At 39.7% G+C, this 59,456-nt stretch overlaps 2 protein-coding genes across 4 annotated transcripts; one reads left to right on the top strand and one right to left on the bottom strand.

The window, feature by feature from the left end:
- The first annotated feature begins 1,218 nt into the window (after window positions 1-1,218).
- Window positions 1,219-24,113, top strand: vps4a (vacuolar protein sorting 4 homolog A). The gene is made up of 11 exons (XM_051692061.1): window positions 1,219-1,424; window positions 1,982-2,093; window positions 2,940-3,084; window positions 3,179-3,240; window positions 4,919-5,038; window positions 7,774-7,930; window positions 8,016-8,164; window positions 9,842-9,923; window positions 13,437-13,656; window positions 20,207-20,347; window positions 23,070-24,113. Exons 1-11 carry the CDS (start codon window positions 1,404-1,406, stop codon window positions 23,169-23,171), a joined length of 1,311 nt encoding a protein of 436 aa, XP_051548021.1. The 5' UTR covers window positions 1,219-1,403; the 3' UTR covers window positions 23,172-24,113.
- Window positions 24,114-24,256: 143 nt separating this feature from the next.
- Window positions 24,257-47,249, bottom strand: cdk10 (cyclin-dependent kinase 10). Of its 3 annotated transcripts, XM_051692079.1 has the most exons (10): window positions 47,045-47,249; window positions 46,334-46,554; window positions 37,324-37,456; window positions 37,150-37,202; window positions 35,259-35,328; window positions 35,107-35,166; window positions 28,177-28,300; window positions 27,926-28,064; window positions 27,673-27,725; window positions 24,257-26,438 (listed from the first exon to the last, which is right to left on the bottom strand). In XM_051692079.1, exons 3-9 carry the CDS (start codon window positions 37,368-37,370, stop codon window positions 27,703-27,705), a joined length of 516 nt encoding a protein of 171 aa, XP_051548039.1. In that variant the 5' UTR covers window positions 37,371-37,456; window positions 46,334-46,554; window positions 47,045-47,249; the 3' UTR covers window positions 24,257-26,438; window positions 27,673-27,702. The 3 variants fall into 3 exon arrangements, with proteins under 3 accessions (XP_051548039.1, XP_051548040.1, XP_051548038.1); XM_051692080.1 differs by lacking the exon at window positions 37,324-37,456 and having other exon boundaries at window positions 46,334-46,549; XM_051692078.1 differs by lacking the exon at window positions 37,324-37,456.
- Window positions 47,250-59,456: the final 12,207 nt, after the last annotated feature.

Here is a 59,456-nt window from a genome sequence, read left to right on the forward strand (position 1 = left end):
AAGATATACACAAACAAAAATGTTAACAACAATGAACACAGGCTATAACTGTGCGATAAACAGTTTAAAGGAGCAATATGTAACATCGATATCAAGCGTTTAAAATGGGTACTGCAGTCCAAATTCAAAATATTGGAGAGAGTTGTCTCCCCACCCCCTCCCCCCAGACTCAAAGCTCATGTGGGTTGCCAGGTTGAGGACACGCAACAGGAATGAGCAAACTAACAATGGCAAGTGACGAGCCTTACACTGTAAGCTGATCCGCTAATTTTTGCAATGTTTGTTATTGTTTGTAAATTATAAACCAGCTCATGTGGATTTTTTTTTAACTCTGTCAATGTTAGCTAGATATATTGCTGGCTTCCATGGCTGCAGCGCGCTGTGTTTGCACGCTAACTTGTTTCAAATCTGGCAACCTGGGGTGTCATAAAATGGGCAGTGGACAGGATCACACAGGCCAAAACACAAACAGAAATTCAGGGCCGGAATGGACATTTCAAAGTAGAATATACTGGCTGTAGCATTGTTTTCAGAGAAGCCAATGTTTCCTAAATCTCTGATAATATATTATGATCATTTTATGCTTTAGTACAGTAAATATATTACATATTGCACCTTTAAGGTAGCTACAAGTATTGTGCTGGTAAATCTCAATATAACTTTTCTAAACTGCTTAATTGACCTAACTTCACTTCCATCATACATTAGAGTTGTGTGGGGGTGGGGTTGATGAAGATATGCTGTCAGTTACATTATGGGATATGGAGCTGCCTGAAGCATACATCAGAGTAAGCTGGCTCCCTTGGTCGAAATCGAGGGGTGGAGGGTCTGTCAACAGAAACTTCCCTCACTCACTGGAAGGGACTTCCAAAATGGCTGTGGGGATTCCCCTGAGGGGAAGCGCTTAGGGAAGTGGAACACAGCCTAGGTCGTCGAAGTAATTCCATAGCGATTATCGCAATGTCTTGTTTCAGGAAACCGAGGTTATATGTGTAACCCGAGACGTTTCTGTGTATATCACTGCACAGCACCCATAGAGACCAGATATTAACCAAATTTTTACATGTCAAAATAAACATAACGTAACAAAGCATAACATACTGTATAATGTAATACATGACGTAACATCATAACATAACACATAGCATAACATATAACAAAACAAACATGGAACTGATATTTAAGTGGTTTGTTTCCGCAGGACAATACAGTAGGGAACACTAGATGGAAGCAGTTCCTCATCCTGTGATATTAGTAACCGTGTTTGTCCAGAAATATCTACTAATATGAAGCGTCATTAAATATACTGTGATAATTGTTCTCGTCCATTAACGAGCTGTTTGAATATATTATAAATATTGACAATAGGACACTGGAGTGAACCCGCAGGCGCGTGAGATGAAATGACAACGTCAACACTGCAGGTGACAGACATTAGCATTAGCAGTAGCTCGAGCGGTCTCATTTCATCACAATATTAATGTTATTTAATTACTGTAAACACTCATTAATGACACTTATCGGGATCTCCGAACAGCTTTACTGTCTGTTATATTCCGCTTCTTGTTTCTCATGTTGAAGGGTAAATGTGTTTGAAGAAATGATGGTGTCACTGACAAGTGACTTAAACATATAAACTCACTTCATATTCATTTCTTTATCAGATACAAAATCAAATACAAAACTGAACTGCGATTTAAAAGACTAACAAGCGAAATGTTAGGTTTATAATGCTTTCATGAATTCATATGAGAGTAAACGTGTACTGTTAATAGTTTATGCTGTTTTCATTGACATAACACTAAACTAGTGTATTGATATGATATTTCATTGTCTGTGTGTCATCTGCTGTATAGTGATAGCAAATCATATTTACACATATTTGCTGAAATGAAATGAGCAGTTACACAGTATTCAAACTGCACTTCTCATTTACCATCACTACTTTGAAAAACAGCACGCACTCTTTTTCTCTGTGCAGAAAGCAATTGAGTTGGTCACTAAAGCCACAGAGGAGGACAAAGCCAAGAACTATGAGGAGGCGCTGAGACTGTATCAGCATGCTGTGGAGTACTTCCTGCATGCTATCAAGTGTGAGTGATCTGTTACTGCACTACATATATTGGATGTTATTAAAGTCAACATGAGAATCAAACCTAAGCATGTTTTCTTTTTACACTTTCCACAAGTTTTTAGAAAAACTTGAATTAATAAAATACATCCCTTTCAATAATTTATGAGTGGGTGATTTGTTTGGATTAAAATTGAATCAAAACTTAAAGGTGCTATATGTAATATTTGTACTGTACATAAAATGACCATAATATGTCAGAGAATTAGGAAACATGCTAAGTTGAAATACTGGCTTCTCCGATAACAGTGCTACAGCCAGTATATTCTACTTTGAAGTTTCCATTCCGGGCCCTGTTTATGTTTTGGCCTGTGTGATCACGCCCACTGGCCACTCATCAATAGTATTTAGACACCGCCGGGTTGCCAGATTTGAACAAGTTTGCTGGCAAACAACACTGCGTGCTGCAGCCATTGAAGCCAGTGAACGAACTGGATCGGAGAGAACAGATTCCACCTGACCTAAAAAGCATCACCATCCATCTAAAAACCACCATGACCAGAGGCGTAGTAAAACAAAGATAAATACTGGAGATGCCTTTGGAAGATGGAGACAGCTTAAAGCCCAGAAATCCTTTAAAACGGATAGATAGGCTAATTCTGGCAACCCGCATGAGCTTCGAATCTGGGGTGGGGCAGACAACTCTCCAAAATTTGGAATTTGGACTGCAGTACCCATTTCAAACGCTTGTTGTCAATCTTACATATAGCACCTTTAATTACATTTGTACAGTATTCCAAATGCACATATGCAATTACATTTTGACTGAAAGATTTGAAAAGCATCTCTTTTATCTTTTGTGTCTCAGATGAAGCACACAGTGATAAGGCGAAGGAAAGCATACGTGGGAAATGTGTGCAGTATCTGGACAGAGCTGAGAAACTGAAGGACTACCTGAAGAACAAGGACAAACAGGGCAAGAAACCCGTGAAGGAAACACAGAGCAATGACAAGTATGCTTCAATCTGTTCTGCTGGATGTTTGGCCAGTTGATTATAGTCAATTATTGTTGCATTTTATTGCGATTAAATGATCTCTCTTGTGTAGAAGTGACAGTGATAGTGAGGGTGAAAATCCAGAGAAGAAGAAACTGCAGGAGCATCTGATGGGTGAGTGAATCATTCCCAGAATCCATCAAGTTCCAAATTAAAAGAGAAAATAATCATCAAATAAGGTTTTCTTTGTAATCTATTTAATTAATATGCAGCAAAAATAACTACACAGATATATACAATACTGTGCACAATTTTAGGCATTTCTGAAAAATTGTTGCATAGTGAGGATGTCTTCAAAATATAACGCCATAAATAGTTTTCATTTATCAATTAACGTCATACATAAAAAAAGCTAAATCAATATTTGGTGCAACAAACTTTGCCTTCTCCCAGGTACATCTGGACACACGTTTTCTTGGTTGTTGGCAGATAGGGTGTTCCAAGCTTCTTGTAGAACTTTCCACAGTTCTTCTATCTATTTAGACTCAATTGCTTCTGTCTTTTCATGTAATCCCAGATTGGCTCGATGTGGAGATCTGGGTTGTGTGAGGGCAATACCATCTGTTGTTGGGCTACTTGTTCTTCTATTCAATTCTATTTGCAAAGGGAATGTTGAAATCTAAAATGTATATTTCCTACTTATACACTAAAAGCAGAAAATACAAAACCATTTTAAGACAAATGTTTTTGTAAAAAATACAATGTGCCTAAAGCTGCGTTCACACTGCCAGTGACTTTGTCGCTGCATGTCGCCAGTGGCTGGCGGTTAGGTCGCTGGTGGTGTGTATGGAGAGTCCCTTCCTCCATCTTTCTATCACTGCAGGAGCTGAGAGAGAGAAGGATCACGTGAGCTCTACCATCTTCTCTCGTATTGGCTGTCGCTCCCGAAAGTCGCTCTTCATTTGCATAAAATTAAACATTTCTCAACTCTGTCACGTTGCTGGACACGCCCACATCCGTTCGCCATCGCTCGTGTCGCCGGAAGTCGGCAGCTCTCATTGAAAATGAATGAGATGAGGTTGTTTTTTCGCTGCGTGTCGCTGGCAGCGTGAACGCAGCTTAAGACTTTTACACTGTAGTACATATACAGTATATATATATATATATATATATATATATATATATATATATATATATATATATATATATATAAATAACCTTTTTATTCTGTACAATAGCACTCTTGCTTGTGCAATACAGTATTGCTTAAATATAATGCAATTATTTATGAGATATTATTTATTATTACCTCATTAAATATTAAATTTTACTGTACAGTCGTAGTATATTTCTGTCGCAGTGTCTTCAATCTGTAAGCAGTTCGCCATATGGCTTAAATGTGCTTATTAAACCTCAGAAGTCTGTGGTTTAATTACATAAATATGTAGTATGCATTTGTGGCACAGTTTAAGCTTAATGCGTGCTCTGCTGTTTGTCATCTGTTACAAAGAGAGCACACGTGAATCATGATTCTTATGATGCAGAGTTATCAGTGTATTAGCGGCTTCACACATTCCCTTCGACGCGTGCAGCACATTCAGACTGTTTCTTTATTTAATTAAATCTCAGCCTTTTTTGGTTAAATCATCACACTAGGACATATCATGATTTTTATTTGATTAATTGAGCTCTAATAATTTCATTTGATCCCAAATGTCAAATTCCGTGACATTCTGCATCGTGAAAATCATAGGGCCCATAGGGCCACCCCTACTGTGAATCATTCATTTGTGTTCATTTAAAGGAAACAGATACACTTGCCTTTGTTTATGATGTTGGTTGATGTTTTCAGGTGCGATTGTGATGGAGAAACCCAACGTCAGTTGGAATGATGTTGCCGGGCTGGAGGGAGCAAAAGAAGCCCTGAAAGAGGCTGTTATTCTGCCCATCAAATTCCCACACCTGTTCACAGGTTCATCTCATGTCAAACAAATCAGTGATGTAGGCTTCATTAAATATGTCATTAATAAGGCTGGGTATCGACAACCAGCTCAAAATTCGATTTGTATTGCGTTATGATTCAATACATTGCAATACATCAGTATCATGTGATTGAAACTACCCCAAATGCATAAGAGAGTCCCAGTGTGTCCGTGAGAGCAAGAGTGAATCTTTGCAACATAGAAGCATCTCAGTCCTTACTAAGACCTGCTTCGATATTAATGAACACTTGCACATGGTGTGAATACACAAGAAGAATAAAAATATCGATAGAGGGATTTAAAGTGTCGATACAATATCATGAGAAAAAGTTATTGCGGTATATTGATTATTTGTATTAGCACAGCCCTAGTAATTTTTAAGTAAGGGATAATGTACATTCATCCAGTTGTTTTCGCAAGTATCAGCCATAAGTGGTTAATTTTACAATAACAACTGGCTGACTGTGCATTATCCCTCTTATTACATGGCTACTAACCAAATAAATAAAAACATGGACATTTTATAATGATTTGCATTGAAATTATGTAATTATGTGAGAAATAAATCACTGAACAGCTGAAATCAACCTCCGGTTTGTGTCGGAGTTCTGTTGGAATTCATTCTGTAAAAATGGCCTAAAGTGGCAGAAGACTATAATGCTCTTCTATTCTTAGCATTAAGAGAAAAGCAACCCGTTTTACTTCTGTAAAATTACATATTTTAGAGTGAAACAATGAGGATAAAAAGTAGGGTGGGACTTAATTTTATCTATTGGGAATTGACTGGATCATTAAAAGTGGGCGCTACACTGAGAAAAAAAAGATTTTGTGGTGAAGTAATTACAGCAAAAAAATATTGAAGTACTTTCTTCATTGAATAAGTTAGTTTAAGCGTGAACTTGAAAGTATTAAGTAAATTCTACATTTGTACTCAATTAAAAATGTATGCTCTAGCTTATAAGTAAATATTATTTACGATTGTTTGTTGTCTTTACACATCATATATAAATCCTATAGTTGAAAACCTTAAATTTCACAGGTAAATAAAACGTACACATGAACTTTTGGCTTGAAAAGTTATTCAAGCACCTGGCTTGAATAATTAATGAGCTTGCATGGTTTCACTGTTTTCAAGTTGGTTCACATAATTTCTATTGGTGATTTTATTGTCATGTATGTTTGGTAATTTCTTGTTTTTGAAATCTGAATTTCATTTTCTACTCGAAATATCCTGTTCATGATAAAAAAAAATATCTGTTGATTATTTCCGTCATCACGTGCACAGCTCTGGATCTTGTTTCTGTCGCCATCAAAGCAAAGTGAGATTGCATAGCATGTATTTCTGTGTGTCATGTTGTACATGACTTAAGTTATAAAGCATTGAAATGCTAGTACACTTTTAAAAGCATGGCTTAATTTAGCGCTACATTGCTTGAGTGAAATGTACAAACAATGAGTTAGTAAAATTGACTTGAAACAGAGTTTTGCAAAGTAAACTTTGCTTGAGAATTTCTAAGTAAAGCCAACAAGAATTGTGTGTAGCCTTCACTTGAAAATATGGTTGGTTAAATTTACTGGCAATTTCTAAGTGGAAATTGTTTTCGAAGTTTTTTTTAAGTAAACCCCACTCCATTTTTTTTTTCAGTGTACCGGTACATACAATATAAAAAAAAAAAATGCTGAATGATTTTCACGAGGTTCGGTTCCATTAATGGTTCTTGGACGTCTGCATTCTTCCGGTACTGCGGACAGAATGCTGTGCTGAAATACAATAGCTAAAAACACTACTAAATTGACAACACTTATTTAGAAGCTATTGTTCTTGCAAGTGCACAAAAAGACAAACATACAGTGTGACCGGTGTTGTCGGTTCTTTTTAATTAATTGGTCAAAAAGACTATTTTTTTTAGAACTTATGAGCCATCAGTGTGACTCAGTCACTTACTGAATCAGAGCGGTTCTTGACTTAATTACTGAACCATAAGTCATTACTTTTCATCATGTCCAAGTCAACACGAAGTCAACACCTGGTTACCCACTGAAGCTAAGCAGGGTTGAGTCTTGTCAGTACCTGGACTGGAGACGTCCTGGGCAAAAATAAGGTTGCTGCTGGAAGAGATGTTAGTGAGGCCAGCAGGGGGAGGTCACCCTGCGGTCTGTGTGAGTCCTAGCACCTCATTATAGTGAAGGGGACACTATACTGTAAAAAGCACTGTCTTTCAATTGAAACATTGAACCAAGGTCCTGATTCTCTGTGGTCATTAAAAATCCCAGAGCACATCTTGTAAACGAGCAGGGGTGTAACCCCGGTGTCTTGACCAAATTCCCCCCATTGGCCCTTCTAAATCATTACCTCCTAATAATCCTCATCCATTAATTTGCTGTATCACTCTACTCTCTCCTCTCCACCAATAGCTGGTGTGTGGTGAGCGTTCTGGCGCACTATGGCTGCCGTTGCATCATCCAGGTGGATGCTGCACACTGGTGGTGGTTGAGGAGAGTCCCCTGTTCACTATGTAAAGTGCTTTGAGTGTAGTGTCAGAAAAGCACTATATAAATGTAACATTCATTCATTCAAAGAGTGGTACTGCTATTTAAGACAACTATTTTAAGCTATAAATCATTATAAATATGGACTTCATAGAAAGTGTTACCAATAAGTCTTATGTTGTTTATTTCCACAATATTTTTTTGAGCGTATGCAGTTTATATTTTTTTGATGCAGGCAAGCGTACTCCATGGAGGGGCATTCTTCTGTTTGGCCCACCCGGCACAGGAAAGTCTTACCTGGCCAAAGCTGTGGCCACCGAAGCCAATAACTCCACCTTCTTCTCCGTGTCGTCCTCTGACCTCGTGTCCAAGTGGCTGGGCGAGAGTGAGAAGTGAGTGTTTCAGACTTTGCTCTCTGTTTAAATAGTTTTCATGAGGTCTGTATAAACACTCTATGAATGATTTGTTGTCTTGCAGACTGGTGAAGAATCTGTTTGATCTGGCCCGTCAGCACAAGCCGTCCATCATCTTCATCGATGAGGTGGATTCTCTTTGTGGATCCAGAAATGAGAATGAAAGTGAAGCTGCTCGGAGGATCAAGACTGAGTTCCTTGTGCAGATGCAGGGTATGAACAGCTCTGCTAGGGAAAATGGGAAATGATGCGTAGTTCACTTTAGGTGACTGTCGAATAGCAATTTCATGCATCTTTCCCACCATGAGGCCGAGTAACGGCACAGTTCATAACAGTATGATTACAAACCATTCCCGCCCTAGATTTCTCACTTGCAGTTTAAACCAGATTTTGGTCACACTTTATTTTACAGTGTTCATGTTACTGTGTATTTACACTGGTAACTACTGATTAATACTAATCAACTACATGTTTTTGCTGTGTAAATATTTTGTGGAGCTGCTTGTACTTACATATTGTTATTATGAAAGTAATCTTTAAAAGTAACAAATAGAGCCCGACCGATATGGGATTTTTGAGACCGATACCGATTTTAGAGAAGGAAAATTCACCGATTACCGATATGGTGGCCGATATATTTAATTTTTGAGCTGGAATGAAAACAGACCTTTTCTGTGTGGATTTTTCACAGATTTTGCACCGATATGACTATGCAAAGTACTCAGAAGGCTGCTTTCTTAAATATTTTTATCAAAGAATATTTAACATTATTATTATACTTTGTCAACAAATTCTAGAAATGAACACTGAGAAAATAAAGAATAAATAAAAATACAATAAATAGCTTAATAAACATCAGTACTGTATGTTTAGTATCAGTCAAATGTTGACTATTTTAATACTGCCGAGTCAAGATAAACAGATAAGCAGCGGTGTTACACCGTATTCTGCTATACAAGTTCAGGGGAAACTTTCAACGGTGGAAAACCAGACTTCTAAATATGACATTTTATAAATGCAATGACTGGAATTGTTTGGTTGAAGGGGGTACCAAACTGTGAATCCTGAACAAAACAGTTTGGTGAATACATGTTTACTCATTAGCTTCCGCTCAGCTGACAACAATGAAAGCAGCTACGTGATTAGCTAGTTAGCTATAAGCTCGTTGTCACGGAGAGTAAAAGACGGACGTTGTTTATTTTACTTTCCAGCATTGTGTCTCACCAACTAGGTAACAACGTAGCGTGAAATCAACACTCATCACACACAATCCACCACCTCACCGTGGTCTGCTGAACTGCAAAAAGATACTCTGATGTTTACCTTTCAATCTGATGCATTACTGACAGCACTGACAAACTATAGCTGGCTAACAGCAAACAGACATGAGTAACATGGTTGTCAGGGACAAGGTTAATGTTATATTAGTTATATTAAAAAGGGAAAATGATGGGGTCATTGTTTATTAAGTTTCTAGTATGTATTTCACAAACTAGTTAACTTACCGAGATGCAGCTCAACTCCGCCCTGTCTGCAGAGCCACCATCAGTTCAGAGTCAGCTCTGTAAACAGTGGAGTCGGAGCGTGCTCTGCTGGACAAACTACGCTATGACACCAATTCTAAAGCATTGTTTTCTGCATTATATGTTCTAAAAAAAAGTTTTCATATCGCCGCATATCGGTAGAATATACGCCGGTACCAATATATCAGTGAAAGGCTGATATCCAGTGTTATAAATATAAAGTGTTATCCAGCTGTTTCTTGTCATTATCTTTGACACACTTATGTGTCCCTTACAGAATAGCTTCATAATTAGTCATTAACTTGTGTATGTAATGTGATTGTGTGTGTCTAATAATCTGTAATTTACTCTGATCTGTCATCGGCAGGTGTTGGTAATAATAATGATGGGGTATTAGTTCTGGGTGCTACTAACATTCCCTGGGTACTCGATGCTGCTATACGTAGAAGGTCAGTATGATATATGATTACATTTTTAAAGCAATTGTTCACCCAAAAATGTAAAAATCTGTCATTTATTTACTTCAAACCCATGACATTCTTTTTTCCATGCAACACAAAAGGAGAAATTTTGACAATGTACTGGTGTTTTTTATCTACGCAGTTACCATGAATGATGACTGAAGCTTTCAAGCTTCAAAAGGGTGGCAAAACATCCATAATATTTCATGCGATTTGTGTGCTTCATATATTTTATATACAGTGCTGTGAAAAAGTATTTCCCCCCATCCTGATTTCTTCTATTTTTGTGTATTTTTGATAAAAAATTGTTTCAAAAATTCAAACAAAATCTAACATAAAGCAAAGGCAATCTGACTAAACACAAAATACAGATTTTAAATGATAAAGTTATTTATTGAAGCAAAAAAGTTATCCAATACCAACTGGGCCTGTGTGAAAAACTTCTGGCCCTCTTAGTTACTAAATCCCAAAATCTGTGAAACTGCATTCATAATGGGGTTCAGCTGGACTAGACACACCCAGACCTGATTACTGCCAGCCCTGTTCAATCAAATCAAAAGAAAAAGGTGATTGAAATACATTTGTCTGAGAAGGGTTACAAACCTATTTCAAAGGCTCTGGGACTCCAAAGAACCACAGTGAGGGCCATTATCTCCAAATGGAGAACACTTGGCACAGTAGGGAACCTTTCCAGAAGTGGCCGACCTTCCGAAATTCCTCCAAGAGCACAGCAACGACAACATCCAAGGAACTGCAGGCTTTGCTGCTTCAGGGCCAGGGCGACTTGCAATAACTGAGGTAAACATGAATTCTGCTCTCTACTAAAAAATCCTAAAGAAGAACATCCGGTCATCAGTCTGTGAGTTGAAGCTTAAGCGCAACTGGATTATGCAACAAGACAATGATCCAAAGCATAGGAGTAAGTCCACCTCTGAATGGCTCAAAAAAAGCTAAAATAAAGTCCTAGTCAAAGTCCTGACGTGAAACTGATTGAGATGCTGTGGCAGGACCTTAAACGGGCAGTTCATGCTCGAAAACCCTCCAGTGTGCCTGAACTAAAGCAGTTCTTCAAAGGAGAGTGGGCCAAAATTCCACCACAGCATTGTGAAAGACTGATCTCCAGTTAACAGAAGCATTTGGTTGCAGTTGTTGCTGTTAAAGGTGGCATAACCAGATATTATGTTTAAGGTGGCAGTTAGTTTTTCATATAGGTGTTGGATAACTTTTTTGCTTCAATAAAAAAAAAAAAAAAAATATATATATATATATATAAAAACTCAGCAAAAAAAGAAATGTCCCTTTTCAGGACACTGTATTTTAAAAAGATAATTTTGTAAAAATCCAAATAACTTTACAGATCTTTATTGTAAAGGGTTTAAACAATGTTTTCCATGCTTGTTCACTGAACCATAAACAATTAATGAACATGCACCTGTGGAACGGTCGTTAAGACACTAACAGCTTACAGACGGTAGGAAATTAAGGTCACAGTTATAAAAACTTAGGACACTAAAGAGACCTTTCTACTGACTCTGAAAAACACCAAAAGAAAGATGCCCAGGGTCCCCGCTCATCTGCGTGAACGTGCCTTAGACATGCTGCATGGAGACATGAGGACAGCAGATGTGGCCAGGGCAATAAATTGCAATGTCCGTACTGTGAGACGCCTAAGACAGCGCTACAGGGAGACAGGAAGGACAGCTGATCATCCTTGCAGTGGCAGACCACGTGTAACAACACCTGCACAGGATCGGTACATCCGAATATAACACCTGCGGGACAGGTACAGGATGGCAACAACAACTGCCCTAGTTACACCAGGAACGCACAATCCCTCCATCAGTGCTCAGACTGTCCGCAATAGGCTGAGAGAGGCTGGACCGAGGGCTTGTAGGCCTGTTGTAAGGCAGGTCCTTACCAGACATCACCGGCAACAACACTGCCTGTGTGCACAAACCCACCTTCGCTGGATCAGACAGGACTGGCAAAAAGTGCTCTTCACTGACGAGTCGCGGTTTTGTTTCACCAGGGGTGATGGTCGGACTCGCATTTATTGTCGAAGGAATGAGCGTTACACTGTGCCTGTACTCTGGAGTGGGATCGATTTGGAGGTGGAGGGTCTGTCATGGTCTGGGGTGGTGTGTCACAGCATCATCGGACTGAGGTTGTTGTCATTGTAGGCAATCTCAACTCTGCATGTTATAGGGAAGACATCCTCCTCCCTCATGTGGTACCCTTCCTGCAGGCTCATCCTAACATGACCCTCCAGCATGACAATGCCACCAGCCATACTGCTCGTTCTGTGCGTGATTTCCTGCAAGTCAGGAATGTCAGTGTTCTGCCATGGCCAGCAAAGAGCCTGGATCTCAATCCCATTGAGCACATCTGGGACCTGTTTGATCGGAGGGTGAGGGCTAGGGCCATTCCCCCCAGAAATGTCCGGGAACTTGCAAGTGCCTTGGTGGAAGAGTGGGGTAACATCTCACAGCGAGAACTGGCTAATCTGGTGCAGTTCATGAGGAGGAGATGCACTGCAGTACTTAATGCAGCTGGTGGCCACACCAGATACTGACTGCTACTTTTGATTGTTCAAGGACACATTATTCCATTTCTGTTAGTCACATGTCTGTGAAACTTGTTCAGTTTATGTTTTAGTTGTTGAATCTTTTTATGTTCATACAAATATTTACATGTTAAGTTTGCTGAAAATAAAAGCAGTTGAATGTGAGAGGACGTTTCTTTTTTTTTGCTGAGTTTATTTGAAAACTGTATTTTGTGTTTACTCAGGTTGCCTTTGTTTTATGTTATCTCATTTGAAGATCTAAAACAATTTAGTATGAAAAATACACAAAAATAGAAGAAATCATTTTCACAGCACTGTATTTATATTTACATATAATATATATAGTTTTATATATATAAGGCTTTTAAAGCCATGTGATAGTTTTGTTTGAGGAACAGACCGAAATATACTTTATTCACAGAAAATCTTGACATCTGCCCTAGTTTCCCTCGTCCAATTCATGAGAAAAGTAATGATGTTCAATTCATTCTTTCAAGTCAGATCTTGAACCGGCTCACAAATTCAGTCTGCATGATTCATGATCACTGAGCTTGTCGCAGCGATTAACAGCTCACTGGAAAGGAAGCTTATCAATAAATAACAGCTTAAATTTCAGTCTGTTTTTCTAAACAAAGCTTTTGTATGACTTAAGAAGACTTGGAATGTAAGCTACAAATCAACTGAACTATTTTTATGATACTATCATGGTGCTTTTGCATCCTTTTTGAAGCTTGAAAACTATTGTCCTTATTCATTGTAAAGGCATGCCAACATTTCTTCAAAATGTCTTTTGTGTTCCACGAAAGAAAGAAAGCCATACTGGTTTGGAACGACATGAGGGTGAGAAAATTATAAAAGACAATACATTTTTGGGTGAACTGTTTGTTTACTGTAAATTGATTGTGCATGTGATGTAACTCTCCCTGCGTCTGCTGCAGATTTGAGAAGCGCATCTACATCCCGCTACCAGAGGAGCAGGCACGAGCAGCCATGTTCCGCTTGCATCTGGGTAACACGCCTCACAGCCTAACGGAGGCAGACCTGCGTCAACTCGCCCGCAAGACTGATGGGTATTCAGGTGCTGACATCAGCATCATAGTACGAGACGCACTCATGCAGCCTGTCAGGAAAGTGCAGTCGGCAACACACTTCAAGAAGGTAACTACCGGTACACTTATCTAGAAACTATACATGGTTTTGCTAAGGCAAAACTTGAAACACCCCAACCAAAAATAATAAAAAGAATATTCTGGGTTCAATACAAGTTGAGCTCAACTGACAGCATTTGTGGTATAATGTTGATAACCACAAAAATACATTTTGACTTGAAAAAAGCAAAAATCTGGGTTACAGTGCAGCACTTACAATGGAAGTCAATGGGGTCAATCCGTAAATGTTATAATAGTCACTGTTTCAAAAGTATAGCTACAAGATGTAAAAAAAATATGTGTTAACATGATTTTAGTGTGATAGTGTGATCTATTTAAATTTACATCCAATTTTACAACTTTGTTGCCATGATGACTTAAAGGAATAGTTCACCCAAATTGGTGACATCATTTACTCAACCCCATGCCATCCCAGATTTGTATGACTTCCTTTCATCTGCTGAACTCAAATGAAGATTTTTAGAAGAATTTCTCAGCTCTTTTGGTCCATATAATACAAGTGGGTGCCAAATGAATGGGTGCCAAAATTTTGGCAAAAATCACATAAGTCAGCACAAAAGTAATTCATAAGACTCCAGTGTTTTAATCCATGTCTTAAGGAGCGATATGATAGGTGTGGGTGAGAAACAGATCACTTTCACACTTTCTTGTGTTTTTGGTGATTCACATTCTTTATGCACACCGCACCCTACTGGGCATGGTGAAGAATTTCAAGCAAAAATGGACTTAAATATTGATCTGTTTCTCATCACTGGAGTTGTATGGATTACTTTTTTGCTGCCTTTATGTGCTTTTTAGAGCATCAAAATTTTGGTCACCATTCACTTGCATTGTATGGACCTACAGAGCTGAGAAATTATTCTGAAAATCATAATTTGTGTTCTGCAGATGATAGGAAAGTCACACACATCTGGGATGGCATGAGGGTGAGTAAATGATGGGAGAATTTTAATTTTTGGGTGAACTATCCCTTTAACCCTCTGGGGTCTGAGGGTGTTTTGGGCCCTGGAGAAGTTTTCATATGCCTTGACATTTGTGCTTTTTTCAGTTGCATAAAAACATATTAATGGATAAAGTCTGATAACAGTGTATTCAGCACAAACGTGGCTACAATAATATGTGAACAACATGTATGTACATGTTTGTATTTTTGAGAGAATAACGTTTAATAAAATTTTGAGTCACTGAAATAAGGCCATATAACACATACTAAACATTTGTTCACAAGACTTTTGAGGACTGGATCTTGTAGCCTAGAGTTTTTGCTACAAAAATGATGTGAAACCCATCCTGATCACTCATTCATACAAAACAATAGTCATTTAACTTTTGTAAGACACTTTTAGTGTTAGAAAGGCTATATGCGAGGAGGAGTGAATGATCATGAATATTGATGTGATTCACACTTGAGGAGACAAAGACCCCTCCCCTGAGAGAGAATGAATGTTTGTAGCTTATTCACAAAATCAAGTTGAAGTTAAAAGAAGTAATCTGACTATACTTTTTCTTTACATAAAGACTTTACTTTAGACCTACACTACCATTTTAAAATTTTAGATCAGTAAGATTTTTTAATGTTTTTAAAAGAAGTCTCTTCTGCTCACCAAGGCTGCATTTATTTGATCCAAAATACAGCAAAAACAGTGATAAACAACATTTAAATGTAACTGAAACTTGCCTATTAGGACATATTTCAAATTTCAATACTTAGAATACTGGCTGGCAAGTCTGGAAATAGTCCAACTAGTAAAATATGTCCATGTTTATATAAAATAGCATGTCAACTAATGTAAGTAAAACTAAATGACTTACTCATCCAAAATTGTATCCTGGGTTGGATCAAGTCACTCTTCAAAATGTAAACATTCCTCGTCAGATTCCCGCTCTTCTTCTGAGGAAGATCGCCTCAGCACATTACCGTATGAATAGCGCGTTCTGCTGGTGGGTGTGATCTCATTAGCGATAATTAGCTGAGCCAGGAGAAACTGTACATCGCTTTGTTTCATACAGATTACATTGCAGGAGAATACTTGTTTTAAATTTGAATAGTTTTATTTAAAGGTAGACATTTTAAGCTTTCTTTAGACATATGTTTCATGTTTGTCTGATAAGTATTCGCAGAGTTTCACTTCATTTTTGTGACGTGTTTCAGAAAGATGCTCGCAGAGACAGAGACAGCTGAAAGCGCACCCTGTGTATTTTCTTTATTTTAAAAAAGCACAAGGTTTTGTTGTTATTGTGAGTGTACACAAATAAAAGTACACCCTTTATGGTTTCTAGTGATGTCTTACACTTATCTATATGCCCAAAAATGACTGAGTATTTTAAGTTGTTTCCGCTGTTATGCGGAAAGAATCCAGCAGGACGCGCTGGCACGTCCGTCGACCCCAGAGGGTTAATGCCGATAACTCTAAAACGACCGTAAAAACAAAGACATTATAAACTTTACAGCAAAAATAATACAGAAGTTTTAACAGAAGAATTAATGTGTGCTTTTAAACTTTCCAAAAATTGGCCCCATTCACAATACCATTGTAAGTGCCTCACTGTAACCTGGATTTTTATTTTATTTTTTTTTTAAGTAAAAGGAGGGACGAGTCCCAATAATATTTTTGAGGTAATTAACATTATGCTTCAAATGCTGTCAGTTGAGCCTAACTGTGCATTTTCTTCAGGGTCACATGGTCATGGAAAACCTTGAAATATCAGGGAATTTTAAAATTGTATTTTCAAGGCCTGGAAATGTCATGGAAATTTATAAAATCTTAAAAATCATGCAAAACTCATGGAAATTTCTATAGTGAATGTAAATTTTTCTAGTTTTCCTCTGAAATATCTCAGACCGAACACATTATCTACAAGATGGCAGCCTCGGTGTGGAGCTCTCCAATTCTTTTGATGTTTTTGTTTGTTTGTCCTGTGTTTAGTAATTTTTTTCCAATCAGTTTTACCAGGGACGAACTGCTGAACATTCGGCAGCACATACCAGACAATCTTTTCCCGGATTTGGACTATTCAGATGGTTTTGCTGGACATTTTAGTTGGAAGCGCAGCTGTGTTGATTAAGCGTGCAATGAGATGCAGGTGAGGGAAGCGAGCTGGCGCGCTGCCGAGTATTCATCTAGTGTATCTCCGCTACTCTCCTGCCTTGTGCTTCACAGAAACCTGGCTGAGTGAAGCCATTCCGGACAGCGCATTACATCTGCCGGGCTTACAGCTGTTCAGAGCGGATCGCATCGCGGAGTTAACGGAAAACGAGAGCCGGTGGAACATGCTTTTACATCGATGAAAGTTGGTGTGCAGATGTTATAACATTAAAGAAGATGTGCTGTCCTAATTTGGAAGCACTCTTTATCAACTGTAAGCCTTTCCTCATTTATTCTGGTGAGTGTTTATATTCCTCCATAAGCGTGCCTGAACATAGCGCTGCAACAGCTGGCTGATCAGATCACAGACACGGGACAACAATACCTGGACTCACTTATTATTATTCTGGGAGATTTTAATAAAGCAAACCTCACATGTGAACTGCCCAAATACAAACAGCACATTACATGCCCAACCAGAGACAGAAATACATTGGATCATTGCTACACAACAATAAATGATGCATATCGCTCTGTCAATAGAGCAGCTTTGGGACTCTCTGATCACTATCTGGTTCATCATCTTCTAACCTACAGGCAGAAACTAAAATCAGCTAAACCTGTAGTAAAGACTGTAAAGAGGAACACACTGAATAAGGAAATCAGAGTGGCTAAAAGAAGCTACTCTGATAAGCTGAAAAACAAGTTTTCAACTAATGACTCTACATCAGTGTGGAGAGGCCTGAAAGACTTTACTAACTTCAAGACACCATCTCCCAACACTATAGGGAACCAACAACTGGCTGATGACTTGAATGTGTTTTACTGTAGATTTGAAAGGCCCAGTCTCACACCCCACACCCGCTTTGACCTTCACTTCACACAAACATCAACACCTTTTGCAACCCCCTACAACCTGCTACTCAATCTGCACTTAAGATCTGTGAAGAGGAGGTATGCTGTGTCTTCCGGAAACAAAAAACATGGAAAGCACAGGGCCCAGATGGAGTTTCACCCACTTGTCTAAAATCCTGTGCTGACCAGCTGTCCCCCATCTTCACACAGATCTTCAATAGATCTCTGGAGCAGTGTGAATTTCCCTGCTGCTTCAAATGCTCCACCATCATTCCTGTCCCAAAGAAACCCAAAATCACAGGACTTAATGATTACAGACACGTCGCTCTGACATCGGTGAGACTGGTGTTAGCCCACCTGAAGGACATCACTGTACCCTTTCTAGATCCCCTTCAATTTGCTTATAGAGCAAACAGGTCTGTGGATGATCCAGTCAACATGGGATTGCATCATGTTCTGCAACATCTGGACAGACCAGGGACATATGCAAGGATCCTTTTTGTGGATTTCAGTTCGGCTTTCAACACAATCATCCCAGCTATACTCCGGACTAAATTACACCAACTCTCTGTTCCCATGTCTATCTGTCAGTGGATCACCAGCTTTCTGATGGACAGGCAGCAGCTAGTGAGACGGGAAATTCACTTCCAGCACATGTACGATCAGCACTGGTGAACCCCAGGGATGTGTGCTCTCCCCACTACTCTTCTCCCTGTATACCAATGACTGCACCACCAAGGACCCCTCTGTCAAGCTCCTGAAGTTTGCAGATGACACTATTGTGTTGACGATGAGTCTGTATACAGAAGGGAGGATGAACGTCTGGCTCACTGGTGCAGTCAAAACGACCTGGAGCTGAACATGCTCAAAACAGTGGAAATGATAGTGGACTTTACGAGGAACACCCTAACATTGAACCCCTCGCCATTCTAAACAGCACTGTGGCAGCAGAGAAGTCATTCAGGTTCCTGGGCACTACCATCTCTTAGGACCTGAAGTGGGAGACCCACATTGACTCCATTGTGAAAAAGGCCCAGCAGAGGTTGTACTTCCTTTGCCAGCTGAGGAAGTTCAACCTGCCACAGGCGCTGCTGATACAGTTTTACTCAGCAGTCATTGAGTCTGTCTTCTGCACTTCAATAACTGTCTGGTTTGGTTCAGCTACAAAATCGGACATCAGAAGACTACAAAGGACAGTTCAGACTGCTGAGAGGATTACTGGTTGCCCCCTACCCTCACTTCAAGAACTGTACATTTCCAGAGTGAGGAAAAAGGCTGGAAAAATCACTCTGGACCCCACTCACCCTGCCCACTACCTTTTTGAACTGTTACCTTCTGGCAGGCGCTACAGAGCACTGAGCACCAGAGCTATCAAGCATAGGAACAGTTTTTTCCCTCAGGCTATCCATCTCATGAATAGTTGAAACTGCCCCATCGAACAATAATTATGTGCAATAAACAGCTTAGTCTTTATATTTATCCAACATACCCTACCTCTTCTGCCATACATTCCCTTGCATCTGTATATAACAGATTTGTATTTGTACATACCTACATATATATTTCTTTTGTCTTATTGTGTATTTCTATATATACTTACTGTCAATTCACTTTTTATTTTTATTCTATTTTTTTTTTTTTATTATTATCTCTGTCTTGTTGTATTGTTTGTGCACTGGAAGTTTCTGTCACCAAGACACATTCCTTGTATGTGTAATCATACTTAGCAATAAAGCTCATTCTGATTATAGGAACAAATAGGCTATAACTGAACGCAGATGTTTCAGGATATGTTTTTAAAAGTTGCCGTTCTTTTTAACCTGACACGGAGTCTAAAAAATGTTTTGTGGCTGCATGAGACCCTGAACAAACAGCGATACACAGTGCAGCGGGCAAAGATGTCCATCTAGTGCATGTTTACATAGTAAGAAAAATATTGGAATGGACTGAAAAAAAAGCTTTTGATGTGAATGGCCCCTACTTGCTTGCAAGACAAAGTGAAGTCAGATTTTGGAAAGAGTCATTCTTTTGGGTCAATGTTGGGTCAAAACAACTCACAAATCAGTCTGAATTAATCATTAGCCAATTGATCTGAATTAAAATTATTTTAAAAATTCTGTATCCAGTAATCACAAATGCCTGGAAAGGTTATGGAAAAGTCATTGAATTTCATAGGTCAAAAAGGATGGGTACTCTTTTTTTGTATTTATTTTTTTAATGCTTATTAGAGTATTGTATTGTTAGTTTTGAAACAAGCTAACATCAAACTGTTAAAATCAATTGTGAGTTGAGGTCCCATTTCCGTTAGGATGCTGCCTTAGAAGGTACAGTAGATGCTTTTATAGACGGTAGGTTTTGAAACAGAGCCTGAAAGTAATGACTTCTGATTCAGTGAGTGTAAATTGCAGTCCATCTGATTCAATTGGAGCTCAGTTCACACTGATTCAAACTGAAGTCTGAACTGCCAAATTAGTTCAACCGAGAGGAACCGATTCAAATGAACAGTTCATTTCCGGATATCACTATGTGTGTTGCAGCCAAATGATAGTTTATAGTTATAACCATTTAGTTTGGTTTAAAGGTATCTTTGTTCATTAGGTGCGAGGACAGTCTCGCAGTAATAGTTCGTTGATGGTGGATGACCTCCTGACCCCGTGCTCTCCTGGTGACCCTGATGCCATAGAGATGACTTGGATGGATGTTCCTGGAGACAAACTACTGGAGCCCATAGTGTGCATGGTGAGATTCTGACTACATTTATTCCTCCTCGTGCTTTAAAAGAATGTTCCGGGTTCAATACAAGTTAAGCTGAATTGACAGCATTTGTGGCATAATATTAATTACAAAAAAAAAAAAAAAAAAAAAAAAAATTACGACACGTTCCTCCTTTAAAAAAAAAAAAAAAATGCATAAATTGAGATTACAGTGAGGCACTTACAATGGAAGTGAATGTGGCCAATTTTTGGAGGGTTTAAACAGAAATGTGAAGCTTATAATTTTATAAAACCACTTATATTAATACTTCTATTAAAACTTGTGTATTATTTGAGCTGTAGTTGATTACACTGGAAGGATCCGTTGCGTCGACAGTAAACGGATGCCCAGTTCTATAGCTGATGTGCTGCATAGCCACTTAAGACCTGCATAATGGATGAATGGGGGAAATTCTGCTTGCTAAACTTAACAAACTTTTCTCTTCAGTGCCCAAATGCTTGTGTTATTAGAAGAAATGATGTTACACAGTGGTAAACACTCAACTATCCTTCCACAATTGACTAATCGTGAAAGTTCCATTACAGAATACCATATAGATCTAATCCTGTTGAATTAAAATTTTGTATTTACATTTATTTTTGCAGTGGTTGAGCATTGTAACCAATCGCAGCCATGTTAGTTGAGTACATAAAAATATTGGTAATAGTGCGACAATGCTCCCATTATAGTATAACAATATAACGGCAGTAATGAAGGAACAAAGTTCTAAGCTTGTTTTTGGAGGTGTAGCTTACATAAATATTATGGCTTGTAATTTGACCCACAAAAAAGGAATTGAATGTAAATTCTGTTTATCAAAACTAATAATTGTGATTACAATATAAATGAAAATTTTCTACAATTATTTTTGTCATAATCCTGCAGCCCTAATGTGTTGTTGTGATGCTTTAAATATAGCGCAGAGTGAATTGAATCACTCCTTTTTATTCTTAATAGAATTTTCCATACAACCCCAATTCCGAAAAAGTTGGGACAGTAAGTATTTCTAAAGTTGCGCTTAAATACAGTGAAGTAACAATGACGAGCGACACTACACTGTCACATATCAGCACTTCACATATACGAACAGCGACTCCCTTAAAGCCTGCACCACACTAGCTTATTTTTCCAATGAATATGTGAGCTTCATTAACATTATCGCTGGCCAGGCAGAGGGAGATGAAATGTGCATTAGCGTCTCTCAGCGGGAGGTCATTAATCTCTTGACCGTCAGGACTCTCTGCTGAGTTAATGGTTCCAGCAACGGAAAAGCACATCAGGCTTGTTTGAAAAAATCATTCTGTTGCTGAGTCGGGCTCTAGTGTTCATGTCAAGTGACCAAAGTGCTTCTTCATTGACTGAACAACTAACAAGACTTCAAGCTGATTTGACCGTTTATCATCGCACTCAGCTTCATATCATCACAAACGCTGATTGTAATCCAAAGTGATTCTGTCACCAAGCGTTTTTACAAGTGTTGTTTTTTCCCCCTACATTAAAATGACATCAGAAAGCGGATACACAACAGTCTGTTTTTATTAAACGGAATTTCTTTATTCACTGTATGAACACTGCAGTCGCACTCGGATCTGCACCAAAACAGTCACTCCAAGATCACCTGGACGAACTCTGGAACGGTTCGCTTGTGGTGAGACAAACAATATCCCTATAAAAACCATATAATATACCTGATGGATCTGCAGAGAAAAAATCTGTAGGTCAACTTGTCACTGTAATTCATCATCAAAACGCAGATATAGCCTTTTGGCAAATATACTACATATAGTTGCAAGTTTAAAATGCTTCAGCATCTTTATAACTGAAATAAACGTGGCCGTTTGTGTGCGTGCATGAGTGGGAGAGAGAGAAAGAGCTTCATGACTGTGAGAACAAGTACTTTTCAATGCAGAAGTAATGCAAAAGCAACAATTGATGGATAAAAATAACAACAACTGAAATTTTACAACTTGTACTCAACCGTGTGTCAGATAATGTTTATTTGCAGTGCAACATCCGAATGGAACGTGCATTCTATACCACGCAGTGACATTTTGCATAACCGTGACAAACAATACTGGAGTATTTGTACCCGTTGATACATTTTTACAAGTATATAATTTTGTATATAAAGATGTATGGGCTAAATCTTCTAAATGAAGAAAATGCAACATTATAACCATTTTAGTCGTTTCGGAACAAATCAAGCGAGCATCAGGTCTGAAAACGCCCTAAATCGCTCTATTGCAATTGTTTATGCTCACACAGTACTCGTGTCATTTCGGCGAGCTTCAGGTGACAGGGATTAAGAGAGAGTTGCAGTGAGTTGTTTGTCAGCACTCCTGACAAATAGGCAAGTGTGTCATACCTCCGACAGAAGTGAGCGAGATCTCAGCAAAACACCCTCGGCCAAAATCGAGTTGTTTGGAGTTTGCTCGTGTGGCTAGTAACACTTAAATTGCGTCCTCGTGGGTTTGTGTAAAGTGCAGCTTTGGGAACTTGGTTTTAGTGTGGATTTTGTAGTTATTGCATTTTTAACTTGTGAAAATATGTTAATGTGAGCATAGTCGAGCCAAACTCTCCTGTCACAGTACAGATCATAGTCTCACAGACCAGATTTTAGTCAAAACTCAGTTTTGACAGTGTAGTTATTGCATTTTACCTTTGCACAGCAGATCTGTACCTGTGCCTTGTATTTGTGTGTGTGCAGTCTGATATGCTGCGCTCTCTGGCGACCACACGCCCCACCGTCAACACGGAAGACCTGCTGAAGGTGAAGAAGTTCACAGAGGACTTTGGACAGGAGGGCTGAACCTGCACACACGCTTTCACTCCAAATATCCATCCATATGTAGTTGCCCCACTCAAGCAGGACTATCTGCAGTAAACTAACCCGCAGTGGTGAACTCGATGAGCATGCTATCTCATCTAACGTCTCTAATTACCCCACATTACAGAACATCACATTTCAGTTTCTTGTTAATTGTTTGGAAAGACAACAGTGCTTTAGAGAACCTAAATAAAGCTTGCTGTGAATTGTTTTATGTTTACATTTACGTGATCAGATTTATTGAAAGTGTTATGATACTGTTTTGTCTGTTTGCCCCTGTATCCACACTGACTGATGATCAGCAGAATTACAGCTCTCTGATCAGTATTTATTTTAATTTATTCTTAATGAGTTCGGATGGTTAGGGTTTTGTGAAGATATGCTCTGCAAATGACAGATCATTTTGACGTGCTGTATCAGTTTCTGTTATGTTCAGCTCAGTATTGCTGTATGAACTTCAGTGGTCGGGGTGAATCTCACGAAAACATTTCCAGGCCACATTTAACCCCAATATCAATATCAAAACTTTTAGAACCATCAAGAGTTTTGGCACTATGACTTTATTTTCATGACAGCTAATGATATATTGAAAAGTATATGTTTTGTGTTATGGTAATAAAAATGTCATTTTACCCCTATATTTTCATTATGTAAAATACTATGAATTTATTATTTCTTGTGGACATTTCTTAAACAGCATTTCTGAGTTTTTCTTGACAGTTTTTGTGAGATTCACTAATCTACATTTTAAAATTCCTGATAAAGCGAATGTGTTAAATGCAGCACAGCATGGTTTGTCTGTAAATTGAACTGTAATTCTAGAAGTGAAATTACAGCGTGACTGCTCATACAGACCATTAGCTGTCATCCCTTCTGGATGATACCACATTGAGCTGAACTGATAAAACAAACATGACTTATAAATGAATGTGTCTGTGTTTTTACAGCTGTATTTGCTTTAAATGGACAAATGTGTTTTTGAATATCTCTACATACAACATATGTACATGCATCAGAGTTAAAAATAGTCCATTCATGACACACATACAAGTACACTGTATAATGTAGATAAAAATTCAGGACCACAGACTTTTAACCTAAAGTTCTCATCTTGATTTTGTCTAAAAGACCATTTTCAATTTGAATTCAGAGTATTTCTGCCTAATATTTCTTTGCAAACATATACATGGCACATTTAAAGTTGTTCAGAGCAGTGGTTCTCAAACTGGTATGCTACATGACTATATATTTTAAATGGTAAATGTTTCATTTTCCATATTTTCTTAGTCATTTTAGTAGTCATTAATTTCTGATCTGTTTAGGATTTTAATATGCACTCACCGGCGACTTTAATAGGTACACCTGTACATCTACTTATTCATGCGATTATCTAATCAGCCGATCGTGTGGCAGCAGCGTAATGTATAAAATCATGCAGGTACAGGTCAGGAGCTTCAGTTAATGTTCACATCAACCATCAGAATGGGGAAAAAATTTGATCTCAGTGATTTGGACCGTGGCATGTTTGTTGGTGCCAGATGGGCTGGTTTGAGTATTTCTGTAACTGTTGAACTCGTGGGATTTGCACACGCAACAGTCTCTACATTGTAAAGAGAATGGTGTGATAACAAAAAACCCTCCAGCGAGCAGCAGTTCTGTTGATGAAAATGCCTTGTTAATGACAGAGGTCAGAGAAGAATGGTCAGACTGTTCCAAGCTGTCTTGCAATTTTAATAGTCATGATTGCATGTTTCTATCTCAACAACTGCAGTTGCAAGATACACTGTAAATACTAATAGTTATCTCAAATTTAAAAAAAATGTTGACAAGCTTAATTTTTTATTATACTTACTAGTTTTAATTAAGTCTAAACCCTAAAGTTGTCATAAATAAAATCAATCGAGTGGTCCTAATTAAACTACCTGAAATGTCACTTTTGAATCCTAACTGAAAATACATTCTTTAAACTTTGGGTTCGAGTCCTGTTAACTCAAAATGATCAAATACAAAATTGCAGCTGTGTGGAATACCTATCAGCCCTTGCGCTTGGTCAAGACAAGGGAACTTGTGGAGAAATATAATAATTATAAAAAATTAATTTAGTTTTAATTCTTCTGACTATTGTTGTTGTTTTGTTGTAGCTGGTTGATAGTTGTGATATATGTGAAGTCACCATTAGGGTGATAAGTGTTACCACTGTTCAGTCACAAGTCAATCTCCTTTACTCAATTTTACTTTCAAAAAGTGTAGATTTATTTGCACTAAATAGTAATGAGTAGAATCCAATGTGCCATATGGCTAACTTACAGTCTAATCATAATTTTGCTTGTTTAAGATGTGCTATAACTCAACTGAAATAGTTAAATAACAACAATCATTCTTTAATCACAGATGAGTTCAGTTTACTTGTATCTAGTTAACTGTACTTAAATAATTAAGTTAAATCTACTTCAGCCAAATAAGTGTTTACTTAAAGCATTCTAACCGATTGTCTTAAAAACATCTAAGGTCAACTAATTTGATTTTACAGTGTATGAACATGATTACAGGTATTAAAGTCACGATTGCAAAAAATGAAGTCACAATGTGAGTCAGAATGACTTTTTTTTTTAATTTTTTTTATTTTTTTTTATGAGGTGGGATCAATCCACCATACTATTAATATTTATAGAGACAACCATAATTAAGAAATTGGTAGGTTGATTTCCCTGAAAAGTGTAAACACAGTGGCTCTGTGGTGCTATCAAACCATTCCTATTGTTTGTTTGAGCCTCCTAACCAGCCCGACCCAGCAACATTGGCTCAACCAATTGCAAAAAAATTGGGGGCGGGACTGTCTGTTTTATGACCAATGGCAGATTGGGGATTATTATTTATGAAGTTCCGTTCAGTGGAGCTAGTGGTACAGAAATAAACTTTGAATGTTTTCAGGATATTCCAAACAGAAAAAATTGTCAGGAGAAAGGGTTTATCTTCATCTTTGTACAAAAATGTGTACTTCAGCCAACATAAGCAACATTTACACATATTTTAGGTCTATTTACAATATTATCTAGTGTCTGTAGGTTTCAAGTTTAAGAGTAAATTGTACAATATCTTACAGTCAGGAAAACATACATGTGATGACATTGGTTACTGTGGCAGCAGAATAGTCTCATATTTTGCTTCGTTGGGACTGGCTTTCAGCGGCAGGACCAGCACATTTGTTTTGGTGGTGAGGGAATGTGGGCATGAGTTCTGGTTCACAGGCTGCAAAATGACACATCAGAACAAACATGCTTAAAACTAGCAAAATGTGTCACACAATTACATTGTTGTAATATTACAACATCAATTTTAGCTCTACTAAAATAAACCTGCACATGTTTTTTTCTCTCTAAGACCACATTTACACAACTAATAGGTCCTATTGTTCAGCCTTGCAATGCTATTGGATGGTAGATTTTGTAAATAGGCCTGTTCACCTGGCCATGAACTCACACAACCTGCAAACTTGCCTTGAAGCACATCATCTTGTTTAACTGGACTGGATAAATCAACATTCAAGTAAGTAAAATGTCTCAAATATTTTTTTCTGTGATTAGTAATATGTCTAGATCATGCAGATATTAAGGTACCGTTGAATGCTTTGATCATATTAGATTTTGAGCTTGTTATGCCAATGTTGTAATTTTACAACACTGGGTGAAAGGGGTAGCAAAATTTGCCTGTGCACCTTGCACATTACATGGATGAATTGTACTTCTCACCTGTTCCATGTGAAAAAAATACTAATAGAAACATACTATTTTTGATCATTCACAAGTTTAAAATGTCTTCTTTGTTACCATTTTGAGTTTCAATCAAAATTAAATGATTATTAAATGATAAGTTCAAGTTGAATTAAAGAATAAATTATTTCTTTGAGAATTTGAAAGTATTTGTGTAGCAATATTTGAAACTATCTTTATCTTATCATTTATAAAATACACTTAACTGGTCCAGTTTTCTTTTCTGGGCTTTGCTTGTTTGTACCAACACTGATTTTTCAGGTCAGGGCTATGAACAGAGCTAAACATAGTAAATGCCAAAGTTTTCATTCAGTTCATCAGGTTTTGTAAATACAATCTGAACATATATCTTTTATAATAAACAATTTTTCATAAAAATACAACTTGTCTGATTATCATTATTGTGTGATTATTAGTGTATAGATATATAGGCTACTGTTATGGGGATACATAAGCAGTACACCCTGCAAATGAACCATTAGATGTTCTCTACATTTGTTCAGACAGTGAGTAACATCACTGAAATTCTGCTACCCAACAGGCCCAATGTTGCAATATTACAACTTTTCCCTAAAAACTTACTAAAATGTAAAAAATGTAAAAACCCATTTATTTCTGCAGGCCTCCTACAACAACATATAAAAGGTGAAACATTTTTTTTTTAAATGTTTCTATATTTGGGTCTCACAGGGTTAAATAAGTCTGTTACTTACGCAAGAGCTTTTCCTTGAAGTAAGAACTTTCTAAACAGTCTGTAGCTGTGGCTCTGTAAGAAACCATGAGATTTCTCATCACATAATATATTTTATGTGGCCCAAAATGCAGTGAACAATCCACAGAAAAATGTCTCTCCAAATACTATAAACGTCATTGAAAGAATGAATAGCTGCATGGTGTAAATACCATTAATAGACAAATTAAACTCTTTAATCCGGCATGCACAATGAAATGTGTGAATTATTTTACCTGCGCTGTGTCTGTACATGAACAGAAGGTTGAGCAGTCTCAGACCGGATTCCAATAACCAGGTGAACTTGTTCTTTAAGTTGTTGTAGGGCTGCTTCCTCAGACTGTATTGCCCCACCAATGGCAGATGTGAGAAGCCCTACAAATCACAAGTGAAAGCATTTAAAAGTGTCTCATTACCTATTTTCTCTTGTACGTTCTCAGAGGTCTTTGTCCATGTGCGATATTGCTGTGATTAAGATGGTCAGTACCGGCCAGATGTTTTCATTCGGCTTTCCCAGCAGCTGTATGATCAGATCCAGCTGCTGGATCTCTGAGGCTCCGGCCAAAAGAGGTTTATGAGCTAGAAGTTCATCAAAGATGCAGCCAACAGCCCTACAAGGTGAAACACAGAGAATATTACTACATAACTAGATGTCTTTTCATGATGTTTTGATGCTTTGATCAGGACCCTGCCTAATTAAACAGGGATATGCAAAACTACTCTCTTTTCAAAATGGACTAGTCAAGTCAAGTTATGTTTATTTGTATAGTGCTTTTCACAATACACATTTTTTTCAAAGCAGCTTTAAATAAGACCATGCCTGATTTGGTAGCAATTCCTGTAGCTGCCCACCTCAAATTCAAAGCTTTGACTCTGCCAGTACAATTAGCCAACTAGTCAAGGTACTGTGCTTTTTTATGGAATGCTACATAAACATTCTTTGTTCAGTCGGATTATTTTGTTTAGCCAACAGAAGACTCTGAGGCACCTTCTCCTGTCAATTATTCTGTGCATTCACAAGGCAGCCCATATATGGAAAGCAGGAAGTTCCCAGATGAAGGAACGCCACCTTCAGCTTACCATTGCCAAGACAGAACTCCTTGTGATCCCAGCCAACCCATCTGTTGAACACAATCTCACAATTCAACCTGGTTCAACTACACTAACGCCAACCAGGAGAGCCTGGAACCTGGGAGTGGTGGTGGATGACCAGTTTAACTTCACTGCCCACATCTCATCAATCGCTCATTCTTGCAGGCTCACACTTTACAGCATCAGGAAAATCAGACCTTTTCTGTCCGAATATGCTACACAGCTCCTGATCCATGCTCTAGCCATTTCAAGACTGGACTACTGCAATGCTCTATTGGCCAGCCTCCCAGCTAGCATGATTGAGCCATTGCAGATGGTCCAGAACACAGCAGCGAACCTGGTCTTCAATCAACCAAAGAGGGGCTCACGTCACACCCTCTTGACTTTGCTCCACCTGTAGCTGCCCGCCTCAAATTCAAAGCTTTGACTCTGGCCTTCAGTACAGCCAATGGAACAGCACCCTCTAACTTCAACTCACTCCTCAAGGTCTATGTCCCAACTCGCTCTCTGCGGTCTATGAATTAGCACCACCAGATGGTCCCTTAGCAACGAGCCACAAAGTCAATTTTACTGTATGATCATTTACTTTTTCTGTCCTTTGTGGTGGAATGAGCTTCCAACCTCCACCCTATTTAATTTGTCTGTCTATTTCTTCTGCGCTAGCTTCTATACTACTCTAGCTACTCTGGGAACTTAGCAGTGCAATACTGCAAATATTGTTGACTTTTGTATGACAAATTGCTTGTAATGTTCCTAATTTCATTAGTTGCTTTGGATAAAAGCATCTGCTAAATGACTAAATGTAAATGTAAATTAACATGCATTCTGGGTAACCCGTTTAAATCGGGATGGCGCTAAAGACCAAGGACCAAAATGTTTTGAGATTTGTGCACTTCAGCCACATTCAAAGGTGGTCGAAAGTGGTCAAAAACAAGTGATTACACTGGGCTTAAAGTGTGAATGCTCACCCGTTCGAACACCAGAGAAGCACTGCCTACTCACCTGTCAATCAACCACTGTGCTAAAACAAGAGTTTAAACTTTGCAGATTACATGCAAATTTAAAAGGAAAAATGGTCTGATCAGAAAATCATATACATACAAAAGAACTACAAGGATCTTTTTCATAGTGTATGATATCAAAATGAAGTGACACAGATGAGAAGCACACACATCTGAAGCAGTTACTCCACTAAAATAACAGAGAATTCTGCTCGCAATGTCATGTTTGCGCTTAGATTAATCTGTTAAATTTAATAGGGAGAAAGGTTTGAAGACTTTTTTAGCACTTTCTTTGTGTTCTTTTCCCTTTTTGTGCTTAAAAATCATGCAGTAATACACAGACATAGTGACTAATGTATGTCGTCATGAAATCAAAGACAAGACAAGTGGTCAGAAGAGACACATATTATGACCAGATGTAAACGGTGATGTCTCTCGCCTGTCCACTTGTAATTGGATTGCTAACAATGCATCTTAAAAGACAGGGCCTTTGTGCATTTACGGGGCACCCCATATATGGGAAGCAGGAAGCTGGGAACATGGTAATTAAAGCAGATCAAATCAAATGCTATATTCAGCTTAATAAGCAGTTGTCAGTTTATTGTGCAAGAATGCTTTTTTGCTACCATTGCTTTTGACATCATTGGCAAGGCAGGGTTTTGGAAAGAGGTGGTCTAATTAATTGGCTAAGTCTGGCGGAAGTTCCATTTCAACTAACATGACTCACATCACCTTTAAGAAAGCCTTGTATAGACCATTTCTAGGACTATACGTCATTTTAAGTAAGTAACATCTTTGTTCCTTGAATAATTCCCGCGATGGGAGGAAAGTGCCTCAGTTTGTTCCTGGGAGGTTACTCAGCCTTACAGGCTCCATATGGTTAGGATTAGTGTGGGGCAGGGTTAGGGCATCTGCTGCATCCCAGGAACAAACTGAGGCCCCTTTGTACAGTGGCCAACATTTCCTCCTAAATACCTGGAACTATCAATAATTAAAGTGTTTCGATCTCTGAAAAAGCAACCGCAAATGGACGCATAAACAGCTGCAGTGAAGCGAGATGACTGGATATGTGCAGTACTAACTACTGTAGCACCTGTCTTATCTCTGGTGGGTGAAAAGAAATGATGGCAAATAATTGAAAGTTTGAGAGGTGGAGCTCTAAACAGTGACTATAGATCAGCCCTATCACAATGAATGAAGCTGTACAAGTCATTTACTATTACATTCAGTCATTTAGCAGATGCTTTTATCCAAAACAACTTACAAATTAGGAACACAGACTGTAAATCCTTACCTTGTCTGGAGTAGTGGTGGTGTAGTGGACTAAAGCACTGAACTGGTAAGTGGAAGGTTGTTGATTCAATCCCCACAGCCACCACCTTTGTGTCCTTGAGCAAGGCACTTAACTACAGGTTGCTCCAGGGGGATTGTTCCTGTAATAAGTGCACTGTAAGTTGCTTTGGATAAAAGTGTTTGCCAAATGCATAAATGTAAATGTAAGTCACGCAGACAGCTTCATTTATTATAATAAGAGCGATTCAATTTTCCTGATCTCTCCGCTAAGGAAATAATTTTGAGCATCTAAACTTTGATACAATTTCATCACCTCTCCTTGCATAGTAATGACTTCATGAATTTCTTTACTGATAAAATTGAAATAATCAGAAATAAAATTTGAATTATGCATCATTTGTCACAACACCTCAGAAAACAGTGTCTCATAATTTTCCTCACGAGCAACTTTAGTCCTTTGCTGTCTTAGGTCATGAAGAGCTAACAAAACTTATCAAAAAATCAAAAGCCACATTTATGTTAGATCCAATACAAACTAAGCTCTTAAAAGAGGTATTCCCTGTAATCTCAGAACCTCTTCTTAATATTATTAACTCCTCGCTATCCTTAGGACATGTCCCAAGAAACTTTAAAATGGCAGTTATCAAACCGCTTAATAAGAAGCCCCAGTTTGAACCTGGAGAATTGGCTAATTACAGACCGATTTCAGATCTACCATTTATGTCGATAATACTAGAAAAGGTAGTGTCCTCCCAACTATGTTCATTTCTACCGGGAAATGGTATACAATATATGAACAATTTCAGTCAGGATTTAGGCCCCATCACAGTACAGACATTGTATTTATCAGAGTTACAAATGACTTTCTCTTATCATCTGATCACGGCTGCATTACTCTTCTAGTGCTTTTAGATTTTAGTGCTGCCTTCGACACCATAGATCACGACATTGTCTTGAATAGGCTGGAGAATTATGTTGGCATTAGTGGACTTGCATTAGCATGGTTCAAGTCCTATTTATCAGACCGCTACCACTTTGTATGCGTAAACGAGGAATTGTCAAATCAAACAAAAGTTACGTATGGAGTGCCACAGGGATCAGTTCTAGGGCCTCTGCTTTTCTCCTTATAAATACTTCCCCTGGGAGATATTATCAGGAATCATGCAATAAGTTTCCACTGTTATGCCAACGATACCCAACTTTTATTTCTTCTGAACCCAATGAAAATTCACAATTCTCCAAATTTCCAAAATTCTCCAGTGTATCAATGAAATCAAAGATTGGATGGCCAGAAATGTCCTTTTACTCAATTCCGAAAAAACAGAGGTACTAATTATTGGACCAAAATCCTCTAAAAATAAGCCGCTAAAATATAATTTGACTCTCGATGGATGTACTGTTACATCATCTTCTACAGCAAAGAACTTAGGTGTTATATTTGATACCAATCTGTCCTTTGAAAATCAAATTTCCAATGTTTGTAGAACACCATTCTTCCACCTCAGAAATATTGCTAAGTTACGACACATGCTCTCTGCTGATGCCGAAAAACGAATTCATGCGTTCATGACCTCAAGACTAGATTATTGTAATGCATTACTGGGAAGATGTCCAGCAAGTTCAATAAATAAACTTCAATTGGTTCAAAACGCAGCTGCCAAAGTGCCGACTAGAATCAAGAAATATGATCATATTAGCACCATTTTACCATCGTTTCATTGGCTACCTGTTGAATTTCGTATTTTAAAATTCTGTTAACTACATACAAAGCTTTGAATGGTCTAGCTCCTCAGTACTTAAGTGACCTTCTGACACGCTATATTCCATCACGTTCATTACTATCACAAAACTCTGGCTTGTTAATAGTTCCTAGAATATCAAAACCTACAAAAGGAGGTAGATCCTTTGCTATTGGGCTCCTAAACAATGGAATAGTCTCCCTAACACTGTTTGGGATGCAGACACACTCACTCAGTTTAAGTCTAGACTAAAGACTCATCTATTTAGCCAGGCATACACCTAATTTATCCATCAACTCTGCTTTAGTTTAGTAGAACTGCGATGCACCTCATTGATCTCTGCCTGCATCACCTTTGTCTATTGATGGACTACACTCTTGAAATGGAATACATAGACTACCAATTAATTGCCAACAAAAGCCTTCATCAGCCAACTAACAAAGGACAATGCATCTATGTGAACTTCTGCAGTTAATCCATGATGGACTTCAAAGACATTAGTCATTAATCTTACAGTTCATACAAAATCTTTGTTTAAACACTGACCTTAACACTTACTTAGTTTACAAATTTTTAACCATGACTTGCACTGCACACAAATAACTAATATTGGCATTATTTTCATGCTATTTAGCCAGAGAGGAACTGGCCCCCACAGTGAGTCTGGTTTCTCCCAAGGTTATTTTTCTCCATTAACCATCATCTTATGGAGTTTTTGTTCCTTGCCCAAGTCACCTTCAGCTTGCTTACAGGGGTTCTAAATATTTTTTTTATTTAATTATTTAATTTTTATGCACAATTTACAATCATATTTAATCAAACTACACAATGATCACTCTAAGACTTTATAGATATTACAGTTTTATCTTCTGTTAATGCATGATTTCCTGTAAAGCTGCTTTGAAACAATGTGTGTTGTGAAAAGCGCTATACAAATAAAAATGACGACTTGACTCAGTATCAACAACACGACTGGATAAGTCACTTCAGGACAACATTTGTGGTTCTTTGAGAAAATTTGGAAGTGCTCCAAGGACAGTAGCATTCTAACCCCTTTGTTATTCCCTGTGTCTCAATCAGCTCCCTAGCTCCCTATATCATGAATCAGTATATCATGAACACGAATTTGGGCACTGGCAAGGGTGTTCATCCACTGAACATTGGGGCACTTATGACTCAATCACCCGCGACATGTTTATGAGCTCATGCATTGAAGCGCAGCTGTTATTAATCAGTACAATCGCTGCATAAATGACACTATCGTTCATTTTTGTTGAAGATATTCTATATTATAACAGATAATTGGCATAAATAAAGAAATTAAAATATATAAGAGTGTATTTTAAACCTTCTTTTAACAACTCAAATATGTAAAAGATTGTTTCACTTTCATGGTAATTATGAATGAAAGACATTACAAACAACATCTCTTTTACAGAGAAAATAAGGCTTGGACTTCATAGTTTTACACTTGTGCTCATCATCTAATGACCTAAGAAACTTCAGAAGACATGACAACGTTTCCGGTAAGGGAACATATTGAGCAACGATGCTCCCTGGGTTTTACGTTGCATTGTGGGATTTTTAGGGAGCCAACGTTTCAGTGCTATGGAACGATTTTGCGATTGAGACAGCCCTAGAAATGGCTGACTTCCTGATCAGTGCCCTGACTACTGAAATAGAGAGCTGATTGAGATGCACCCAGAGTTTACTTCCATGAAATGGCCCTATAATTAGGGTCCAACAGATCTCAATCAGATGCATTTCTCAGGGGACTTTCACCAGGATATGATCTTGTGTTAAAACAGTTGGATGGAAGACAACAGAATGGAGCAGCAGGGATCATCTCAAGAAAAACGCAGTGAGATAAGAGGCAGCGGCCAAAGACTTCCATCCACACATGAACAGACCATAGGCTGAATGTAAGAATGTGCAAAAATGGGGTAACTTTCAGATATTCAACAAATAAACAGACTAAATATCAATCATTTAATGCACAAAACTATCAAAAGGCTTCACAAAACAAGGAGACCTTTGGATAATGTGTAATAATGGGAACATTGCTCACAGTGGATGATTTGAAATCTGACAGTAATTGTCTTGAAATCTATTAATGAAGGTAGTACATTTGAAAAACTAGTGTTTTTTCCCCCAAAGATTTACAGCAGTGTTTTAAAAGAGAAGAGATCTCCTCTCTGAGAGAGTTTTACCATGCTGGAGGGATTAATTGTTGGATGACAAGTCTATTACTAGTATTACTAAGTAATCCAGCATTACACGTCTGGTTCTCACCACATGTCCAGGGCAGCGGTCTGTGTCTTGGTCCCTAGGTGGAGCTCTGGAGCTCGATACCTGTGATGAAAACAGTGTGAGTTATGGAAAGAAGGATTTGATGGATTAAACAGGATGAAAGAGACTAATCAGCCTGAGGGCCATCTGCTTACCACAGTGTCACTACCGGAGGAGTCATGGGCTGTACAGGGATACCATAAACACACGCCAGACCAAAATCAGCTGAGGAGAAACCATCACACATTGTTTTTTTCTTTAAAAAAAAAGGTCCTATTTGTAGGACCATATGCATTTTTTTCATGAAAATCAATCACATTTCCCCACAATTCTCATTACTGTAATGCAATATATAATTTTCATTATCGTAATGTAAGAAAAAATATATTATTTAAAGGTGAAAGGTGTAATTAACCCTAGAAAGCTATTCAATGCATATGTGGGTCAAAAAAAATATTTTTTAAATAGTTGATATATCTTTTTTTCAATTCTGAAGAGTTTCAGACTTGTTGAAAATGGAGTAGGACTTTTGGGAGACAGTATAAAAAAGCCTGCATAACAGAAATATGACTAATTTTCATGTTTTGTGGTAAAATATGAAATGTCTTAAACATGAGCACATACAAATAAGTACAATGGATTAGGATAAAATGTCTTTTACAAAACAAATTGTAATAAACTTATCAAATGATAACCTTATGTACTCTTTATTGACACTATATTTCTTTATTACTCTATGTATTTGTTGTTTGGATTGGTGAGGTGTACTAAAAAAAGAAAAGTTGCAGGTTCAAACACTGAGAAATGGTCCAGGAGCTATGACTATTGTGCTCTTGCTGTGAACAAGGCATCTAACCTCAGGTTAGATCCATGAGGACTGTCCCTGTAATGGGTATGCTGTGGATAAAAGCATCGGCTGTGACAACTTACAGCACAAAAATATAAACAGGAACATGGTATATAATAACATAACAAATGGAAACTGAAAACAATCAATGTATTACAAAAAAATAATACCAGTGTTAAATGTATTGAATACCATAGGAAACTCATGTGGGTTACATACACATGACCTTAATTGAGGAATAACTAGAGTAGAAGACCACTTCATGTAAAAAATGATGTCCTAAAAACTAGACGGGAGATCATTTTTGACCCAAGTATGCGTTCTAGGGTTAAAAAATAAAAGTATTTATCCCAGCTTCTTATGCAGTCAATAACTATAAGGATCCCAACCAAACCAAGACAACATTCAGTATGTTTACATACAGTTATAACTGAGCTACAGCAGGTTTTCGCATAGTCGAGCGACAGTCTTCATCTATCTGTCCAAATATGCATGACATGTGTAATCGAATGGTTGAAGGAAGGTCGTCAGCTAAGCAAATGTTAAATACACATCACGTGTCCCATTTCTTTTTACTGCATGCACACAATGCAAGGCCAAATGTGGTCCGATTAACATGTAAACATGCTGGATGGAGCCAAGCTACATCGCATTATTTAGGTCTGTTAGTCTGACTTTGCAAAAAAATCAGACTGGTACGATTTCAGTCATACTAAAGTATTTACATTACATTTAAAAAAGACAATTTATTGTTTTAGTCTGACTGAAATTAACTTTTAAAGTGCATGTAAACATACTGACTTGCTAAAGCCATGTGATTTAGCTTCACCTTTAAATTGTGAAGCATTTATAGACTTAAGTATTAATCGATTGGTATTTTTTGTACTGACTTTAGTTTGCTGATTTTAATTATTGTTTTTTTTTTTGGTCGTTTTTTTTAAATCATTGTATTACTTGGGAAAACGTAGTGAATTTTTTTTTTTTATTGTAACTGAATTGAACTGTGAAAAATGGGGGGAAAATGTGCTTTATTGTCATGACAATGATATTACAACACAAAAAATCTTAATGGTCCATAAAAATAGACTACATTTAATTTTCTAAACGCTAAATATAATTTTAATTTTGGAGTGGAACGTGACCTGGTCATGTTCTCAAGATTTTATGAATTTGGTTGTAGTTTATTTCTAATCCCTCACTTATCTTAACACAGCCCTGGTCTGTGATCAGCAGATTGGAAACCTTCAAATTCCTGTAAGAAAATCACCAGTTTCAATATGAGCAATGAGGAAAAAACACCACTAACAATTTACAATTATTCATCTTCAACCATCAATATGATACTCTGTCGTGAAGTCACCAACAACATTTACTGTGCTGTTGAAGAAATGGAAGTGCTGTGAACTAAGGTGTCACACATTATGAACACACTCTGTTCCTGTGAAGAATGAAGTTGTGATGTAAATATGCCAGTCCTTTAAGCAGCTGCAGAACTATACACTTCACCTGAAGGAATCAAAGCAGACGGATTAGAAAATATATAAAGGGACTATATCTTTTAGTGGAACGATGCCAATTAATATATTTCATTAATGAAAATAAAATGAAAATTTGTGTCCTTAATATTTTTATACAAATACAGTTTTTATTATATCATGAATACTGAGTCTTCTGACATCCTACTCATTTGAATTAATGCTTTTTGCATACTGTGTGGCAGAGGTACAGATATTCAGACACAGGTTGGTTCATTCATAAAACGCACCTGAGCTTCAGAGAACGGTGACTGCATGTTCTCCAGCAAACTGGCCAAATCCTGTTCACAGTAACTAATTACCAGAAAGAGGCTGATGGGAATATACTGTATATGGTGATGACAAGATTTCAAACAAGTCTGTGTAGACTGGTTCATATTTATAAATATAAATCTTTAGTCACCTCTCCAAATGGCTTCCCACCACAATCTCTTTCAGCTCTACAATATTTGGGTGTCTCATTCGCAAAAGTTTAATTTCCCTCAAACTACTGATGGGGATCCCTAAACATACGCATAGAAAACAGTGTAACTACCACCCAATGTTTCTGTTTAAGCTCTACAGATGTGAAATATGGTGCAGATGTTTAGTTGAGGTTGATTGTGATAGTCTGTCCTAGTGTGTCTTAATTCCAGCGACAAGCAATTTGTTTGTCTACACTGAATGCAAAACTGCTGCACAATCAAAGTCAATCAGAACATGATGTTGTTTAAAGCACAGTTTTGAGAAGCATGATTTTTGGACCATATATGGCCATAAATGCACTATGATTTTAGCTGAATGCAAATAAATAAATCTGTTTGTGTCATTAACATGCCAGATTTGGGATAGGAGTAAGACCAGATTTTCATTATCACTTCTTCTTTCATTGTATTAAACCAGAATTAATAGTCTCTTAAACATCTCATTTTGTGTTCCACAAAAATTTTCTTTGGCAAGAAAAGTAATTTTTGGCTGAATTATCCCTTAAAGTATTAAACTGACCATTCTTCTCTTTACCCATTCGTACTTTCTTCAGTGCAACAATTTAATTTGTCCTGGTGTCACAAGAACAATCTGCAAAACCAAGTCAATCCATCAAACAAGAAATTGAAATCTTGACAGGCAGCAGCACACAACTTTACAATGATGATGATCTTTATACACATGATACAGTATAGTGCAGATAGAAATAGTGCAGAAGCTTGAATATTTCCTAATCATTATATCATAAAGTTTCTTTGTTCCTAAAATGTTTCCAGATTTAAATTAGATTTTGAATCCCCGATTTTAAAGGTGGTCTCAGACTTACTGCGGTAAAGTTAGTTTTACGTTTGACATTCAGTTTCATTACCATTAAACTCTCTGCACATTTAATGTTTTGAGCCCAAATCAACTTAGATATACATGAACAACCATCCTTTGCATAGCACAATGGTTAAATAAAGAAAACAATACAAATAATAATAATTAGCCTTATAAATCAATTAGACAATTTAACCATATGATGTTATAACATCACGCTAATAGTGAAATGCTCAGAAAAAATATCCCATTCATAGCACAAGACTCTGATCAGGGAATATACGTTTTATAAATGTTATAATAATTTTTTAACTTTAAATGTATGTAATACTCTAAATCAATTAATCTCAGGGACCATTTTGACCTAAAGATGTCAAACCAACTGCAAATTACTAAGAATATCATTCCGTATATAGCACACTTATTTTTGGGAGTTTATATTTGGCAATTTTTATATAGAATATTTAATCTATACAGTATAAATCAATTAAACTCCAAGACCGTTTGACCTAAAGATGTCATACCAACTTCAGTAAAATAGAATGTCCACTAGAACACTTCAGGGGAGAGGAGAGTCTTCTAAGGTCGCAAAGATTCCATCCGTTGACTCGTGTATTTCGACGGAGGCGAATGTAGAGGGCTTCTAAGACGAGAGATGAATCGCTGCCTTAAAGGAAGAAAATTCTGAGGAATGGTGTTTCTGCGCCCGCTTATATACCGGACAGCTTCGTGCCTAAAATGGCAGGGCTTAAACACCATAGCCAATTGTAACAGGGTTGAAATGTTAAAGGAGGAGGTGGGAACTGGCTGAACAATCAAAGTAATATTTTAATAGGAATTTAAACAAAAAGACACAAAAGTATAAATGTACACATGGCAGCTGCATGTGGCTCTCTCTCTCCCGAACTGCTGCATTCCGCTGCACTTATCCCTCTCCTTGGCTGATTAGCCCAATTGGGTCCCATTTGGCCCCGCCTGCCGGCAGGCTTTTCCCCAACTCTCTAGGGCTGGGGAGGGGGACCAGAAAAAAAACAAAAACACACACATGGCAGCTGCATGTGGCTCCCTCTCTCCCGAACTGCCACATTCCGCTGCACTTATCCCTCTCCTCAGCTGATTAGCCCCACCCTCCTCGTCACAGTCCTCCCTCCTTTCCCATGAAGCTAGTAACCTTGTTACATTGGTGCCGAAGCCCGGGAAGGAGGAGGGATGCGCTGTCGTGGAGTCCTCGCCACTGCCATCCACCCAAAGGGGCAGCTGCGGCCATCCGCCGGGGTACAGAGGAGTTGCTGCCGGCCGCCTGGAAGCGGACGAATGGCTGCCATCCATGAGGGGAGGAGGGGCTCTGGTCCGCCCGGGGAGGAGCGGCTGTCATCCGCAAGAGGGTGGAGGAGTGATCGAGGACCAGGCGACGGTGTGTCTGGGAACCGGCAAGCAAGTTTTTTTCTCTCTCTCTCCTCTCTCTCTCTCTCTCTCTCTCTCTCTCACTGTCGCTCTGCCTTGCCCTTTCCCTCTCCTCTTTTTTTTTTCCCCTCCCCTCGTCCCCCTAGCTATAGAGAGGCTGGGAAAAGCCTGCCGGCAGGCAGGGCCAAAAAGGGCAGCTGAGGCAAAGGAGGGAGGAGTGTGACGAGGAGGAGGGTGGGGCAGGGCCGTGACTATGCACGCCTGGCCCCCAGTTGGGCTAATCAGCTGAGAAGAGGGATAAGTGCAGCGGAATGCAGCAGTTCGGGAGAAATAGAGCCACATGCAGCTGCCATGTGTGTGTTTATGTTTTTGTGTTCATATTAAAATATTACTTTGATTGTTCAGCCTTGTTACATTGGTGCCGAAGCCTGGGAGGGAGGAGGGATGCACTGTTGTGGAGTCCTCGCCACTACCAGCCAACCGAGGAACAGCCGCGGCCGTCTGCCCGGGAATTGAGACGTCACTGCCAGCCGCCGAGGATCTGAGGTACACTGCCGTTTCCCCCCCATAGAAAAAAAGAATAGAGGAAAAAAGAAAAGAGAGAGAGAGCCACATGCAGCTGACATGTGTGTGTTTATGTTTTGTGTCTTTTTAAGTTCCTATTAAAATATTACTTTGCTTGTTCAGCCGGTTCCCGCCTCCTCCTTACCCATTTTAACCTTGTTACACAAATCTATGCCGTTGGAAAAGGAATTTCACATATGCGTCAGTATGACACAATGTCGAGTGAACTGAATCATAAGGGAACAGGAAACATGGATGATGCCAGGTTCAATCATTAATATTTCTTGAGGAACTTTTATTACTTGAGGACCACCTCCGCCGGGTATCCCCCCATGGACTTCCCATTCCCCAGCACGCTCACTTGCCCCGGTCAGGCACTCGGACGAGACTGCCAGCTCATCTCAGGGTGAGTTCGACCTCTTGTTCGGCGTCCGGGAAGACGATGAGTTATCGAGCGCAGCATCGGAGAGTGGGCTCATCCAGTCAGATGCAGAGGCTTCGGCTGGGCTTCCTCTTTCGGGAATGGTCGCCCAGTCTCAGGACGATGCGGAAATGATGGACATGCTTTCCCAGGTGGCAGCGAGCGTCGGGCTAGAATGGAACCCTCCACTCTCCCCCAAACCCTCGCGGCTCGACGATTGGTTCCTGGGATCCCCAGTTCCTTTCTTTCCGGAAGTGCATGAGGAGCTGACAAGATCGTGGGAGGCACCTTTTACTGCCCGGTCCCGGTCTTTCAGCTCCCCTGCTCTCACTACCCTCGATGGTGGAGCGGCCAGGGGGTATTCGGTGATCCACAGAGTGCTGCCACCTGGCGCGGGCACCCGAAGCTCCCATCCAGGGCCTGTAGGTTTATGTCGTCCCTGACGACTAGGGCCTACGGTGCCTGCTGGACAAGCCGCCTCCACCCTGCACGCCATGGCTCTCCTGCAAGTACACCAAGCCAAGGCGCTCGAAGAGCTGCACGAGGGTAGTTCTGACCTGGGATTGATGCAGGAACTGCGCTCAGCGACCGACCTCGCTCTTCGGGCGACGAAGGTCACGCCGTGGTCTCTCGGGCAGGCAATGTCCACCCTGGTGGTCCAGGAGCGCCACCTTTGGCTCAACTTGGTTGAGATGCGAGAGGCTGACAAGGCACGGTTCCTTGATGCCCCCATCTCCCAGGTTGGCCTGTTCGGCGACACCATCGAGGACTTTGCCCAGCAGTTCTTGGCGGTGAAGAAGCAGACGGAGGCCATACAACACATCCTGCCCCGGCGAGGCTCAAGACCCCGCACCCTGTCTGCTCATCGCCAAGGGCGTCCTCCTGCAGCAACAACACCGGCTCTGCCGCAGCCCGCCCCCGTGGCCCGGTCCCGGCGTGGAGCCCAATGCAGGAAGCAGACACCACCTGTCTCACGGCCAGCCGCCAAGAACCCGAGGATGGCTTCGAAGCGCCCCTGAGACGGGCGACTCAGGGGCGAGGAGACTTGCTTCTCTGGAGCTGGTGAACAGACCATCCATCCCCCGGTGGAGGGCCGGGAGGAGAATCTTTTGTTTCATTTTTTGCCACATGCCCAAGAGGCTGCGGTACCCAAAATTTAGACAAAAGAGTGGTTTTCTCGTTTTCTGGGTCACATGTCTGGTGCGCACGGCCGTCGTCACGACCACTGTCCCATTTTTTCAGGTATGGCGCTCCAGCGGCGGACCCCCCGCCCCTGTGTGCCCAGCTGTGGCACAAAAACACCCACACGGGATTGATTCCGGTCGACTACGGGGACGAGATTCCTCCCCCCTCGGCCAATCTTATGGTGGGCGGCAGGAGCCAGGTAAGTGCTTCGATGTCCCTGGACTCAGCATGGCCACGGGGCTCGAGTCCCCTCGATGTGGCACCTCGAGCTCCGCACCGCCACGAGGCCCCACCCGCCAGTACGTCCGACGTGATCATTCCCTTGGTCCCCCTCGCCCGGAGTGAAGAACACCACTACCTTGCGTGCGGAGATCGCGACCCTTCTGCGCAAGGGCGCGATAGAGCCTGTCCCTCCAGCCTTGTACTGGTGTACCAGTGTACCAGTACAAGGTCCTCCCCTTCGGCCTGTCCTTGTCCCCTTGCGTCTTCACGAAGGTCACAGAGGCAGCCCTTGCCCTGCTAAGGGAAGTGGGTGCCGCATCCTCAACTGTCTCGATGACTGGCTAATCCTAGCTCACTCTCGAGAGTTGCTGTGCGCATACAGGGACCTCGTGCTCCGGCACCTCAGCCGACTGGGGCTTCCGGGTCAACTGGGAAAAGAGCAAGCTCTCAGAGCATCACTTTCTTGGTTTGGAGTTGGACTCAGTCTCGATGACAGCGCGCCTCACAAAAGAGCGTGCACAGTCAGTGCTGAACTGTCTGAAGGCATTCAGCGGTTCCACTGAAACTTTTTCAGAGGCTCCTGGAGCATATGGCATCCTCAGCGGCGGCCACACCGCTCGGGTTGATGAATATGAGACCGCTTCAGCACTGGCTTCAGACTCAAGTCCCGAGATGGGCATGGCGCCACGGGACACATTGCGTGGCCATCATGCCGATCTGTCGCCGCCTCTTCAGTCCTTGGACCGACCTTGCATTTCTACGGGCAGGGGTTCCCCTAGAGCAGGTCTCCAGGCGTGTCGTGGTTACAACAGAGGCCTCCAACATGGGCTGGGGCGCCGTATGCAATGGGCACACAGCCGCCGGCTCCTGGACTGGCCCACGGCTGTGTTGGCACATCAACTGCCTAGAGTTGTTGGCAGTACTGCTCAACCTGCGGAGGTTCCGGCCGTTGATCCAGGGCAAGCACATGTTGGTCCGGACGGACAACACAGCGATGGTAGCGTGCATCAACCATCAAGGCGGTCTATGCTCCTGTTGCTTGTCACAACTCGCCTGTCGTCTCCTCCTCTGGAGTCAGCAGCGCCTCAAGTCGCTACGAGGTACTCACATCCCGGTGACCTCAACACCGCAGCGGACGCGCTGTCATGACAGGTTACCCTCAGACTCCACCCCCAGGTGGTCCAGCTGATTTGGAGTCGATTTGGTTGAGCACAGGTAGACCTGTTTGCTTCCCGGGAATCCTCCCACTGCATGCTTTGGTACACCCTGACCGAGGCACCCCTCGGTATAGATGCGCTGGCACACGGCTGGCCCCCTGTACTACGCAAATACGCATTTCCCCCAGTGAGCCTACTTGCACAGATCCTGTGCAAGGGAACGGAGGTTACGAAAGTATCCATGACGTTTCCCACTTGAACTTCTGACTTTGCTGGGTCATTCATGTGTTCAGAACTCGTAATTACGATATTTCTGAGTCCACTTGAAGGGCACATTACTGTATGCTGCATTAGTTTATCGTCATGAAAGAGCGAATGAGTAGTCTAGAAACAAGAGAAACGATCACTCCATGAAAGAGTTATTGTTACCACTCGGACAAAACCTTTTCTAGTGAATCAACTAGAATACTTTTAGTTATTTATTTTACAAATCTAAATCTATGTAATTATTTTAAAATAGATAACACAATTTTTGTTACTGGGTAGTAAGTGTTATTTACTAATTGCTTATGTCTCAAAAGTATAGAAAATGGCTATTATTCCCCACAAACTTTCCTTTTGTGAGCAAGACAGTGATATTTTGAAATTGATCTATTTCCAGTGAGAATACGGGCTAATTTGTGTCTTTTCGTTCACATAAAGTCATAACATATGAATCCAAATTAACATGTATTTATACTAAAGTAATACAAAAATGACTACAAAAGATTTCGAAGTGAGTAGTTTTTTGGATTTACGATTATACTGTAAATCACATTCACGAATCAGCCCCCACATGTAGTCTCCCATCATGTTCTCATTATACTGTCCTTGGTAGCGGCGTTCAAAGTCCAGTGTATCCTGATGGAAGTGCTCGCCTTGCTCCTCCGAATATGCTCCTATGTTCTCCTTGAATTTATCAAGATGAGCATCAAGGATATGGACTTTGAGGGACATCCTACAGCCCATTGTGCCGTAGTTCTTCACCAGAGTCTCAACCAGCTCCACATAGTTTTCGGCCTTGTGATTGCCCAGGAAGCCCCAAACCACTGCGACAAAGCTGTTCCAAGCCACTTTTTCCTTATTAGTGAGCTTCTTGGGGAATTCATTGCACTCCAGGATCTTCTTTATCTGTGGTCCGACAAAGACACCAGCTTTGACCTTTGCCTCAGACAGCTTAGGGAAGAAGTCTTGAAGGTTCTTGAAGGCTGCCGACTCCTTATTTAGAGCTCTGACAAATTGTTTCATAAGGCCCAATTTGATGTGCAGTGGTGGCATCAGCACCTTCCGGGGGTCCACCAGTGGCTCCCATTTGACGTTGTTCCTCCCCACAGAGAACTTGGTTCGCTGTGGCCAGTCCCGCCTGTGGTAGTGCACCTTGGTGTCCCTGCTGTCCCAAAAAAACATTTTAAAATTAAAAACTTTTACAATTTTAAAAATAAAAATTTTTTATAACAAAATTCAGAGCAAAGATTTTTCATCTTACCTTCCGGAGTTTTTCTGCATTGCTCGCAGGTGAAATGAGGTGCCCAGGGTTTGTCTTGATCCCCGACAAGCATGCCAAAATATGCCTTGTAGGCCTCACACATCTTAGCAGATGCTTCCATGGAGTACTTTTTCGCTCTTGTCTTGATAAACTGGCCGCAGACATAGCAAAATGCATCTGCCAGATGCTTGTAGCTTCTTGATGCCATCTCAGAAATATGCAGAAATGTATACACTTAGGCTGCTGGAACTAAACTGAACTGGTGGGCTTAAGGCCCCTGTATTTATACTACTATTTATATTACTGGAAAGTTCTAGAAAGTTCTAGAAGTTACTCCAAGTTTACTCAGCACTGAATCTATCTGGAATGTTCTGAAAAATAGGTACATTTCAAAATATCACTGTCCTGGTCACAAAAGCAAAGTTTGTGGGTAATAATAATTTTCTATACTTTTGAGGCATAAGCAGTTAGGAAATAACATACTACCCAGGAACCAAAAAAAAAAAAAAAAAAATAAAAAAATATATATATATATATATATATTTGTTACACAGTGTAATTAAACTATTTACATTATAAAATAGGGCGATGCCACTTTTTGGAAATTCACTTAAACTCATGAATATTATTGAGGTTATGTGCAGATGATGTCAAATATATTTTCCTGTTTTGATAAATAGCCTTGACGTCCAATTCAAGCACTCATATACAGTAAATATTTCGAAAGGCGTGCGAGTTGCATAAACAGCAGAGGGAATAGAACTTCACCGCCCGCTATCACACAACGCCACTGATAACAGCTGAAACGAACACTCATTATAACAAACTTGAGTACTTAATCGCCACTTATTGTACAGGAACGAAATGGAAACTGGAATTGTTTGTTCTGCATTAGACATTACCTAATGAAAGCTATTTCAAAAAGTGGTGGGGACAAAATTGGCAAAGGCAAAAAGTGGTAGGGACATGTCCCTCCCGTCCCACCATATTTGCACAACCTAAAACCAACCTTTCTCCTGGTTGACAAAAATACAAATAAAACTTAAGGCTAGATGTATTCTTGGAGCTTAAATGTTAATGTCATACTTGGGTAAATCAGGCTTTGCCCGTGATAAAACGTCCTCGACCAACATACACGGGAGTTCTGCTGGGCCGCGGCTCTTTATTCGCCTCCTCTATTTTCAGTCCAGAAGGATTTTCGAAGAGGTTCTCTCGAGATGGCGCTGTGATTATGATTAGTGGGGCAGGAGAATCATTTAATGATGAAGATGATGTTGGAAAATCACTGCTGAGAGACTGCTCCTGCACTGTCAGAATGAAATAAAATGTATAATTTCTCTCTCTTCATAACTGAAACACACTGAACATTCAATAAATAACAGGTACACATCCCCACATATCATTTTCTGAAGATGTACCATCAAACTTATTTTTTACATTACTTTTTATCTTTCTTTTTGTAAACACACGTTCATATTTATTAATCTGGTTCATATTTATGCAGAACTTTTTAACCGTTTTGTTGCTATTTAAGTTTAGGCCTATCTCCAGCAACACTTAAGTGCACACTCCTTTAAACTGGATTGCAGTGAGCTTAACGTCAGAAAAAAAACAATACCTAGTAGTAGAGATTAACCTAATTAATTTCACAATCGAGAGATACATTAAACATTTGACGTTTCTAAAGTAGAATTTTTCTCTGACCGCAATTAATTCAAATGAATGCTCAAATGTTATTCTCATGACGTTAAGCTTCTTCGAAACATACAGCCCATAATAAACCTGTAATAATTGTACCTGGGGGCACCTGTTTCCTCGGTGCAGAGCCCATTCCCCACCACGCAACGACATGAATCCCTCTGTAAGTCCCTCCGGTATGAATATTCTCTCCTCAGTTTCAATACATCTCAATATCTCATCAGTTTCAACAGTTATACTATCGGTAACACAGAGAAAGCAGCGACAGCTTCAGCTTCATGCAATGGATTCTATGTCCTGACAGATTGACAATATCACACTTTTATCTGCAGTTTCCCATCTCACCACTAGAGGTCACTAGGGAAAAGAATAACATAAGTTTTTGCAGCCTTTCTATAATAAGAAAAAGTGAAATCAGATGAGCAGTTGATGCATGGACTTTTTTCTTTTTCAACATCAAGATATTAGGGGTATTTCTAAGGTCCTGGAACTGGTATTTAAAACTGTAAAAAAAAAAAAAATAAATAAATAAATAAAAAACCAAAGTTTAATAGTGTTTCAGAGTTTCAAAAGCATCCCAGGATATGTATGCAAATGTATTCATACATAATATAAAATGCTCGGAAATGATAATCTCTTCCGGGTTTTTGGACTACAATCTGAAGAGCAGTAGTGAAATAAGAGACGTCAAGTCAAGAGATGGGCCTACTACTGGATATCGTGATACAGCTGGACAACCATACATGTTTCAAACCATGTTAAAACATCATAGAGATCGGAAAGTTATTTTTTGTCACATAACTTCATGTGACATAAACAGATATGAAAATAGAAGATGCTCCTCATAGTAATGGACCAGCTAAAGGGAAGTCTGCATACATGGTCCTATTGCCTTGGGATACATGGTGTGTTTCTCTCATGGAAATTAAGATCCTTAGCGTGGTAAATGCTGTATCTCTTCCACATTTCTTTTGTTTAAATACTATTATTGATCGATTAAATTAACAATGGCAAATAATTGATGATTTATTAAAAAAACAACAACAATCAATACCAATCAATGACATACACAATATACACAAATAATATACGCTACCGGTCAAAAGTTTTGAAACACTTGACTGAAATGTTTCTCATGATCTTAAAAATCTTTTGATCTGAAGGCGTATGCTTAAATGTTTGAAATTAGTTTTGTAGACAAAAATATAATTGTGCCCCCATATTAATTTATTTCATTATAAAACTAAAATTTAATAATAAAATAAAAGATTTTGAAATTGATGACTTAGACCAAATAATAAAGAAAAGCAGCCAATAAGTGCCCAACATAGATGGGAACTCCTTCAGTACTGTTTAAAAAGCATCTCAGGGTGATACCTCAAGAAGTTGGTTGAGAAAATGTCAAGAGTACATGTCTGAAAATTCTAGGCAAAGGGTGACTACTTTGAAGATGCTAAAATATAACACAGTTTTGATTTATTTTGGATTTTGTTTAGTCACAACATAATTCCCATAGTTCCATTTATGTTATTCCATAGTTTTGATGACTTTACTATTATTCTAAAATGTGAAAAAAATTATAATAAAGAATGAGTGTGTTTCAAAACTTTTGACCGGTAGTGTATCTCCCTGTCAACCTTTCTGCGCCCTCTAGTGTGAGAACCATTGTATAACGTATCCTCTCTTGAGCACCACCCACTCAGTAACATCACATGTTGGCTTTCAAAATTAAAATTGAAATAGAAAAATAAAAGATAAAATGAAAATAATAATAATAATAAAATAAAATAAAACGGAACTTTGCATTTTAATTTGAATTATGTCACTATTATTGTGTTAACATGCTTAGGGGAAAAAATGAATTAGCAATTTCTTTTTCACATTTGCTTTTTCATTTTAGTATTAGCAGTCTTGCCTCAAGATTTTAGTGAAAATGGAATGTCAAATCAGCAACTGCACTTTAGATTTAAAGGAATGTTCTGGGTTCAGTACAAGTTAAAGCCAGTCGACAGCGTTTGTGGCATAATGTTGATAACCACAAAAATTTATTTTGACTCGCCCCTCCTTTTCTTTAAAAAAAAAAAAAAGCCAAAATCTTGGTTCCAGTGAGGCACTTACAATGGAAATGTGGCTAGTCCGCAAACTTTAAAATACTTACTGTTTCAAAAGTACAGCCACAAGACATAAAGGATATGCGTAAAAATAATATTAATTATATATTTAATTATAAATATAATTAATTATATAATAATAATAAAATAATAATTTTATTAATTACCTGGCACATTATTTTAATTCTATTTTTATTGTTATTTGTTACTGTTTTATTATTATTATTTGTCTTGTCATTATCTGTTTTGTGTATTAATGCTTTGGCAATATTGTATGTAAACACAATCATGCAAATAAATTGAAATTGAAATTGCGAGAGAGAGAGAGAGAGAGAGAGAGAGAGAGAGAGAGAGATCCCAAGGATGCTTTTAAATCGAAACTGAAATAAATTTAGCATACTATAGACATTGTTTGACATTCTTGTCCGATGTACTCAACCAATGTCTTTGTTTTAATTGGTTATTTTGTTGTGGTAGCCTGTTGGGCTCTTTGAAATAACTGAAATAATTTGGCAGAGTGATATGGAACCCTTATGTGGTCAAGACCTGGAACTACTTCATAGCCGTGCGTTTACTTGAAAAATAATTGCACACCTTAGAATGTCCGTCAACCAATCAGAATCAAGCATTCAACAGACCCGTTGTATAACAGGAAAATGACTTTTGTGTTCCACAGAAGAAAGAAAACATCGGTTTTGGAAGGAGAAAAGGGAAGAGTATTACAGGTTATTGACATCAGAAATTTGTATTGCATAAATACTGTAAATATCAAATGAATGAGTAATAAAATTTGTTCACAGATGTTTTCTTTTTGAAATAAAGTGATAGGAGACTAGAGTAAATTTGATGTGTTTTATCGATTTGAAATTCTGTTTGTTGATTGGTTGGTTTTTTCGATACTTATATCTTATGATTTCACCATTTTATAAAAAATTATTACAAGTTCTCATGGGACTAGTTATAATCAAAGTCTCTTCTCATGAAGTCCTGACCATGCAGCCAAGTAGAACAATTAAATGTTTTAACAGTTGCTCCTATTTCAGTTTAATATGCAGAGGCAACTGTAAACCATTTATAGGCTGATTTCCCCTATAAACACTATGATGCTGCTGTGCTTTTTCATTGCTGTTTGATTGAGTGTATTCAGTGTGGATAGCAGTAGGTTTCAAAATAAACATGCATACTTTTGGTGTGCCATAAAAATATGGAATGATAAGAAATCACTTGCTCCACCGATTCAATACTTAATTCTCACAACTGCTATATCACTATGTATCTGTTATTTGAGTTATTATTATTATTATTATTACTATTATTATTATTAATCTAAATGCTGGTATTTTTAATGTAATAACGTGCAAATTATTTGAATTTGTAAGGTAAGCATTTATATATATTTCATTTCTTTAAAAAAATGGAGCAGTATATTCCTTCTGGCAGTGAATTGTTGCTAAGCAACTAAATGGAAAATGTACATTAGAAATAGGACAGTTTGAGATTATATCACACAGACAGGAAAATAACTGCATCATTGTCTAGCACATTACTCGATTTTTTTATCACCTTAAAAATAAAACTCATTATACACCATATTAGAAGGTTGTATGCTCCAGAAATACACAGATTTCACCACTAACAACCACCCTCATGAAGATCTTCTCTCTCCCCTATGACCTCCTGTTTCACCTCTATTAGCTGTCATGCCAACAAACAGTGAAAATGCAAATGGCTCTGACCAACATGGTTAATCATACTACATATGTCAAAGCAGAAACTGATACTCATACTGATATTGAAAAGTAGCTTCTAAATTAGGAAAATTGTGTTCCACTCTGAGTGCATTATGTACTTGAGTTTTCACTTCATAAACTACTTTTCAGTATATTATATATTATATTTACATATACATTTTTTCTACAGTCTTGCCTTGTAAACTGTAAATGCAAAGAAAAGTAGGCCCAATTTTAAATGATGATTGAGGCTGGTTTATCTAAAACTGTAAGGAGAACATTATGGCTTAAAATATGCCAATTTTAAATAAATGAATGCGGTAATTTAAATGAAAATTAAAACCTCATTAACCACTTCATTTTTACAAAGTGTCTGCAGAACAAGTGGCAAAATTTAAACAAAAATAATAATTAATAATGTAATTATTATTGATCTCTATCGCTCTCTTTCGCTCTCCTCTCACCTAGCCGCCCACCCACACACACACGCACACGCACACACACACACACACACACACACAGTGGGCAAAATAACCATATAAACAAAGACACTGGTTAAAGTAAATCTGTTAAGAATGTCAAACAATGCCTATAATATCCTACATTTATTTCAATTTCAGTTAAAAAGAGCCCTCGTGCTCCCTTGTCTCCCCCGCACTTACACGCTCACACATACATATGCAAGCCCATGCACACACACACACACACACACACACACACGGCTCGTTTCGCGACCAACAAATAGAGCTGCACCCCGCGACTTGATCAATACAACAGTTTCTATTATCCGAAATAACTTTAATATGTGAAACGTTTTATGTTTCGATGTATTTCGCCTTAATCAGCTTCATATAGGCTATAGTGAAAAGCACCCTTGTGCTGCCACAAACGGAAGCAAAGTCAGTGTACCCCTGTGAGTCAATGGGATTGTAAACATTTGTTTAGCAATGGAAAAGCTGTACAAGAATTGCGACACTCGCTGCTGCTGAGAAGTAAACTTAAGCTTACATCTTGGCAATTTGAAGCGATGGTTATTCATGACGAGAGCCATTTTAAACACAGGTAATTCCACACACGATCTCTCTCAGTTTCTCTCTTTTTCTCGCTAACAAACACACACACACACACACACACTCCAATGCCGAAGCTTGTTAGTTCTAAAGTGATGTTTTCGAACAAGCAACAGAGGCTTGAGCTGTGTCAAAGCTAAATACACTTGATCAATACAACAGATTCTATATTACTGAAATATCTGTGGGAAACACCCTCGTGCCCCCTCTTCCTCTCACACACACACTCCCACACACGTGAACTCACATAAATTATATGCATTACGCACACACTTAATCGTGAGAAAAAAACAGAGCCATTATGTCAGTGCACACCTGCATCTCAGTAGGGTTGAAAAAAATTGTTTAGGTTTACATTGGAGAAGCAATGAAGGCACGAACTGTATTAAAGCAAGACGCTGAATCCGTGACAAAAGAAAGTAGTTCCTCTCATAAGAGCCTTTTAGAGACAAAAACCAGAAAATGTCTTGAGATAAACCCTGAACGATGTATTAAGATGTGGTAATCGTGATATAAGCGGAATAATTGACTCCGGCCATTTAATTATTGAAAAATAATGCATGCTCGAGGTGTAACGGGCATTACCACCTTGGGTGTGCATTATATTACAATAATTCAATGGTCCATCGTTATTCCATACTTATTCTTCTTTCTTCCTCTTAAAAAAAAAGAAAACAAATCTGTCCATTCTTTCACCACTATCTCTCACCTTCCTCTTGTGCTTCTGTCACAGTCTGTCTCCCTCATGTTCTTCAAGGACTCTTATCCTTGAAGTGTTACTTGTGTTTATGAAATGTTATGCTTAATGGTTTGTTGTGATGTTTATCATTATTGTTTTGTTCCACTCCAGCGTTTGTTCCACTCCAGAGTTTATTATTAAAGGATTTAAAGTATTTAATCCTGCATCTCCTCTCTTCCTCTTCCACTCCAAGAACCCAGCATTACAGAAGGACTGACCGTACAAAATGGATCTAGCAGCTATGTTCACTCTATTGAGCCGGGCGGATTTACCCATTAGGGAATACTCCCTTTACTTCAGCGCCATTGCCAGCCTCACAGGTTTTGAGGACTCCCATTTCAAGTCAATATACCAGATAGGTTTAACATATAACTGGTGGAGGGAATTGCCTGAGATAGGAGACTACTCGTGCAGGGAATAAGTGAGGTTAACCCTGGACACTCTTGAATCAGAGGATCCTCCTCTCCCTAATCTGACCCCAGATTCAGTGGTCTCAGTGACCAATTCCACAGTGAACGCCCCTTCCTTGAAGCCTTCCATGGGGGCTTCTTCCTCGAAGCCTTCCACAGCTCCTCCCTCCAAGCCTGCCATGGTCAATGAGCCAGGACCTATGCCTGCCACGGTCAACAAGTCAGCGCCCACGCCTGCCATGGTCAACGAGCCAGTGCCCACGCCTGCCATGGTCAACGAGCCAGCACCTATGCCAGTGCCTGTAGCCTCGACTGTCCCAGAGCCAGTGCCTGTAGCCTCGACCGACCCAGAGCCAGTGCCTGTAGCCTTGACCGTCCCAGTGCCAATGCCTGTTGCCTTGACCGCCCCTGAGCCTGCTCTCGCCAAATTAATAGACCTGGACTCGCCCTGGTTCCCAACCTGACTACTCTTCATCCTCTGCTGGTTCCAGCCAGCATAATGGACACCCTTGTTCCATCCAGTGCCCTGTCCCTTCCTCCTCTGCTGGCTCCACTCAAGACATTTGCTCCTCCTCCTCCTCCTGGTCTGCCGGCTCCTCCCAAGTCTCCGGCTCGGCCTTTGCTCCCTGCGAAACCATGGTCAAGGGGAACCTCAAACCCTCCAACTCCGCCTAGACCCTCCAAGCCCTGGACTCCGCCTTGGCCCTTCGTTCCCTCTGTCTCACCTCGGCTCTATGTCCCTTTAGCTCCACCATGGTCCTTCAGCCAATTTGCTTCTCCAGGGTCCCTTGTCTCTCCAGCTCTGCCTTGGTCAGTCGGTCGCCTGGCTCTGCCTCGGCTCTCCGATCCTCCAGCTATGCTTCGTCACTCTGGGCCTCCAGCTTCACCGGGGACCTCCTTCCCTACAGCTGTCCTGTTGTGGCAAGCCCTCATGGACGTGTCAGACTGGGAGTTAAAAATGATCGAGCATGGTCATACGATTCAACTTGTACACCATCTCACTTCACCAGTGTTTTGCAATCTGTGGTCTGACCACAGCATGCGCTGGTGTTGCACGCAGAGATTCACAGTCTCCTCGCAGAAAATGTGATAGAGATTGTCCCAGACTGTGACACACACAGTGGGATTTACAGACATTATTTTCTTGTTTCAGAGAAAGACAGCGGGCTTTGACCCATTCTAGATCTCTTGAATTGCATGTTCGTGAAGTGCCCATTCAAAATGTTAATTCAGAAAAAGATCATATCGTACATCCGTCCTCAGGACTGGTTTGCGTCAATAGATCTGAATGACACTTACTTTCATGTACAAATTGCACCATGTCACAGGCAGTTTCTGAGATTCGTGTTTGAGGTAACTGCGTATCAATTCACATTCCTTCCTTTCGGTCTGTCTCTGGCTCCCCGCATATTCACGAAATGGAGATAATTAACAGAGGTTTGGGAGGAGCATGTTAATTTTAATCTGACAAATCACGGCCCACGAGTAGGAGTATATAAGCCGCTGCTTATCTGCTTCCCGTGACAATTTTCCTGACAGGACAGTCTTTCCGGCATTGGCCCTGCCCATCCACAACAGAACCATGTGCCGTCCTATTACTCTGCTTGAAGCATTTGACCTCCTCATCAGATAAGCCATTTTATCACAATCATTACATTATTCAACAGAAGCTGCCGCAGCAGCTCATTATTTTCATACATCGTAATATGGCAGCTTACACTTTAACACTGTAGGTGGTTTTTCTACTCTGCCTTTCTTCCTTTCTAACCATTACTCTCCAAAGAAGATCCAATTGCGTCACGGCTGCCTCCACAAGACCGGCCACTGCTTCACCGTATACCAGTGCTACCATTTCATAAGGCCATGCACAGGTCCTTTCATCATAACTGTCCCCATTCATTCCCACGTGCCTGGTTGTTTTATTCCCATTCTAGCGCACAGATGGTTCCTCTTTATTTAATTGCGGTGCTCCAGCTGTTTCCTCTCTCACAACTCCTGAGAAACTCCTCATGCACCAGAGCTTGAGGAGCCCCGTGTGAAAGCTGGAGGAGCTGAACACGTGGCGCCAGCCGGAGCCTGGACTCTGATTCTCCAGGGATCGAGCGGAGTACTTCTTCCTCACAAAGCTATTGGCATGCGATGCATTACCTATGCAAAATGTATTTTGTATGGCAGGTGGCAGTCATACTCCTAAGGAGTGAATGACCACAAGTGAATCCGTCAATAATGATTGCAAGTCAGTTTCTCCTGCATTTCAGTATGCAGCGCAGAGCCAAAACTCTTTTATTTCTCAGACCATTTTATGCTGTTTTTTCAAATTTTTTATTAAGATGTATTTCCCAGCACATTTCTCCTGCATTTCTGTATGCAGTGCAGAGCTGCAACTCTCTTTATTCCTAGATAATTTATGCTGTTTGTCACATTATTGTTTCTAAATGTTACTAATACCTTTTCTCTAGTCTCATGTCCCCGAAACGTTGACTGCATGCTTTCCACTCTAATAAGCATTAGCAGTCTGAGGTTACCCCTCTACCAGTGCAACTGCAGCCCACACTCCAGTGGCCATGGATCTAATTTTTCACAGATTCTTTGGGTTGTGAAATGTGTATAAGTTTCACCTAAATATGAATATTTTGTCATTTGTACAGAAATGCCTGAAATTGCGCCATTTGCAAGGGTTTCACCAATATTACTTCCAGCACGTCTGTACGAGAGCCCATCTAAAATTCCTTTCACAGGATTGTTCACAGGTTTCCTCTCGCTTTCACTATCTAGGTATATATCCAAGACTTCACCTTTGCCTTCCAAGGAGCCAAAGATTGCAAAAAATGTAAGTTGCTAGAAAGCACAACTGCGGTGCTCCTACCATTGGCTTAAAACATCCCTAAGCAGCACAAATGGGCTGTCCAGGTGCCACAACCGCGGTGTCTTTCAGACCATACAACAAACTCCCCCAACATCGCAAAGTAGCGCAAACATGCTGTACAGGTGCCACAACTGCGGCGTCATTCCTGCAAACCGCATTCATGGACCTGTTTTCCTCTTATCAAATTTCTAGGGGTGTAGCTCATAAATATATATACACACATCACAAACCACAATTCTGCAAGTTTCTCTACTCAGTGCCACCTGCCATTCAAATGCAGTGTGGGCTCTTCTGTTCAGGTGCAGTGTGAACCTACACAGTTTGGGCCACAGGTTCTCCCGTTCGAATGCAATATGAGCTCTCCTGTTCGAGCGCAGTGGTGGTGCAGTTATCTTAAGAGCCTTTTAGAATTTCCCGTCAACCTTCGCATTGGCATTTCCTTCGCTCATGGATAAAACTAGCCCAACATGTAATAAAAAGAGCTTAATATAACCTTCAAAATAACGTTTGTTTCCTTACAGGCGTGCATAAATGTAATAAAACCATGTGTGCCCCACCTGATACTGCAGCTGCAGTGCCCCACCAGATAATGTGCCGCAGCGCCCGCCCATGCTCGATACTGCCACAACATCACCCGCATACTTTCGATAATGCCACAGCAGCACCCCTTTTGCATTTTGATAATGTTGCAGTAGTGCCCCGCCATGACAAACGTAATAAAGTTGTATTCTTAACTAACCTTTTGCTTTCTGTAAAGCTGCATATAAGTGTAATTGACATGTTTTCCATAACTAAACTTTTGCTTCCCTTACAGATGGGTATAAAGGTAAATAATTTACGTATTCCTAACTAACCATTTGCTCCCCATACAGCTAAGTACAAAGTAACCTTTGCTTCCTTTACAGGTGCTGATAAATTTAAAAAAGTAATTTGTGCCCTACTTGATACCGCAGCAACAGTGCCCCACCTGACACTGCTGCAGCAGTGCCCCGCCCATGCCAAATGTAATTAAGATATGTATTCCTATCTATCCACTTGCTTCCCCTACAGGCGTGTACAAATGTGATTGTCATGTTTATCTAAAATGTGGCTTCCCTTGCAGGTGTGTATAAATATAATGGCTAGGTTTTCCTAACTAACCTTTCGCTTCCTTACAGGTTCCACAGAGTTATTTCTATTTTCTCCACAGGCACTTTCAATTCCTAAGTTCCATAAATTTATAGATGTGCATCTAAAGCAATAGAAACACAGCAGCGCTCCCACAGGATCCCTTTTACCATGCCCCCAAATACTCAATCCACTGCGGCAACAGTACTATAAACTCTGCTCCCGCAGGAGGCCCACTTACTCTGTCACCACCTCCTCCTGTTCCTTTCAAGCACCATATTTCCCCATCTCTGGGTAGACTATGAGTGAGACTACCTCTGCAAGCCAGCCGATCTGACAGTATCCCTATGGTACAACTCCCTCCGGCCGTACACATGTCCTTTAATCTAAACTTTCCACCCTGATCGGGCCCTTACTTGAGTCCACCCCCATAAATTGGCTGATAAGATGCAAAATATCAATGGTACAGCACCCTATAGCCGCGTAAAGGTCCTTCGTCTAAACCTTCCACCCAGAGCAGGCCCTCGCACGAGGCTGCCTCCGAAAGCTGGCTGTTCCAATGCAGTTTACCACGATGTAGCACTTCTGTCAGCCTTCAATTTGGCATTTCTTTCACCTAATTTGGGGGGTTATATATTGCGCTTAATAATGGTTCTACTACAGCATATTATCCATTTCACCATTCATTTAATTCAGTCCTCCTCCAATCTGTCATCCCGGCAAAACAATAAATTAAATCTCTCTGTCACTGGTCCTCAGACGGATGTCACAGCTACATCAGATCTAATCCTTTCCACATCAGGAAAGCTCATCAATCACTAATCTGCTAATCCCCCTATCAGTATCACCTGTCCCTATCACTCATGTCTATATACACGTATATGTGTGTGTGTGTGTGTGTGTGTGTTTGTGTGTGTGTGTGTGTGTGTGTGTATATATATTAAAACCAGAGTCCTCTCGTTCAAATCACATTAAGAGCCTTCCCATTCGAATGCTGCAAGAAGCGCTTCCTTTTGAAGCGCTGAGTGGGATTTTCCGTTCGGATGCAGAGTGGACCCGTGTTCAGATGCATGCTGGGCTTACCCATTTGAATGTCGCAAGCCAAACAACTCTCACTTTAGAGCAGTCTCCCATTCGAATTGCTGCGTGAGCCCTCCCGTTCGAATGCAGCGTGAGTCAACACCCGTTCTCACTTTCCCCGTTCGAATGCCATGAGCCCATCCCCTTCTATGCTTAGTGGAGGTCTCCCGCTCAAATTGCAGTGTAGCCCCTCATGACCAGCCATCGTACAAGAACGCACCTTCAAACAAACACGTAAAGCGCTATATAGCTTTTTGGGGTGGGGGGGAGAACAAATTTTCAGAAGTATCCGCTAAGCCAATTTACCATATAGAATTGATGCCGGCTCACTGTCCTAAATATTTCCTGCCATTGTCATGGTACTGATCTTTCACCTTAATGACTTTTTGGGGGGTAATCAGGACTCAAGTCGAGTCTCAAGCTCCGAGCCCTCCAGTATATGGACAGCAAGCCAGATATGTTTACCTCTTCTATACAAGATTACATTAACATACAAACTGGAGTTAATTTTAATCTGAGAAATCACAGCCCACGAGTAAGAGTATAAAGCTGCTGCTTACCTGCTTAACCGTGACATTTCTCCTGACATTCCTCCTTCACCCCATCTCCACTTGTTCTCTAGATTCATCATTTATCTAAATAAGTCTGCCGGGGGGTGGGGGGGGGGGGTGGTGGGTTTGGCTCTGAGCCCTCCAGTATATGGACAGCAAGCCAAATACATTTACCTCTTCTATACAAGATTACATTAACATATGAACTACTGAAATATATCGATGCAGCACTTGCCCCATTGAAAATGAATGGTGTGCATGTTTTGAATTACCTCGATGATTGTTATTACTAGCCCAATCAGAGGCACTACTGCTGGCACGCTGCACGAGTCTCTGTTTGTAGCTTGCTAGCCTACAGGGCATTGCTTATTCTTATATGTTCATAAATTTATTCTTTGGCATTTTACCACATGCTTCATTTTTTCATCTTTTCTACTGTTTCAACTGTGTGTATTTTACCACACGCACCCATTTCTCTCTTTTTTCTTTTCTTTTTCTTCCACTTGTCTACATCTCGTGTCTCGACTGCGTGCATTCGTTTTCTCTGTGTTTTACATGGATTATTGCATCAGTCTCAAACCTCTGCTGATCGGAACCACATTGAACCACATTGCTCTCAAACTCTCACTGCTCAAGAACAACCATAAAAACAACAACAACAACAACAACAAACAACTGCGGTAAGTCATGGCATCCGCTCGTGTTATTTCTTCCTGCATTGCATGCCACATGTTTACTATAGTTTTTTCCATCAGCAGTGAGGGATTTACATGTGAAAAATTTAAGGAATTAGTCAGGCTGACGGAGAAGGTTAATGAGTTAGAGACACGCATCTGAACGCTAGTGG

The sequence above is a fragment of the Myxocyprinus asiaticus genome, chromosome 48, assembly GCF_019703515.2.
Source record: "Myxocyprinus asiaticus isolate MX2 ecotype Aquarium Trade chromosome 48, UBuf_Myxa_2, whole genome shotgun sequence".
NCBI lineage: Eukaryota > Metazoa > Chordata > Actinopteri > Cypriniformes > Catostomidae > Myxocyprinus > Myxocyprinus asiaticus.

Excerpts from the sequence above, each read along its gene's own strand:
- vps4a (XM_051692061.1), top strand. The coding sequence starts at position 1,404 with ATGACAACGTCAACACTGCAG. Across the intron at positions 1,425-1,981 it reads TGACAACGTCAACACTGCAG|AAAGCAATTGAGTTGGTCAC; the intron begins GTGACAGACATT and ends TTCTCTGTGCAG. Across the intron at positions 13,657-20,206 it reads CGGCAACACACTTCAAGAAG|GTGCGAGGACAGTCTCGCAG; the intron begins GTAACTACCGGT and ends TTTGTTCATTAG.
- cdk10 (XM_051692080.1), bottom strand. The coding sequence starts at position 46,380 with ATGTTGGTCGAGGACGTTTTATCACGGGCAAAGCCTGATTTACCCAA. Across the intron at positions 37,203-46,333 it reads GCAAAGCCTGATTTACCCAA|GAATTTGAAGGTTTCCAATC; the intron begins GTATGACATTAA and ends ATTTTCTTACAG. Across the intron at positions 27,726-27,925 it reads CATGTACAGACACAGCGCAG|AGCCACAGCTACAGACTGTT; the intron begins GTAAAATAATTC and ends GGTTTCTTACAG.